Below are 72,089 nucleotides of genomic sequence, written 5' to 3'. Positions count from 1 at the left end.
AGGTAAGTGCTCCAGAAGACACATATGAACCCAGACACACACACACAAGTTGGGAGACATGAAGAAAAGGGAATAGAAAGAAACATGGGTGAAGGCTTCATCTTTCATAAATGATTGTTCTTATGTGCGGGATCTATTTCTCAACCTGCGTTAACTGTGATTTTTGTCCACAGCATTCTAGTGAAAAGCCTTTTCCACGATGTCATGGTCATATGGAACCCACTGCTGTTTTTCATTTGATTTTGGCACATCAGGACTATGTTCTACTCTTAAAGAACATATGCCAGGCTCTTTCCATTCCCAGCGCAGCCATGGCTCCTGGTCCCAAGAAACATCTGAAGCGTGTAGCAGCTCCAAAGCATTGGATGCTGGATAAACTAACCGGCGTGTTTGCGCCTCGTCCACCCACTGGCCCTCACAAGCTGAGGGAATGTCTGCCTCTGATCATTTTCCTGAGGAACAGGCTTAAGTATGCCCTGACTGGCGATGAAGTGAAGAAGATCTGCATGCAGCGCTTCATTAAGATTGACGGCAAAGTCAGGACCGATATAACCTACCCTGATAGGTTTATAGATGTCATCAACATTGACAAGACTGGAGAGAACTTCCGTCTGATCTATGACACCAAGGGTCGCTTTGCCCTTCATCATATTACACCTGAGGAGGCCAAGTACAAGTTGTGCAAAGTGAGAAAGATCTTTGTGGGCACAAAAGGAATCCCACATCTGGTGACCCATGATGCTCGCACTATTCGCTACCCTGATCCCCTCATCAAGGTGAATGACACCATTCAGATTGATTTGGATACGGGTAAAATAACCGACTTCATCAAGTTTGAAACTGGTAACCTGTGTATGGTGACTGGGGGTGCTAACTTGGGAAGAATTGGTGTGATCACCAACAGAGAGAGACATCCCGGCTCTTTTGATGTGGTCCATGTGAAAGATGCCAATGGCAACAGCTTTGCCACCCGGCTTTCCAACATTTTTGTTATTGGCAAGGGCAACAAACCATGGATTTCTCTTCCCCGAGGAAAAGGAATCCGCCTCACAGTTGCTGAAGAGAGAGACAAGAGGCTAGCGGCCACACAGAGCAGTGGGTGGACGGGTCTCTAAGAGACATGCTGGAGACGTATTTGTACTCTTGAGAGACACGCTGGAGACGTATTTGTACTCTTGAGAGACATGCTGGAGACGTATTTGTACTCTTGAGAGACATGCTGGAGACGTATTTGTACTCTTGAGAGACACGCTGGAGACGTATTTGTACTCTTGTTAACAAGCCTTTCTAGGCAACGTGCTAGATTAAACAGCATGTATTTGTACTCTTGAGAGACATGCTGGAGACGTATTTGTACTCTTGCGAGACACGCTGGAGACATATTTGTACTCTTGAGAGACACGCTGGAGACGTATTTGTACTCTTGAGAGACACGCTGGAGACGTATTTGTACTCTTGAGAGACACGCTGGAGACGTATTTGTACTCTTGAGAGACATGCTGGAGACGTATTTGTACTCTTGAGAGACACGCTGGAGACGTATTTGTACTCTTGAGAGACACACTGGAGACGTATTTGTACTCTTGTTAACAAGCCTTTCTAGGCAACGTGCTAGATTAAACAGCATGTATTTGTACTCTTGAGAGACACGCTGGAGACGTATTTGTACTCTTGAGAGACATGCTGGAGACGTATTTGTACTCTTGAGAGACATGCTGGAGACGTATTTGTACTATTGAGAGACACGCTGGAGACGTATTTGTACTCGAGAGACACGCTGGAGACGTATTTGTACTCTAGAGAGACACACTGGAGACGTATTTGTACTCTTGTTAACAAGCCTTTCTAGGCAACGTGCTAGATTAAACAGCATGTATTTGTACTCTTGAGAGACACGCTGGAGACGTATTTGTACTCTTGAGAGACACGCTGGAGACGTATTTGTACTCTTGAGAGACATGCTGGAGACGTATTTGTACTCTTGAGAGACACGCTGGAGACGTATTTGTACTCTTGAGAGACACGCTGGAGACGTATTTGTACTCTTGAGAGACACGCTAGAGACGTATTTGTTCTCTTGAGAGACACGCTGGAGACGTATTTGTACTCTTGAGAGACACGCTGGAGACGTATTTGTACTCTTGAGAGACATGCTGGAGACGTATTTGTACTCTTGAGAGACATGCTGGAGACGTATTTGTACTCTTGAGAGACATGCTGGAGACGTATTTGTACTCTTGAGAGACACACTGGAGACGTATTTGTACTCTTGAGAGACACGCTGGAGACGTATTTGTACTCTTGTTAACAAGCCTTTTTGGGCAACGTGCTAGATTAAACAGCATGATGAAAACTAAAAAAAAAAAAAAAGATATGCCAGGCCTGAAAGAGAAATTTCTGTTTATTATTTCATTATTCAATAAAGAAATTCCTGTTTTTTTACCTTATTAAATGTTGACTTGATTTTTATCCTGACCCGTGGGGCAATATTATACAAGCCCTACATTGTATGGCAGCCAAACTTACAGGCCAGCTCATACCTGGCCACACGGAAGGTGGTCACATGACTTCCTGACAGGATGTCGCCATCCTAAAAAGATTAGGATATGCTAATATTGTTCTGATTCTTTCTTTGCCATTATGGAGATCGCCTGGAAAGTGTTAATCCAGGCTACCTGACAGAGCAACCATACTTGTAGCAACTCGTGTGTCAAGATACCTATGTCTTATTGGTAGCTGTTTCTGACACCCACAGACATGTCAAGTCTACAGCATGGCCACAGGGACACCCGATGCCGGTTTTTTTGTTTTGTTTTTATTGTGGTTGTTGTTGTAGTGGTGGTGGTTGTTGTTGTTTTGGGAGAGACAATATTTCTCTGTACCTTTAGAAACTTGCTCTGTAGAGCAGGCTGGCCTGCCTCTGCCTCACGAGTACTGCATTAAAGGCATGTGGCGCCACCACCACTCAGCAAACTGATGTTCTGATTGCATTGACATGAGCAGTCCAGGAAAAAGCTAGGAAGGCCTTCTGGGCTCAGGGTCACATGGTCACAGGGCTCTCATTTGTGGGAACAAAACAAACACTTTCTGTGATGGGCAAACAAAAAGAAGACATCAAGGGATGTAGAGCTGCCAACTACAGAGGAAAACATTTATAGGTCAATTAAACTAAAAGAGGCAGAGAACGTGCCTCAATTCAGATGCCCCTGCTCAGCTGTCCAGCCATCAGCATAGGTCTTGCCTTAGGAAATTCAGAGACACAAATGACATCAGAACAACTGGGGAAAACATGAAAACCAAAGCTAAGGAAGCACACTCAGGAGGCAGAGGCAGGAGGATCTCTGTGATTTCAAGATCAGCCATGTTCACAAAGGGAGTTCCAGGACATCAAAGCTGTTACATAGAGAAATCTTTTCTTGAAGAATCAGAACTCCCCCCTGCCCCCCGAAAAAGCAAAGGAAGCTTGAGTCTGTACACAGCTTGGTAGGCAAGCATGAGGCCTGACTTCCATGTCCCTCCGTGACAAACAGGAATGATGACATGTGCTTGGAATCCCACCACCGGCAAGGCAGCCATCTGCTGATTACTGGGTCTCACTGTCAAGTGACCCTGTATCAAAAAAACAAAACAAAACAAAAAAACCAGTGACTGTGTCTGAGGAACAAACACTGAGATTCCCCTGTGGCTTCCACATGCACATACCCCAAATGAATGTATGTGTACACACAGACACAAGTGCATGCGTATATGTGTAAGAAGAAACACAGATACACACACATGGGGGGGGGGGAGAGGAGAGAGAGGAGAGAGAATAATAGATCAATTAAACTTTTGTGGACTGATTGGTGTGTCTCAAAGTATTTTGATTTTTGATTCTTTGAGACAGGGCTAGCGGCTCATTCTGCAGTTCAGTGAAGGCCCTATGTATCTCTAATGGTGACCTCAAACATCTGCTTGTTCTGCTCTACTGCCAAGTGTAGACATTACAGGTATTGGCCTCCCTCTTCATCTGTCCAGTGCTACAAATCTGTACCAGATACTGAAGCGTGCTGGAGCAACCCCTGTGACTAAGGTGATCCTGAAACCATTTTACAAATTTTATGGAGGGTTTGTAAACAGAGGTCTCTCTGGACTGAACCATCCAGCAGCGGCTTTGAAATAAATCCTCATTATATTGTTATATTGAGTACAGAATTTTGGCCTATAGTTCAGGCTTATTACTAAATATCTCTTACTTTTTTTTTTTGTTTTTTTGAGACAGGGTTTCTCTGTGGTTTTGGAGCCTGTCCTGGAACTAGCTCTTGTAGACCAGGCTGGTCTCGAACTCACAGAGATCCGCCTGCCTCTGCCTCCCGAGTGCTGGGATTAAAGGCGTGCGCCACCACCACCTGGCTCTCTCTTACATTTAAATTAATCTGTTTCTATTAATCTATGTATTGCCATGTGGCTGTGGCTTTACCAGTTCCCTGTTGTCTTGTTTCTCAGGCAGCTGGCTCCTGTCTTTGGACTCTGCCCTTTTTTCTCCCTGTACCTCTGTTTGGCTTTCCCAAATCTGTACCCTTATTCCGCCTTGCTGTAGGCCAAATCAGCTTTATTACCAACCAATGAAAAGAATACATATTCACAGTGTACAGAAGGGTTATTCCATGGAAAGACCTGGCGTCAGGAAGTGGAAGAAGAAGGATCTCTGGACTCAGAATTAGTGTGGATTCTCTGAACTCATGTTGTATAGCTTGGGTCCCTCTTAGCAGATATTCACACCGAGAAAGGTGTCAGAAACTAAAGAACTGGTATCACAGGATGAGAAGTGTCAGTGGATACCATAGTCACTTCCCAAAGCTCAGAGAGACTAGGGACAGAGCCCCTGAAAGCCTCAGAAGAGACAGTCCCTGGTAGAAATGAGAAGGCTAGGAGATGGGCTGACTCTACACAGCCAAACCTCTAGGACCTGATGACAGTTCTGACCAACAGGCAGAAAACTTCTTAGTGTTCTTCATCTTGGGTCACCATCTTTTGTCAGGGCACAGGCAAAAGTCACATCAACACAGATGAACAGACACCACATAACCTTTGTCCTGGGGAATGGGATATTGGCTTTCACATTCTGAGGAACATCTGGCTCGTGAGAGCCACACAGAGTGACACTCATGGTGAACATGGGGACTAAGAAACCAGAACTAGGGATTGTGTTGGGGGGATTCCTTGGTTGGCAGAGTACTTGTCAGACAACAGTGGGGACCTACATTTGTGTCCCAGCACCCACATATAATGTCAGTGGCACTAGCACACAGTGGTAATCCTTACTCTTGAGAGTACCCAAACCACACAAAGACACAACTAAGAAAGATAATTACAGACCAATCTTCCTCGTGAACATTAATTCAAAAATAATCAAGTACTGGTAAACCAAATCCAAGAACACATCAGAAAAATCATCCACCATGACCAAGTAGGCTTCATCCCATAGATGCAGGCAGGGATGGTTCAACATACAAAAATGTGTCAATGTAATCCACCATGAAAACAAACTGAAAGAAAAAAACCACATGATTATCTCATTAGATGCTGAAAAAGCCTCCAACAAAATGCAACATCCCTTCATGATAAAGGTCTTGGAGAGAGCAGAGATACAAGGAACATACCTAAACATAATAAAGGCAATATACAGCAAGCCAACACTCAACCTCAAACTAAATGGAGAGAAACTCCCAGTGATTCCACTGAAATCAGGAACAAGACAAGGTTGTCTACTCTCTCCATATCTATTCAATATAGTTCTTGAGGTCCTAGCTATAGCAATAAGACAACAAAAGGAGATCAAGGGGATACAAATCAAAAAAGAAGAAGTCAAACTCTCACTATATGTTGATGATATGATAGTTTACATAAGCAGCCCCAAAAATTCTACCAAGGAACTTCTAAAACTCATAAACACTTCACTAATGTAACAGGATTACAACTCAAAAAATCCGTAGCCCCCCTGTACATAGATGTTAAATGGGCTGAGAAAGAAATCAGAGAAACATCACCCTTCACAATAGCCACAAATAACAAAATACCTTGGAGTAATTCTAAGCAAACAAGTGGAAGACCTGTAGGACAGGAACTTTAAATCTTTGAAGAAAGCAATTGAAGACACCAGAAAGTGGAAAGATCTCCCATGCTCTTGGGTAGGTAGAATTAACATAGTAAAAAAGGCAATCTTTCCAAAATCAAATGCAATGCCCACCAAAATCCCAGCAAAATTCTTCACAGACCTTGAAAGAACAATACTCAATTTCATATGGAAAAGCAGAAAACCCAGGATAGTAAAAACAATCCTGTACAATAACGAAGCTTCTAGACGCATCACAATCCCTGACTTCAAACTCTACTACATATCTATAGTACTGAAAACAGCCTGCTACTAGCATAAAAACAGACAAGAGGACCAATGGAACCGAATTGAAGACCTAGATATCAATCCACACACCTATGAACACCTGATTTTCGAAAAAGAAGCAAAAAATATCAAATGGAAAAAGGAAAGTATATTCAACAAATGGTGTCGGCATAATTGAATATCAACATGTAGAAGAATGCAAATAGATCCATAGCTATCACTATGCACAAAACTCAATTCCAAATGCATCAAAGACCTCAACATAAAACAAAGCACACTGACCCTCATAGAAAAGAAAGTGGGAAGTACACTTGAACGCAATGGCTCAAGAGATCACTTTCTAAATACAACCCCAGTAGCACAGACATTCAGCGACACAATAAGTGGAACCTCCGGAAACTGAGAAACTTCTGTAAAGCAAAGGACACAGTCAACAAGACAAAGTAGCAGCCTACTGAATAGGAAAAGATCTTCACTAACCCCACATCAGACAGAGGGTTGATCTCCAAAATATACAAAGAACTCAAGAAATTGGTCATCAAAAGAACAAATAATCCAATAAAAAAATGGAGTACAGACCTAGACAAAGAACTCTCAACAGAGAAATAAAATGACTGAAAGACACTTAAGGAAATGGCCAACATCCTTAGCCATCAGAGAAATGCAAATCAAAACAACTCTGAGATTACAATTTACATCCGTAAGAATGGCCAGGATCAAAACCACTGAGAACTTATGCTGGAGAGGATGTGGGGTAAAGGGAACACTCCTTCATTGCTGGTGGGAGTGCAAACTGGTAAAGTCTCTTTGAATATCAGTATGGCGATTTCTCAGAAAATCAGGAAATAATCTACATCAAGACCCAGCAATACCACTTTTGGGTATATACCCAAAGGATGCTCAATCATACCACAAGGTCATGTGCTCAACATGTTCAGAGCAGCACTGTTTGTCATAGCCAGAAACTGAAAACAACCTAAATAGCTCTTGACTGAAGAATGGATAAGGAAAATGTGGTACATTTATGTAATGGAGCACTACACAGCAGAAAAAATCATGACATCTCTAAATTTGCAGGCAAATTGATGGAGCTAGAAAACATCATACTGAGTGAGGTAACCCAGACCCAGAAAGAGAAATATCATATGTACTCACTCATAAATGGCTTTTAGACATAAAGCAAAGAAAATCAGCCTACAATTCACAATCTTGGAGAACCTAGACAACCTTGAAGACCCTAAGAGAGACATACATGGATCTAATCTACATGGGAAGTAAAAAAGACAAGATCTCCTAAGTAAATTGGGAGCATGGGGACCATGGGAGAGGGTAGAAGGGAAGGGGAAAGGAAGGGGAGCAGAGAAAAATATATCGCTCAATAAAAACAATTTAAAAAAAGAAAAAAGAAAAGGCAGACAGGTTTGCCTTGCTAACAGGCTTCACAGTAAAGCCTAAACAGGTTGCAGGTGCAGCTTTCCATTAAAGAAACATACTCTGCACTGACTGTTCCCATAATAACTATTCGTGTCTCTGCTAAATGATTAGAGGGAAAGAGTGTGTTCTAAGATATGGGAAGGTCTGAAGACATGAAAACTTAACTTAAAACTTGTAACTTCAAATTGGAGCTGTTCTGGGAAACAGCACATAGTTCACCATCATCTTAATGAAGTGCAGCCAGGTGGGAAGTCACTGTTTTGACTAGGGATGGAAGAGAGGAATGTCATGTAACTTTACCAGCATTTTGACCACCTAGGAGGAGTGAGCCTACCTAGGAGGTAACAATAGATTTCCAGGAGTTTTTGGATTAGGATGGATTTTTGTATAATTTCTGTCTGTCCTGGAAACATGGTTTATGAAGAGAAAGGGTAATCCACTTGGTGTAGGTTTTAGAGACAATGAACTGTTTACACTGTTGAAAATTGGTTTTGCCTTCTACAAATTGTGGTTGTGCCTTGTTATCATTCTTGTAATAAAAAGGTACTTTAGTTGCATATTAGCAGAACACACAGTTGAGAGATCTTAAACTTCTTAACAAGAAATTTTTAAGTTTTACAGAAAGTTTAAATGACTGGATATTTTTAAGAAACAGTTTCTCAATTGTTTTTATTGAGCTATATATTTTTCTCCACTCCTCTCCTGCCTCTCTCCTCCCCTTCTACCCTCTCCCATGGTCCCCCCCAAAAAACAGTTTTTTAAAAGCTTAAATTTTTAAAGCTATAGGACATTTTAAAATTTTTAAGATCTTTTATTATGATACCTTTGCTAATATATGATCTTAATAAATAGATAAATAAAAACTAAAACTTAGGACCACAGCTAAACCCAGAGACTGTGTTCCTAGCTTATGATGCAGTAAGATGTTGACCTATGCAGTCTGGCAAACGGTCTCTCCTTAACTAAGGTCTATTCAGCTAACAGAGATTGATTTAGGAATATAGTCTAAAATCCTTGCTTTTACTAACATTGTTAAGCTGTAGCTAATTTGATAAACTAAGTCATAGAGAAAACTATTGTGTTCTATAACGGTGTACTATAAAAGGATCAGGAAATTTCCCAGTCTCTTTGTAGACAGTGTTTATGAGTTAAAAGACTTATCTTGAGCCGGTGGTGGCACACGCTCTTAATCCCAGCACTCGGGAGGCAGAGGCAGGTGGGTCTCTGTGAGTTCAAGGCCAGCCTGGTCCACAAGAGCTAGTTCCAGGACAGGCTCCAAAGCTACAGAGAAACCTGTCTCGAAAAACAAAACAACAACAACAAAAAAGACTTATCTTGATATTAAAGGACCTTCACTTTAGAAACTGCTATTTATTTTGGGCTGAAGAGATTGCTCAGCAGTTAAGAGTACTGACTGCTCTTCCCGAGGACCCAGGTTCAATTCCCAGCACCCACATGGCAGCTCACAACTGTCTGGAAATCCAGTTCCAGGAGATCTGACACCTTCACACTCACATAAAGTTAAAATAAAACCATAAAAAAAAGAAACTGCTATTTTTTTAAAGCTAAACCTAGCTGGGATAAGGCCTTAAAATCTCAGTCTTATAAGACATACAAGTTAATAGCCATATACTTCCGAAAGGATCAAATTTTTTTGATATGTTCAGCTTTGTATGTTTTCAAAGTTAAGCCTAAAACAAATAACTAGAAACCAAGTTTCTCTAGTTTAGATAAACCTAACAGATAATGGTCCTCAAACACTTCAGAGATCTGAGAGTATGGCATTTAAAATGTTTGACAAAAGCTTTTTATGGTAGAGAGACACGCTAGCTCTCGACAGCTCCCCTATCTCCTCCAAAGAAGATGTTGGGTGCAGAAGACCCTCCATGTCCATGTCCATGTGGCCATGGGGCAGAAACAGCTGCCAAGACACTGTCCAGACTGTGGACAAACAGGACACTGGGGAGTCGATTCCCCTGCTTTGCCTAGACAAGGTAAGCCAGTCCTTCCCAAGTTCCTACTGCACAGGAAAGTCTGTCAGACCTTCTGGGCCTGGCAGCCATAGACTGATGCTGCCCTGGGACCTCTGTCCCCAATGACCATGGGGAAATTGGGGTAGCTGTCTAGGTAGCCAGACAGTTTCTGTCATTTTTTGTTTGTTTGTTTGTTTTGGTTTTTGAGACAGGGTTTCTCTGTAGCTTTGGAGCTTGTCCTGGAACTAGCCCTATAGACCAGGCTGGCCTTGAACTCACAAAGAACCACTTGCCTCGGAGTGCTGGGATTAAAGGTGTGCACCACCATTGCCCAGCCCCTGTCATTTTTAATAGATTTGGAAACTGCTTGGTCCGGGCTTCTGCTTACTCAGGTAACATGTATCCTTCTCTGGCTAGAGGGATGGCTCAGAGGTTAAGAGCACTGCCTGTTCTTGCAGAGGTTCTGAGTTCAGTTTCCAGCAACCACAGTGAGCCTCACAAGCATCCGTAATGGGATCTGGCGCCTCTTCTGCCCTACAGGCATGCATGCAGACAGAACACTGTATACATAATAAATAAATAAATAAATCTTTTTAAAAAAATGTATCCTTCTCAGATTTGATGGTGTTTGACAACTAGGCTAGCCTTTTGCTCTGAAACCAAGGTGTAACTCTGTTCAGCCGTTTCACAGACACCTGCACGTTCCTAGGGAGAGATTGCTGCCCTATATCAATGAATCTGGCCTACGGGAAACTGATATTGAGTCATTCCACAAATTATCTGAAGAACTTTGCCACTATAGTCAGGACACATCTCCATTCCATTCTTTCTGGCAGTCTTCACTCTGCCCATGGCCACTTTCATTCAAAGGGCTGGTGGTAATAACTACAGCCCTGTGCCTACTCCATAGAGAAGTCTCCAGGATGGCAGACCTCCTGCTGAGCACAAGACCACTGGCTGTCCTCCTCGCCATCCCATGCCAACAGGTGTAGCACGAATAATAAAAAACCAGAGACAGAAATTGGGGTTCAGCCTGAAAACCAGAAAAGCAAAGCAACCAAGCCACTAGACAAGTTTTACCTCTACCGAGGCTGGGCGACCACAGACTAAGCCGACTGAGCAGACTAAGCATGCAGCCTCTGTCTTCCCATTGTATATTCCCTCTAGTGCTGGGGTTAAAGGTGTGTGACTCCCTAGTACTGGGATTAAAAGTATGAGGTATGGATCATACCACCTGGATTTGTTTCTGCATTAATCTTGTGTAGCTCAGGGTAGCCTTGAACTCACAGAAGTTCACCTGCCTCTGTCTCCCAGCTCCTGGGATTAAAGCTGTGTGCCACCACTTCCTGACCTCTAGTGGCTTGGTTTTGCCCTTATGATCTTTAGGCAAGCTTTATTTACTAAAACATAAATAAAATATCATTATAAACAGGAAGTAGCCAGATTAGAACTGGTGCCAACATATCCCAAAAGCTCTGGGTGTTCCGTTGGAACCTTCAACTTACTCCTGCATGATCTGAGAAGCCCATTCCTGTCTCTCCAAACAAAGGGAAGGCACCAAAAAGCCCAGTTCTGAATTCTGGGCAGCTGCAACAGCTTCCTCCCCTGAACCTGCTAGCCTCCCAAGTCTCCACCTAAAGCACTCAGCTTTTGACCATACTTGGGCACAAACTCAGCTTGTGGCAGACATGTCATCACCCCTGGCCTGCAACCTCTGTAATCTACCTGCTTCAGTTTGGGCGTGCTTCTCTAGCCTTGATCTCTGGGACTGGAGAATCTGCCCAGGAGCTGCTTTGCTCAAACAAACCTGTTGACATACTTTTTTTAGTTCGATTTGATCTGGCTTAGTGCATCGGTGGAGAAACCTATTACTGGGGGAATAGAAATCCTATTAAAGTATACTTGCATAGTGTACACCATACCTTGGCTTTGACTCCCAGCACCTCAAAAACTACATTGTAGTGGTACAAACCTATACACCCACCATTCAGGGGGTAGATGCAAAAGGATCTATTCAAGATCATAGTAAATTTTTATGTCACCCTGGGATACATGAGACCCTTTTTCAAAATAAATAAACATACTGACACAATGATTTTTGTTTCCTTTCCCCTTCATTCTTTTCTTCCTCTTCTTCCTTCCTTCCTTCCTTCTTTTCTTTCTCTCTCTTTCTTTCTTTCTTTCTTTCTTTCTTTCTTTCTTTCTTTCTTTCTTTCTTTCTTTCTTCCTTTCTCAAGAATGTGGTGGAGCACGCCTTTAATCCCAGAACTTGGGAGGCAGATGGATCTCTGTGAGTTTGAGGTCAGCCTGGTCTACAGAGAGTTACAACCAAGAGTACACAGAGAAAATCTGTCTCAAAAACAAAAAAAAAACAAAAGAAGAGGAGTAGGAGAAGGAGTGAAGAACAGGGACACACGCATGCTGACTGTTTTATGTCAACTTCACTGACATAGGCAACAATCACCTGAAGGGAGGGAACCTCAATTGAGAAAATGGCTTTATGAGATGAGGAAAGGGTCACTTCCTAGACTGGACCTCCAGGAAGGACCACCGTGGTCTGTGCTGCCACCAGAAGCCAGGTTGGTGTTTGTGGGTCTTGCTGCTGCCGCAGGCTGTGATGAAGTTTGAGATCCATGTGGCTGTAAGTGGTCTGTGCCACTGACTGGTGACTTGGTGATGTCCTTGAGATTTCCTCCCCGAGGTGAGAGTGGAGCGTATGACTGTAAGCAGACCATAAGGAGGCCTGAGGCCTGTGTGGGCCTCTGCAGCCACTGAGGGCCACAAGTGGGTCAGTAGACCTGATACAGACAGAGGCTATGTTGGTATCTATGGCCTGTGTCACCATTAAAGATCATTAGGGGATGTCTGTGGTCTGTGGTGCTGCCCAAAGCCATGTTGATGCCATGTTGATGTTGGAGGGTGTAACATGAGGGTCAGCTTGTTGGGGTTTCTGTCCTGCCTGATACCCCACAGCCAGAAAGCCCCCAAAGAAAATCACACAGAGATCTCCATAAGTTATAAAACTGATTGGCCCATTAGCTCAGGCTAATTATTAGCTCTTATAGGATGAGCAGCAGGCTATATCCCGCCACCCAGCTAGCTTAGCCCTGAAATAATTACACAGAAATGGTATTCATTTAAACACTGCCTGGCCCATTAGTTCTAACCTTTTATTGGCTAACTCTTACATATTCGTTTAACCCATCTCCATTAATGTGTATTGCCACTTGACTGTGGCTTACCCATGTGAGTCTAACCAGCGTCCATCTCGGGCAGGAGAAGCATGGCATCTGCCACACTTCCCTTCTTCCCAGAATTCTGTTCTGTCTGCTCCGCCCACCTAAGGGCTACCCTATCAAAAGGCCAAGGCAGTTTTTTTTTCAACTAATGAAAGCAACACATAGAAAGAAGAACCTCCTATACCAGGAGGGCTCTGTTGAGCTGACCCCATGTATCATGGGTGCTGGAGAACTGTCCCTGTCCCTTGATGGCTGCCACACTAGCAGTATGGCCTGGCTACTACCCAGGCCCACCCCATATCTCCCGCATCTGTGACCTTCTGGAGCACCTGAAGGGAGTCATCCTGTGGAAGCACAGCTGCAGGATCTGCAGGACTCGGGGTGGCAGTGGGATGTCCAGGAGGAATCTCGGCAAGGGGGCAGTTTTGATGGTGTAGCAGAAGCCAGAGACTTGAACCAGACCAACAGCTCATTGCAATGAACCTTTGCAAGTAAAGCTGTTTGTACAAAAGGGTACCGTGTGTGACTCGCTGCAGCTTCCAGTGCCACTGCCACAAGTGAGTATGTGACAGAGACGTGGGAAAGACAGAGGAGCAAAATGATTCATGAAAGGCAGAACTGGAGAGAAGCCGCAGCTGAGAGAGAAGCAGGCTGTTGCCCAGAGGGATTGGCAAGATTTTTATTATTGTTGTTAATTTCTATTTATACTTTTTTTCTGGGGATGTTACAAGGGTGGAAGCAGATATGGAAGGACTGGGAAATGAGTGGGATTTGGGTACGTGATGTGAAATTCCCAAAAGAACCAACAAAAAAATATTATGTTATAAAAAAGGAAAAGAAAGAAAACGCCTCCATAAGATCCGACTGTATGCAAGCCTGTAGGGCATTTTTTAAATTAATGATTTATGTGGGTGGTCCCAGCCTATTTTGGGTGGGGCCATCCCTGAACTGGTGGTCCTGGGTTCTATAAGAAAGTAGGCTGAGCAAGCCATGAAGAGCAAATCAGTAAGCAACACTCTTCCATGGCCTTTGCATCAGCTCCTGCCTCCAGATTCCTGCCCTGCTTGAGTTCCTGCCCTGACTTCCTTCAGTGATGAACATCAAGCTGAAGAGTAAGCCAAATAAATTCTTTCCTCCCCGACTTGCTTTGGCCATGCTGTTTCATCCCAGGACATCAACCCTAACTAAGAGAGCATGCTTTGGCTCAGTTCTTTGTCCTCTTCTAAATCCAAAACCACAGCCAGGGAATGGTGACATCCACAGAGGGGATCTTTCCATCTCAAGGAAACCATGATGACCCCTATAGGTATGCCAGAGGCCCTTCTCCCAGGTGATTCTAGAGTCTGTCAGCTGACAAGTGAGACACCACCAAACCACTTCATCTCACAGTTTACTCTCTTGGCTTTAACAGAAAACCGCAAGTAATGGATTTGTATTTTTTTTCTATAGGATTTCATGTCTTCCCCCCAGAAATTGTAATTCCTATCAATAACATCATTTTCTTCTTTATAAAACTGAAAAATTGGAGACCAATAGAAAAAAAACATAAATTTTAAAATTTAGTGTTAGCATATACTTCAGTTAAAAAAGAAAACAATTCAGTGGAAATAGGAGGGGGACAGGAAGATGTAACAAGGATTAAAATACATTATCTGCATTTATGAAATTGTCAAGAGTTAATTAAAAGAAATTCCAGATGACTCTTTGTAGCTAATGGAAACATAAAGAGAAATGCCATCAGCAGAGGTAGAAACATGCATGCATACAGTATATAAATAAACCTTTGTGATACTCCATTCTGGGCTATTGTGGAACTCTTTCATACGTCAACAGCCATTTGAGAGCAAAGCTTTGTCCTTTGGTGTTATGTGATAGATATTATACGACATCAGAAATTTTTCCTGTGTATTCAGATATATTGTCAATTTATCTTCAGTAAATATATGGGCATTCAGACAGTAACTGAGTAAAATAATAAAATAATATAAACATACGATTAGAATTGTAAACTCGGCGGTGGTGATACATGCCTTTAATCCCAGCACTTGGCAGGCAGATTCTGAGTTTAATGCCAGCCTGATCTATTAGGAGAGTTCTAAGACAGCCAGTTCTAAGAAGAAAGACAAACTGATGGTTTGGTAATGCATCCTATCCCATTCTCCTCTAAAGTAAAATATTATGAAGTATGAGAAGTCATTTATTTGGTAACTTTTGTTCAAGATCAGCCTCAGACTCTGCCTGTAGCAGAGTATTTTATGTGTAGCTTGAGTTTTGCCACCTAGGGTATCAGAACAACGTGCACTAAAGACGCAGACAATAGAGGCAGCAACTTCTGTGCTTCTTTAGTGGCATCTGGAATGCTGTCCAGCCTTTATTCCCTGGCAGGTGTGTGCGGGTGACGAGCACAGCACACAGCCGCCTGGATTCACACTAGCGCACCAGTCCAGATGTGAATCAGTGAAGACGTCAAATACTGCCCAATCTTGTAATTAAGATGGTGTTGACCTCAGCCTCTGAGATGCTTTCTAGGTCCTTCAGAGGTTGAAGGACCACACGTGAGAACTGATGCCTGGGACGTGAGCTCTCGGAGAACGGTGCTGCTTTCGCTTCGTCCATCTATGAACGCCACTGTTGCTCCTCTCACAAACGATCTGCGCTAGGTAGATCCAGGGCCATGGCGACTCAATCTCATCCCGTGGGCTTTTAGAAGAGAGCAAATAAGGCCTGGGACAGCACTGTACAGTAGCAAGGATGGGACCAGAGACTAGGAACGCCCCAGGAGAGAAGAATGCTGCTGGGACTCTTGCCAGGATCCAGCCCAAGCCACTGGCATTTTTTATGGAAGTGTTCTGCATACAGGAGGCTGTTTACCACCCCTGTGCTCCAAAAGGAAGGTCCTGCCATTTGACAACTGAAAATGTCTTGCATATCTTTCAGTGTCCACCAGAGGGCGCGTATTACCGCATCTCACACACGTTTGCTAACAAGCACCTTCAGAGAAGTAGTGGAATTCAATACAGAGATCAGGATTGTGGAGTTTATGGTTAGACTCCCCTATCGAATATAGGCTAATAGAACCGGCTGGCTCTGGATAAGGGTGATGAGCCGAGAACAGATAACTGCATTTCTCAGTGAAATGTTACACTTGGAGTTTCTAATCACATGAATACTCTGTGACTCATTTGTACCCCACAAAAGAGGTGACTGCTTAAGCCGTCACTGTAGAACACTGCAGCAAGTGCACATTAGAATTTGCAACTGTGCTCTGAACACGTTACTAGCAAGTAGCCTGGCTCTTCTATGAGGGATCAGCCTTAAGGTATGTTACTTATGTGTGATTCCTACCTGGCAGCTGCTGTTTGTATTTCTAAGGGTTTCCTCTATCTATATAGATTTGACATTTGCAAAGTCAATCTTGTAGTGCCCTTGCTATTTCTTCTTTTTTTCATTAATAGAGGCAGGTGGATCTCTATTAGTTCAAGGCCATCCTGGTCTACAGAGTTCCAGGACAACCAAGGCTACACAAAGAAGCTCTGTCTCAAAAAACCAAAGCCAAAACAAAACCAGTATGTAATTATTTTAAAAAAAACATATTTAACTTTGTAAACTTATACACAGTCTAGCTATAACATAATTTCTTAGTTTTTTTCTTACACATTGAGACTGTTTCCAATGTTTTGTTTTGATTCTTAAAGGATTTATTTCATCATCTTCATAATGGCCACCACCACCACCACCACCAGAATTGAGCAGGAGCTGACTCTATAACTGACCGCCCTAGAACTGCTAGGTCAACCAAGCTTGCCTCATGAGCACATAGTTCTGTCTGCTCCTGACCCCTGAGTTCCGAGATTAAAGGTATGTGCCACCATGCCTGGCTCAGTTTATTTTATTTTCAATTATGTGTATGTGTCTGTGTGTAGGTATGTGTTTATGAGTGCAGGAGCCCAAGGAGGCCAGAAGAGGGCATTAGATCCCCTGGAGCTGGAGTGACAGGTTGTTGTGAGCCACCTTTTGTGCATGCTAAGATCTTGGATCCTCTGCAAGAACAGAATGCACTCGAATTCTCTTACCTGCAGAGTCACTTATTCAGTCCCTTATTTTTGTTTTAAAAAAAAAACATTTAATTGCCTTTTGGGGACAGGGTTTTACTAGGTAGTTCTTCCATAATTTCTTGGGTCAAAAGTCAATCTTTTTAATCATGACTTGTAATAGTATCACTCTCAGGTAAGAGGAAACAATTAGGGGCTTGTTTTCACACCTTAAAATTTTTAGTATGTACATCTACAAATACATATCTATATAACTATTTAGAAAGTGTTTGCATGTTCTACATTGTGGCATATGCCTGTAACTCCAGAATTCAATAGGCGGAATCTGAACTCGGTATGTTCACGGCCAGCTTGGCCTGTGTCTATATAGTGATTTACAGGCCATCCACGTCTACGAATGAGATTGTCTCAAAACAAAACAAAAAACTATGGTACAAATGGGAGGCATACCAAAAAATTTTAAGCAAAGGAATGATAAGGTTTCCTACAGAAGGCTCACGCTGGCTTCTTTATTCTAAGATATAAAGAGGGAATCAAGAATCTATTTCAGCTGGGCAGTGGTGGCACACGCCTTTAATCCCTGAACTCAGGAGGCAGAGGCAGGCGGATCTCTGTGAGTTCAAGGCAAGCCTGGTCTAGAAAAGCTAGTTCCAGGACAGGAAACAAAAGCTACGGAGAAACCCTGTCTCGAAAATCCAAAAAAAAAAAAAAAGAATCTATTTCAGTATCTAAGCTAGAGATAAATAGTGGCTCGAGGCAGGGGATTGCAGTGGAAGAAGTGGAAGCAGGGGCAGGAGGGGAATGAAGGTCAGATTCCTGCTCTATTTTCACAGGAAGACAATTGACTATGGAGTATGAGAGAAGAAGACTGAAGATTAATTCCAAGTTGTGGAGACCTTCACAGTTGGAAAGTTAATGTTGACATTAGTAACAGGAAATGGGCTGGATGTGGGACAGGCTTGGAACCAGGAGTGGGGATTGGCTCTGTAGAAGGCAACACTGTTAAGTATCCACTGAATGTGAGTCCAGAGGTCTAGAGTACAGCAAAAATTTATTTGGGGTTATTAGCATATAAGTGGTCTTTACATCCAGGAGACTGTCTTACATTCCAACATGTTGAACACTATGCACCAGGCATGTTCTGTGTGTTCTGTGTTACTTGTAGATTGACTCATTTAACCCTCAAAATATTTTGTCAAAGCAGGGCAATTTTGTTTTTGTTTCGTTTTTCAAGTCAGGACTTCTCTGTGTAGTCCTGGCTGTCTTAGAACTCATTTTATAGACCAGACTGGCCTTGAACTCAGAGAGCCGCCTGCCTCTGACTCCTGAGTGCCAGGATTAAAGGCGTGCATCACTGCTGCCCGGCCCTGGTAGTGTATAACTTTAATCCCAGCACTTGAGAGGCAGAGGTAGATAGATGTCTATGAATTCAAGGTCAGCCAAGTCTACTTAAAGAGTTCCAGGTAGGCAGAACTCAAATAACCCTATCTCAAGAAAGAAAGAAAGAAAGAAAGAAAGAAAGAAAGAAAGAAAGAAAGAAAGAAAGAATCAAAACTGTTTCAAAGGTACACCTCTTTTTCAACTAACAACATATTCTAGGAATATCAGGGAGATTGAAAAACATTTTCGTTCAAACCAAGAGAGCAGGGGAGTTCATTTCTAGTTACATATCCTCTTCTTCCTTTTCTTCTCTTTTTGGTGGCACTGACTGCTCAGTCCTAGGCCCTACACGTGCTGGGCCAACACTCTGCCACTGAGATCCTTCCAGCATTGTTATTTGCTTTTGTGTGAGCCCTCCTGAAGAACAGGAACTGGGCAGCACTAGGCTCAGCGGTAAAGCATGTGTGCAAGCCCAGCAACCTGAACTTGATCCTGTAGAAGGAGCTGCAGGCTGCGTTCCTGCTGCCTGGTTCCCGGCCGCCTAGCTAGCTTATGCCCCAAAATAACAACACACAAATTGTATTCATTTAAACACTGCTTGGCCCATTAGCTCTAGTCTCTTGCTGGCTAACTCTCATATCTTGCTTTAGCCCATATCTAATAATCTGTGTAGCACCACGAGGTGTTGTCTTACCAGGAAGATTCTAGTGTACATCCATCTTGGGCTGGAGCTTCATCGTGTCTGGCCTGGAGAGGAGAGGCATGGTGTCTGGCTCACTTCCCTTCTTCCCAGCATTCTGTTCTGTCTACTCCATCCACCTATGTTCTGACCTATCAGGCCAAACAGTTTCTTTATTAATTAACCAATGAAAGCAACAGATAGACATATGACCTTCCCACATCATGATCCCAGTGACCTACATGCTTGAAGTACATACCTGACCTCCACAGGTACCCTGGGACACATGTGTGTGCACGTACGCATAATAATAAAAATTAAAAATGTTATTTAGGACAAGGAAGTTGTTACCACACTAAATGCAGAACTCAGTGGGATTGGTCCTAGGCCTGTGTACTACCCTTTACAGACATGCACGTGAGACAGTGAAGGACGGAAGGACCACGTGGACTATTCCTGAACTTGTCCAGAAAGAGAATTCAAACTGTCCTACTGGCACCAAGGGGTCTCAACAATAAGCTTGGGACAAAGATTCATATAAGCAGATACAGAGCGCCTTTCAGCCTCCTCTCTACTGTGGGGCAAAGATTATCCGAAAGAAAAGGGAGGAAGGAAGAATTGTCAAAACGCTTTTCCACGCTGATCAAGCTTTGAAGGAAGGAGCTGGAAACAGCATCACCCTTATCAACGGCGCTCCTTCCAGAGTTTCACAAGAGTTCTGGTAACTCCAGTCAATCATGGTTTCTTAAATAATCCCACCAGGGAAGGAAAAACAGGTGGGCATCTACATAAGCGAGGTGTGACTATGTAGGCTCTCCTCTACTGCACACAGGAGCCAATCGCAGCTGCTTGCGCCACTTCAGGACCAGAGAGCAGCAAGGCCCTCAAGTGCTCAAGTGACAGCACCAGGAAAGAGAATCCAGAAAATATCCTGTTAAGGTCACTTTCATAGCATGAAAAAAAAATTTTCTTTTGAGGGAAGATGATGTAATGCTAAAACAAAACACCATGTTTTTTACATGTTCTTTTAACACCATGTTTATTCTTCTTACCTGCCAGGAACTCTGAGGTCTATATGCACAATGCAGTTTTCAATCTATGCCTAAAGCACTGCCTCTTAGTTGAGAGATTTTAGCTATGAAAGCCAAGCCAATGTCAGACCCCACTGCTAGGGGGACGCTAAATTAGAGGAGCAGTTCTGTTTTTGGTTTTTCAAGACAGGGTTTCTCTGTAGCTTTGGAGCTTGTCCTGGAAACTAGTTCTTGTAGACTAGGCTGGCCTCAAACTCACAGAGATCTGCCTGCCTCTGCCTCTCGAGTGCTGGGATTAAAGGCGTGTGCCACCACTGCCTGACAAGGACCAGTTCTTTAGAAGAGATTTTTATCTATTTGGGCAGTTTCAGTCCAGGTGAGGAATGTTTCTACCCACTCAGAGAAGGCATCCTTTTCTTTTATTATTATTATTATTTATTTATTTATTTACTAAAGATTTCTGTCTCCTCACCGCCTCCCATTTCCCTTCCCCTCCCCTCATCAACTCCCCCTCTCTCGTCAGCCCTAAGAGCAGTCAGGGTTCCCTTCCCTGTGGGGAGTCCAAGGACCTCTCACTTCAAGAAGGCATCTTTTAAAACTAACAAGTACTTTTATCCTCCTGGAGCAAGCAGGGTCTCAGCTAGGTCAGTCCTCCCAGAGTTTGCTGGGGTGTTGACGTCTCTTTGGACACTGCCTACATAAGGGCTCTCTGTTTTGGATTTAATTGAGCACAAACCTGGCATCTGGCGGAGACATCCCATGCTAGTCCAATTAAAACACACAGAGCAGCTCGGAACTTTCTGTGGGCCCACCTGCGCAGTCTGGTGAAGGTCGGTTACCAGCCTTCCTGCCAGCTTTTCCTGGGACAATGACCTTTCCCTCTGGTGTCCGTCATCAGCCAGTGGCCTGAGCTGTCCACTTCTTCATTACTTTAGAGTACCAAGCAGCACCGGGTTGGGGTCCCTAGTCAGAATGCCGATAGGCCCCACTAGTTTACAACTGTGTATTAGTAGCCAGCTCAGTGGCTCAGCAGTGGAGGGCACTTCCTGCATTCTGCTTAGATGGAAGGAGGCCCTGGATGAGAGACCCAGCCCCTGGATTAAATAAAGTCATTCATAGGTCAAGAGGTGGAGGAAGCAACCAGTTGGCAGGAAAAAAACCACAGAGAGACAGAGTCAGGAGGATGGATAGAGAGACACACAGGAAGTAGGAAGTAGAAGGGCGGTTCTTTCTGTTTGAGGAGTTTTGTTTGAGACGGTGTAGGAGAAAGTCTATTTCTGGGACATCAGCAGAGGAGGAAGGTCAGTCAGGTGTTTCTCTACCACTCTGAGCTAGCAGGTTTTCAAACCGGAATCTGGCTCTTGAGTCTTTATTGGTAAAATTGAATGATTGAAATTTTGTTTAAAACCACGCCTAATATGAGTTCTGGAATCCAAAGTCCAGTCCTTGCTAGAGCAGTGTGCACTCTTGATTGCTGAGCCACCTGTGTGTGTGCAGACATCCATCCACACAACCACCCACCTACCCATCCATCCCCCACCCATTCATCTAGCCATGCACACATCCATCCACACAACCTCCCACCTACCCATCCATCCCCCACCCATTCATCTAGCCATGTACTCATCCATCCACACAACCACCCACCTACCCATCCATCCCCCACCCATTCATCTAGCCATGCACACATCCATCCACACAACCTCCCACCTACCCATCCATCCCCCACCCATTCATCTAGCCATGTACTCATCCATCCACACAACCACCCACCTACCCATCCATCCCCCACCCATTCATCTAGCCATGCACTCATCCATCCACACAACCACCCACCTACCCATCCATCCCCCACTCATTCATCTAGCCATGTACTCATCCATCCACACAACCTCCCACCTACCTACCCATCCATCCCCCACCCATTCATCTAGCCATGTACTCATCCATCCACACAACCACCCACCTACCTACCCATCCATCCCCCACCCATTCATCTAACCATGCACACATCCATCCACACAACCTCCCACCTACCTACCCATCCATCCTCCACCCATTCATCTAGCCATGTACTCATCCATCCACACAACCTCCCACCTACCTACCCATCCATCCCCCACCCATTCATCTAGCCATGCACACATCCATCCACACAACCTCCCACCTACCCATCCATCCCCCACCCATTCATCTAGCCATGCACACATCCATCCACACAACCACCCACCTACCCATCCATCCCCCACTCATTCATCTAGCCATGCACACATCCATCCACACAACCTCCCACCTACCCATCCATCCCCCACCCATTCATCTAGCCATGCACACATCCATCCACACAACCACCCACCTACCCATCCATCCCCCACTCATTCATCTAGCCATGCACACATCCATCCACACAACCTCCCACCTACCCATCCATCCCCCACCCATTCATCTAGCCATGCACACATCCATCCACACAACCACCCACCTACCCATCCATCCCCCACTCATTCATCTAGCCATGTACTCATCCATCCACACAACCTCCCACCTACCTACCCATCCATCCTCCACCCATTCATCTAGCCATGTACTCATCCATCCACACAACCACCCACCTACCCACCAATGAATCTACCCATCAGTTCATTCATTCCTCCATCCATCCACTGATTCACTTGTCCGTGGCTCTGCAGTCACCCATCTATCCACCTCCCAGCTGCAGATAAAACTGGAGGTCAGAGGTTAGCCACCTGGTGACAAGCAGCCACATGGCAGAGAGGGGCGCTTCAGAAAGAGTTAGTGGGAGATTTAAAACATACTTGGACTCTGGTCAACAAAAGGAAGAAAATGACAGTAAAGGAAAAATAAGTAGCTATGCTTTTCTGAGGCAAGGCAAGCACACTGAGCTGGACCTCATGGTAGCTGCTAGGGACCATGCCACAGGCTGAGGAATCTGGCGGGGAAGGCTGGTGAGCATCATCTTTAGGTGACTGCCTTCCTAGGGGTGCCCCCCCCAGTCAGGTCACTGACCTGCCCCGCTGCATTTACCCTTAGGGAGGAGGAGAGGAGGGCCTCTCTCCACTGGAGAAAGACCCCATTCTTTAGGTCACATCAGCAAGGGGAAGATGGAGGATGAGGATTGATGATTGAGACCCTAAGCAACAGAGTAGAGCCCTGTCAAGGGAAGAGTGGGACAAAGGAGGAGAAGTGGGTGTGTGGAGGGGACAGGTGAGGAAGGAGAGAGGAGAGTTCTAGACACTGACTGGAGGGTTTTGTGGGAAGTTACACGGAAGCTAGTTTGTGGGACTTCCATTGTGGGGATGAGGAGAGTCACACTGCATGCTGATGCTCTCCGGCAAAACCATTATTGCATTGCTGACTGATGCTGTATGCAATCCCTTGCAGGTCTAATCAGGGTGATTAACGAAACAGGCTGTAGAGGAGTTTTGCATAGTGAGAATAAGTAGGCATATGCGGGGACATCTGAGAAGTAGTTCAGTACGTCATTTCCCCTGTGCTGGTCTTGCTGAATTAATGCAAACAGAGCACAGAACACTACCAAGTATCCAAAGATGACCTCTATTATCCTAGAAAAGGCAACTGAGCATCCAGCTTCTGGAACTCACATCCTGTCGGGGTGGTAGGGTGGTGCGGAGGAACAGAACAAGGTCAAAGGGGATGGAAAGAACTGGAGGGGCATGCCTTAGTGATAGCCCCTCCCTCCTTTGTGGGTAAATCTCAGTTGGCATTCACTTCTTCTCTGTAGAGTGGACACTCTGCGTGACAGTGACTTAAGCAGAGTGAACGTTCCTCTCAGTGCTGGTGAAAACGTTCACCCAGTCAGGGTGATGCCATCAAGGTCAGTGCTTTCTAACTCTCTGGGAGTCTGTGGTCCTTTACTTTGTTTCTAACTCTCTGGGAGTCTCTAGACCTTTGTTTTGTTTCTAACTCTCTGGGAGTCTGTGGTCCTTTACTTTGTTTCTAACTCTCTGAGAGTCTGTGGTCCTTTACTTTGTTTCTAACTCTCTGGGAGTCTTTAGACCTTTGTTTTGTTTCTAACTCTCTGGGTGTCTGTGATCCTTTACTTTGTTTCTAACTCTCTGGGAGTCTCTAGTCTTTGTTTTGTTTCTAACTCTCTGGGAGTCTCTAGTTTTTTGTTTTGTTTTGCATTTCATTCTGCTGGTCAGTTTTATTTTCAGACAAAATGCCTACGTTGTTCATCATGCCTATATCTGCCTACTTATGCCAGCGATGCACAACTCTAGAGCCTGTGTATTTAACTTATATATAAATATATGATAGTGTCGAGTTTTCCAAATACCTTTGAAAGACCCTCAGAGAGGACCTTTTCCTCCAATGAAGTCCCCAGAACCAGGACACTCCGAGTCCAGACCACAGGATGCAATTAGCAAGAGGTTTATTGAGTAAACACAGGTACCTGTGGGCAGCAAAGTCTTTCGGAGGACTTGCACGCCTGCAGACTGGGGGGAGGTCTTTTTATAGGGAAGAGCAAAAAGCAAGTTTACAGAAGCAAAAGCGTGGTTATCAGTCGATCGGAATGAGGCAGGGGCATGAATGGTTTCCTCTCTCAGCATGGATGCCTGGCCTATCTTATAGATATCCTGTTTTGCAGTCAACCTGCTTTGTTGATGTCCTATCTTATTGATATCCTGCCTTGCAGTCTTCCTATCTCATAGACATCCTGCTCTCTCAAGCACATGGGATGTTCTTATGAGAGCAGGCTGGCTGCTGATCCGGAGAATTTTTTTTTTAAAGCAAACAGGACATTCCCCCGGGAGCATGCTAGCTGCGGGTTTTGAGGAGGGGGTCTGTAGGGTCTTTCTCCTTTAGCAGATTAAGGGAACGTTCACCTTGTGGGTTTGCACTGCTAAATTTCTTCCCCTTTCATTTGTTGTTTTTAACTTTCTTCCAGCTGCATTTGCCGTGCCCTCCGAATGCTTCCTTAGATTAAATCTCCCAAAGTCAGGAAGGAGTAACATAAAGTAGCCCACAATGGTTGCTTTGGCTTGAAAGCTTCAGAATTGACAAGTGAACTGAAAAATGATCCCAAAACATTGAAGATGAGAGCTAGCATGGACCAAGAAAGTTCTCCAAGAAGGACAGTGATGGCTCCCTGAAGTTCTTCTAGGTTGTAATGTTGCTGGCAATCCGGCTGACTTCTACCATTCATAAACTCCCAGGAAACGGAAGGAAAACTGTTGTGGAAGACCTGCTGGCTGGATCCATGAGTCTTGATTTCCACCTTCAAGTTTGCCACAAAGCCACAAAATAGCTGTTATAACCATCGTGTCCATGTTCCAGACAGTGGGAAGAGGAAAGGACTTAAAACACATCCCTCCGAATAGAATGTCACTGTTAAAGGACTTACTAGAAACTGTGGGGCCCAGGGCAGCCTGGACACACATGGCACCCAGGCCGCACAGCTGCCATAGCAGGCAGCACCAGGTTCCAGGAAAAGCCAGAAGGTGGCACCACCAGGAACAGACCATCCCAAGGAAATTCCTAACATCCCAACCTTTGCAGATAGGATCACCCACTAGCACACACCTATCACTTTTCACCAGGACACCTCTAGACAAATGTCAGCCAATCAGGGCTCCTGAACCTTAGAAGTCCCTCACCCCTACCTTTGCTACTCTAAAAACCAAACCCCAACTGAGCTCAGGGCTCTCAGATCACTCGGATACTTTGGACACATGGGGAGTCCGAGTCTGCAAACTTATGTAAGAATGAAGGCTCTTTGCTTTTACACACAGGACTCGGTCTCCTGGCTGGTTTTGGGGGGACTCTGTCGTCTGGGCATAACAGAAACTTCCTTCTGTTACCTCCCACATGTATTTCATTAGATCCCAGGCATCTAGTGTTTTCTTTTTCTGTCTCAGACTTAATTTTATTATGTGTGAGTGTGTGTGTGTGTGTGTGTGTGTGTGTGTGCGCGCGCACATGTGTGTTTGGTGCCCTCATGGGTCAGAAGATGATGTCGGATCCCCTAGGAATAGAGTTATTTACAACCACGTGGGTTCTGGAAGTCAAACTCATGCCCTCTAGGAAGAGCAGGGAGAGCTCTTGGCTGCTGAGTCATCTCTCCAGCCTCCCCAGCTTGTTTACTGAGAGTTTCTCATTGGCTGAGAACTTGCCAAGTTGGTTAAACTGCCTGTTCAGAAAGCCCCAGGAACCCACCTGCCACAGCCCCCCCTCCACCCCACCCCAGCGCTTTAGGGCTGGCTTTTCATGTAAGTTCTGGGGGACTGAACTCAGGCCTTGCGTTTGCACAACTAGTGCTCTAAAGTCTGACCCCTCTCCTCTGCCCATCAGCACCATCTTTGACAGCCCATTGGCCAGAAGAGTCACATGGACCTTGAAAACGTAGAGGAGGATAAAGGTTTATTCTCACTCCGAACATGCCAGATGTCTTCTAATTTTGTAAATGTGGAGAACTCTGGAAAATGTGAACTGAACACCAAGGCACTCATTGTCTGAACTGGAGAACAGGAAGAGAGAGACACTGAAATCTCAAAGTGCTGCCCCAGTGACACACTTCTCCCAACAAGGCCACACCCCTAAATTCTAAGTAGTGTCCCTCACTGATGACAAAACACTCAAATAAATGAGCCTATGGGAGCCATTCCTGTTCAAACTACCACATCTTGCAAATAAAATATTACAATCATTGCCTTATTTACAATGTACAGGAGGATTTTATCATACAAACAGGAGATCCTACAGAGACTGGCTATAGAGGACAGTCTATATTTGGAGGGCTGCATGGTGATCGAGCAACCTGTTGTGAGGCCAACATAAAAAAAAATCTAGGATTAAACAAAAGAAGGGTACCGTTTCACATCTACATGGATCTCAATTGCTTATTACAAAAGACGGATATGTAGATTACCCTGATGGTGTTCATGCTGTGTTTGCAAGGTGACAGAGGCTTGGACATAGTTTAAAAAAACAGAGTTTCGATGACAGGGATTTTGTACCATATCAGAATAATTCATACAATGACTTTAGAGGATCAGTTTCATGGCCCTCCTGATTTATTAATTCATGATCAGCTGTCATAGACCTCACGTTACAGAAAATCAAAGAGTAGCCCACATAAAAAGGCCGGCTGAACTACAGCAAATACTCAAGTCCCAGCCTCAGAGAGTGTCTGCAGTTAGGCAAGGGCATGAATTGGTAAAGTACGGGATCCTGGGACTAGAGATGCGGATGTGTGGGAGTACTCTATTAGGGCTGAGAACTGTGAGCTCTCAGGTTCTCAAGGGTTAATCTCACCTGGGGGGTAAATCACTCCACCCTCACCCCCTCCCCCTTGAAATGTTATCATTGTCACCTTGACTGAGGAAGTTCATTCTTCATTGTCTTCTAAACCAGCTGTGGAGGAAATGCCAGGCAACACAATACTGATGCCCCTCAGGGCCACCAATAGCTGCTCTAGACCTATAACCAGACTTAAGGCACAGTAGGCTGGTAAGGGGAGGTAGAAAGTGTAGTTCATGACAGTGGGCCCATGATCACGGAATCCACTGGTCTCACCCTGTTCTCTGCTATCCCGAAGGAGCTGACCTGATGAAAGATGGGATGGTCTTCTGAAGACATAGTTCCAGTGTCTATTAGATGGCAGCAGCGTGGAGGGCAGGGGCAGGGTTCTCCAGAAGGTGCTATATGCTTTGAATCAGCATCCAGTATATGGTACAGTTTCTCCCATAGCCAGGATCCGTGGGTCCAGGAGTCAAGGCAGGATGGAAAAGATGTACTCATTACACCCTAGTGACTCCCTAGAAAAAAATTTCCTTCCTGTTCCCACAACCTTAAGTTTTGCTGGCCTGGAAGTGTTGGCATCATATTGGGGAGCACTCCTGCCAGGAGCCACAGCAAACCTTCAATTGAGCTGGAAGATCAGGATTCCCCCGGCCACTATGGACTTCTACTGACCTTAAAACAACAGGCTATAACTGTTTTTTTGCCCAGAAAGGTGAGAACAGATGTGTTTAACAGCCTGGTGACCTTTGGGCTACCTATGTGGCCGAGACTACACCCAGACCCTCATCTCGAACTTGTTTTCTCAATTAATCTATAGAATCCATCTTTATAGAAGATGGCATTTGTACTTAACATGTTGGGGACCAAGAAGCCCCCCGACCTAAAGTATTGGCCAATCTTCCTCATCCTCTCTGCAAAAACAGCTTGCTGCCAAAACAGCTTGCTGCACAAACAGCTGTGATACAGTTCTCAGAACGACCTGACCACAAGGTGCCAAGATGACCTGACCACAAGGTGCCAAGACACGGCCTAACCACTAGATGTTTCTAGAGATATACTGCTTCCTCCCTGGCCTAGGGCGCGATAGTTTCCGCTCCCCTCTAACCCTACCCCTCCCTACCAAAAACACTCTATAAGAATAAACCCCTGCCTGCAATAAACGGAACCTAGACGCATCTCAGACTGACTCTGTCATTCTTTATACGCTCTTGGTTCTCTTTCTCTTTCCCCCATTCCTACCCAGCTGATCCCGAACTCGAGGCCCACGAATTACGTGGCCTGCTGGACAGGTCATTAACACGGAGTTTTGATGTGGTCATGTCTTTAGCTTTGCTGTGCACATGAGATTGAGTGAATTATCAGGAAACTTCACCAAATTGTGCTGTGCTTAAAAATGTCTCAAATAAACTACTTGGCATCAGACTTGAAGTTTGAACCACCATTGGACTGTTACCCTGCTGCCCGTGGTGTTTGCAGAGACCCACACAGCATGGCTGCATTTAAATCATATCAGGTAGATCAGGCCCAAATACATACCAGACACTCCAGGTTGTGGAAAGGGCACAACTCCCTCACATGGGCTTCATAAAATGCTGTCCCCTCACACTGCAGTGGCAGGAGGGGGCACAGCTTAGTAGTGGAGCCCTCGCCTGGCATGTGTGAGAACTTGGGTTCGATTCCTCATGATCCAAAACAGTAAAACCCTTTGACAGCAAACAAAAATGCTGCCATGGCATGACTGCACACCACCCTACCATCTGATGCTGTGTGTGCAAGGACTGAGGACCCCTGTTCTGCTCTTTCCCTCACTACTGAGAGAGCTTACTTGATGGACCTGGGCCTGACCCACTACTGTTCCATGCTCCTGACCCATTTCTTGCTGTGGACTTGGTTCAGACTTTTCATCTCACAGATGAATTCTGCATCTTCATTCTGAAACCTGATTCCAGGAGCAGTAACACCGTATTCCTTCCTGACATGGGCCTCATTCCTTATCTCTGTGGATCACGTTCCCAGCACACTGTTGAAACCCGTGCACTCTGCAGTCAGTGGCTTTCTTTCCTTAACCTGCCTGTATGTGGAGAGATATGCAGCCACATTTACAGTGTGATGTCTGATGTGAATTAATATTAGCATTTCAAATGGGAAATAAAGCCAGGTAGTGGGGTGCACAACTTTAATCCCAGCACTTGGGTGCCAGTGGCAGGCAGAACTCTGTGAGTTTGAGTCCAGCCTGGTCCACATAGCTAGTTCCACAATAGCCAGGGCTGCATAGAGAGACTCTGTCTCAAAGTAAATAAATAAAAAGAAACAAAAAGGTTTGGAATCAAGAACCAAAATTTGCCTTGGCCAAACTGCTAAGGTAGGCAGACTTATACTAACAGCCATCATAAAAACTGCTCAGCCTTACAGCTTTAGTGTCAATACATTCTGACATGGAGGAAAGATGTGAGCATATTCTTCTGTGAGAGGTTACAGGTCAGTGGCTGATGTATCTCAGTGGATTCTCCTCTTGGCCAGTGCAAAGCCAAAATGAAAACACCTAGAGGGAAGCGAGGGAAGAAGGACCTATCAGCTGCAGCAGGAAGGAGAAGCGGGGCATCGTCTCTACAGCCGGGCTCTCCCAAACCAAAGAACAAGTGTGAATTTATAGGAAGGCAACACTTGTTCCTGTGGGGAGGGCGCATTCCTGCACATGCCCAGTGTGTGCTGCAAAGCTTTATCTGGAAATAAAAGATCACCTGTCATTGACACAGTGACTACCCTTGAAGGTGCAGCTCTGCGTGGCTACTAACAGTGTGAAGCCAGTGAAGCTACATGAGACCTTGTTTCCAAACCAAAATATAGGAGCTGGGGCTAAAGCTCCATCTGGAGAGGACCTCTGCTTCCTGACTGTGGATGCCATGTGAGAGGCCGCCTTCAGCTCCCATGGCCACAGCAGACTCTACCCTCCAACCTCCTCAAGTCACTGTTGTCTCAGCAACAGGAAAAAAACCAACGCACCACATTACTGTGTTGAACACGGGGTTTCCGATGTTTCTGAAGATTTGGTGGCTGAGGACAATGCCTTGTGTTATCGATCTCCCAGGTATAAAGAAATGCCAACATTAGCACCTCAGCTCTCATCCTAAAGGGAATAAGAGATGGTTTATTCTGGAGTCATTTAGAGTGAGCACGGCCCAGGAACACAAATTTAGGTTACCCCAAAATTCCATATTCCAATGTGGAAGCCTTTCACAGGATTTGCACAGTTTTACACAACAAAGACAATTGTAAGTCAAGGCAGCATTACCATACATTTGTGGGCACACCAGAGCAGCAGGTACATCGAGAAGCAGGGAGTGCTATTCTACAGGCGAACAGGCCATCTGAAGACATTCTTAGAGCTCTCGGTTTGCAGAAGCTAACGTTCTGCTAAGTTAATAGCTTCAGGAGGTTTTTATTTATTATCATGAGGTGCTAGTTTCGATAGAGTGACAGCTGGGTGGTGGCACACACCTTTAATCCGAGCATCCAGGAAGCAGAGGAAGGTGGATCTACAGAGTTCCAGTCCAGCCTGGTCTACAGAGTGAATTCCATGACAGCCCAAACTAGACAACCAAACCCTGTGTGTGTTGAAATGTCAAAAAAAAAAAAAAAGAGGGAAGGAAGACAGGAAGAAACTCAGATACTGAGTGCGGCAAGGAGCTAGAACTAGCACAAGGTAAAGTAATTAGCCGCTGGACCTATCAAATTCAAACCTCTGCACAGTATTGAAATTCTGCCTAGCCTGTCTGTCTCTCTAGACACAACACAGACTCCTTCCAGGAGCTTTGTTATTGTTGTTGTTCACAGCCAGACAGCTTCTTTTCAGACAGTTTTGTTCACACAAACTAAGTAAACTATTTTTTTCATAATGCAAAGTAAATTAAACCAGGTATGGGGGAGTACCCCTGGAATACCAACAGCACACAGGAGGTAGATGCAGGAGGATTCCTATGAGTTTAGTGCCTGCTTTGGATATGATATATAGCAAGTACTTCTGATAGGCACATGCTGCGAATACATACACACATAGGAATTCACACACACATGCACATAGGAACACACACATACACATAGGAACAAACACCCATGCACATAGGAACACACATACACATAGGAACATACATACACTAGGAACACACGCAAAAAGAACTAAAAATAATAATTAAGAGAATTTTGAAGGCAGTGCCAGGCATGGAATCGTGCCTACAGTTCAAGGAGTTGGGAGACGAAGTCAGGAGGATCAAAGGTTCCAGGCTATTTTTGTCTACATAGTAAATCTGACACCAGCCTCGGCTACATAAAACCCAGAACCCTCCCATTTTGTGGGGAGCAGAGTCGATGTTGACCTTTTTCCATGACTCAGATTGCAACAAGGGGTCTATCTTCCACCTTCTGAGTTTTTGGACATAAGCTGCTCTTCTTCCCCTGGGAGCGCCCAGGTCTGTCTGTTCCGGGTTCTCCCTTAACAGCCTTCTCTCACCTGGTGTGTGCTTATGCTGCTGGGATAAGAAACCATAGCTGAATCCAAAGCTGTGAAAATGCATTAAAATGTTTTCATTTCCTTTTTTAGAAAGGGTCTCATGTAGCTCGTGTTGTTCTTAATAGTCTAGAGATGACCTTGAACTTCTGATCCTCCTGCCTTCACCCCCATATCGTAAGATTACCATGTGTGCCAACATGCCTGGCGTCCCATCCAAGGGCTAACTGGGCCCAGCCCTGCTGAGCTGATGGGATGAGGCTGTATGGTCAGAATCCGGGAATCCTGGAGTATGATAAAAGTTAGAGAGCAGAGCTCCCAGCTTATAGAAAAGATAAGTACCAAGCAGTCACATGATCTGCTTATTATATATTTCTCATTCTATATAGGAATGATGCAGAAGGTAAACCTAGGCCACCAGGCAACACAGTCAGCTCTCTGCCCTGCTGATTTGGCATAAACCCCCAGAAATGTCAGTCATTGATGTGACAGAAAACAAACTTTGAACTGTCACCCTCAGCAGTTTGAGCTTTTAGGGATCTTGACTCAGGAGAAACCGGGATTTGTGGTTTTGACACTGAAAAGAATTTTAGGAGTGGCCTAGATGGCAAGGATATTTCACTAGGCTTGAGGGTGAGGAGATGTCTATGCAGTGAAAGCCCTTGCCCGAGGCCCTGCTGCCAGTGCCACCAGCTGAGCCCACCACCGTGTTGGTCTGATCCTCTGCAAGCCTGAGCCAAATAACCTCTGTCTCCCTTACACTGAGTCTTGGTAGCGATGTGGGAGGAGCCATGAGCAAAGAACTCTAAAGCTATGCTGGCTTCTGGTCAACTGTGATTGGTGCATGGCTCCATGACCTCACAAGGAACCATTGTGATGAATGAGAGAGGCCCGCCTATATTAGGCACCAGCTGGGCCTAGACCTTGTTCTTAGGCTGCGGTGAAACCATTCGTTAACTGCGAAGAACTTGCTGTAGACTGTGATTTTTATAGATTTTGATTTTTAGTGTGCGTCTTAACATCTGTGATCGCAACTGACCTGAATATCGTGAGTGTGCTTCCCAGTGGGGTCGGGTTTGTGTCTGAATTTTGACTGATTGGGCTTAGATTAGGTTAGTTTGTGCCTTGCTTCAGTTAATTTTATCATCAACCATTTTCTATTATTCTCTACCCATTCATCTTTGACATTTCATACATTGGTTTATTTCTTTACCTTAATTTTTGTTAAGTTACCTGTAAAAGATAAGGGATTTGATTTGGTTGTGCACTTGGAGCATACCCTTGTTACTTCCCCTGGCATTTCCCTGTGGTTATAAATCCCCTGACCACGTAGAGACTCTTCTCCTGGCCACCATGCCACTCACTAAACAGAACACGCTCTGGAAAGTCTTGAGGGACGACAGTTTCCTCGTGGCCTCGCAGTGTCACAGACAGGCCATCATCCTTTTGGTGACCATAACTACGAGTTTAAGGGAAAGGAGCTGAGTGTCCTGAGGGTGGAGAGGAAGAGGGCTGCAGTAGTTGGAGTCATCACAGAGTTTGAGGGTCTGAGTGAAAAGGACTTTGAAGAAACCTGTGTGTTCACTGTCTAGTCCATAGCCCTGTCTCTAACCCAGGCTAGCCCAAAGCTGGCTGAGTCCATTCTTGTTGTTACTGCTGCTGTTATTAAAGTCCAAATGTCCTCAAGGTTGTGAGAGAGAGGTTTCACAGCATCTTAATTCTCTGGATTTCCGGTCTCTAACTGGGGGTGCTGTTCAGGACATTGTAATGCCCCGTGGTGGTGGAACCCAGCAGGGGGAATTGAGTCATTAGAGGCAACAGGACATGACAAAGCCATGTAAGCAGCTGCTTCAGACCCATCTTCTCAAGTCCCCAGACATGGATTCCCTGTCCTCTGAGAGTCTGAGACATAGCACAACCCATGGAACAAATGTTGCTGTTTCTCAGGGAATTGGTCATGACAGTAAGAAAACCAATGCAGTTTTAGGAGACAGAAGGTGAAGGGTTTTTATTTCTTGGTTGTGAATAGCTGTGATTGGTTCATTTCCTCCTATGACCTCACTGGAGCCATTGTGAGGAGTTGCAGACTCCGCCCACATGAGGCCCTGGCTGGGGCTTCTCTGCAGAGAAGCTGTAGCTTGGTTGTTTGCAGAGTTGTTGAGCTCAGACTTTGATTAACATAAACCTTGATATTACTGATGTACGAAAACAGACGCTGTTCATTTGCTTTGACATTTGCTTCCCAGGTTGTTGGTTTTGATTTATGTCTCTGAGGTGGTTCTTGACTTAATTTGTGCTTTTCATTCAGTTTCTTCTGACTAGTCCCATATTTCTATTCTTAAACATGGTTCCTTGATAGTTTTAAATTTAATTTTTCTGGTTTTCAAAGTTTATTAGTATGGACAAGCTGTAAAAGCCATCTATTTCATCACCATGTGAATGTTTATCACATCTACCTGTGCCCTCTATTATCTCATAAATCCTTTGAAGCACTTAAATGTTCATCCACCCTGGTAACTATCTTCCACACTTGCTATGTTGCACCCCAATGCCCTGCAAAAAAGACCAAAAACTGTCATGTGTACCATGAGGTACAGTCCATTTCATTACAGCATCCCAGTGTCGGGGAAGGCTAGCATCCTTTAGATGACCATCTATATGAGTTTTAGATAAAGGAATGGAATATGCGAAATGTGGAGACAATGTCTGTAATCGTCAGAATACTTAGAGAACTTTAGCATCCTAGTGCAAAGGGCGTTGGGACAAAGGGCGTTAGTTCATTCTCTAACTAGTCCATACCCGTGTCCCTAACAAAGGTCAGCACAGAGTTGCTGAGTCTGTCCACCTTGTTACTATGGCACTTGTTACCTTGTTACCATGTTACCTGCTTACTATGTTCTTAAAGTCAAAGTGTCCTGCTAATGTTCAATAGGAATGGTCTCACACCTTCTCATATGTCTGAATGCCTTGTCTAGCAGGAGGTGCATTTTGGGGAAATCATAAAAGCTCAGGGGCTCAGGAGAAATTGAGTGACTGGATGCACCATGGACCTGCCAAAGGCATGCACCCAACTGCTTCAGACTTATCTTCCCAAGTCCCCAGCTCCTCGTCTGCCATCCCTCCCTGTCCCCTGAGAGCCTGAGAGGAGGGTTACCCTTTGCTGTTTAAGCTATATCTTGTTGGGGATTTGCTCACAGCCTTGACAAAAGTTATGCAGTCCCTGGAGCAGGGTAGAGAATCATCTTTTGGGCTCTTTGCTGTTACTGGTCCATTCCTTACTATGACATCACAAAAAGCCTTTGTGAGAAGTTATTGAAATCTCTTCCTATAAGGACCCACAACTGACTGCAGTTTGTCTTGATGCTGCAGAGAAACTCTTGTTGGATAGAGAGCACCGGACTTCTACACTTGACCTGATAAACTGGAATCTCCTAATCTCTTGGACCTTGACATCGGGAGATTTCCTCTTTGTTGGCTGGATTTTGTGTTCAGTTGTTCTTTTTGATACATACACTCAATGCTTTTTGTTGAGGCACAGATTTCTGCTTATGTGTTCATTTTATTTAATTGTTCCATTTAAATTTTTTTGCCATGTTTTACTTTGGTTTCATTTTTCTTATTTTAAACCATATCTGTATGAAATAAAAAATCCTTTGTAACACTTCTATAGATGTAAACAGTGACCTGGGATCATTTTCATCTGCTCTGTGACATTACAGCTGCCCCTTGTGTGTGCCCCAAAGTCCCCCATTTCAATTAAAGCCTGAGCTACTGATCCATAGCTCTAGTCACCATTTCTCTGGAACTGGGAGGGGGGAGGACATTGCAGTACGAAGCTCATGTCTATTTCTTCTTCAGAGAAAGACAAAAGTTGATGTTTTTGTGGCCAAGTGTGGACCTCTTCACTTGATCTCCTTACATGCTTGTTAGTTTCCCCATAGAATTGTCCTAGGATTCCCTGTTGAACTCTCTGTGAACAGGAAACATCCTAGCTGTCATGTATTGTTTGAACTTGTGTGAAGAAGCAAGGAATCTGATAACAGATGTACAAGTGGATATTCCTCAAGAACATAGGAGTATACTCAAGCCTGTGTGTGTGTGTGTCTTGTGGTTGTTGTTGTTGTGATGGGTTAAGCCTCAGGGTTATACTGCTTTTCAAGACTGTGTTTGCAATGATCGTTCCTAGTATCTTTTTGAAGCTTCCTGAGGAACACTGGTCTCCGCTATACAGAAAGACCCATCATGCACTCTGTTGGTCCTGGGATGTCCTTGCTAGCAGAAGTTGTGTTTCTCTTTCCATATCATCCCTAAATTGATCACACTGTATGTTTTGTAACATCCAGAATTGATCCTCATGCCCAGCGTGGAGTATCTAGAAGGCAGCAAGTGCTATGTAGGTTTAATAACATCTTATCAATGTGAGTGTCTCTTTTATGACTCAAGAAATCTCTTGCTTACAGGGTTACCAACTCTGTAGAGTCAGTTCACACCACACACACGCAGGGCTCCCTAGGTCCTACTTGTCCTTTCATACTTCATGTCTTGTCTCACATTTCAAGAATTTGAATCTTCTCTCTGGGTGACGCAGGTCAAGGGTTTGTCAGACTTCATCCTTTCAAATCACCAGATCTTGGTTTCTTTGGTCTTTGATTCAAACACTAAGGAACCACTTATTTCATCTCTAATATTTCTTATGCTTTCTCATAACTGCTTTGGGGTTTGGGTTGGTATTTATTTTCTTTTTAACCTCTGACCCCAATATGTATCATAAGGAGGTTAGAGATAGCTAATTTTTTTTGATGGTTTACATGATGTAGACATTGAGAGCCACAAACTTCTTTTCTAGACCTGGTTTTGTCTTTTACGTTCTAGATTCGTGTGGTGGTCCCATCCCCCACCTGTCAGGGTGGGGGCCATGGAGGAGAAAACGGAAAACCTGTGGCATGAGAGCTGGCCAGGTTTTTCGGCCCCACAGATTCATTCTGAGGAGATGGAGAGTACTTCATCCTATGAAACTGTCCTTGACAGTGATTCTGAGGACTATTTCTCCTGCATAGAGGATTTAGATATGGAGGATGACAGCGGAGAGACTGAGATCGAGGAGAAGGGCAACATCACCATCCACTCAGGCCTCCATCTACTGTGTGCCCTGAGCACAATCCAAAGCACAGGCTTTGAATACACCATTGGTGCTCCCCTCAGCCAGACTACAGTCGCTGAGATCAGCACGGGCACTGGACCCAGCAGGGAGACTGAGTCCACCATAGGCCATGGCCCAGGCCATGACATAGAAATTGATAAAACCTATTGTGCTCCCGAGAGCCAGAATAAAGTTGCTGAGTTCAGCACGGGCACTGGCCCCAGCAGCGATACTGAGTATACCATAGGCCATGGCCCAGGCCACGACATAGAAATTGATAAAACCTATCGTGCTCCCGAGAGCCAGAATACAGTCGCTCATGTCAGCACGGGCACTGGCCCCAGCAGGGAGAGTGAGTCCACCATAGGCCATGGCCCAGGCCACGACATAGAAATTGATAAAACCTATTGTGCTCCTGAGAGCCAGAATAAAATCGCTGATGTCAGCACGGGCACTGGCCCCAGCAGGGAGAGTGAGTCCACCATAGGCCATGGCCCAGGCCACGACATAGAAATTGATAAAACCTATTGTGCTCCCGAGAGCCAGAATACAATCGCTGATGTCTTCACGGGCACTGGCCCCAGCAGGGAGAGTGAGTCCACCATAGGCCATGGCCCAGGCCATGACATAGAAATTGATAAAACCTATTGTGCTCCCGAGAGCAAGAACACAGTCCCTCATGTCAGCACGGGCACTGGCCCCAGCAGGGAGAGTGAGTCCACCATAGGCCATGGCCCAGGCGACGACATAGAAATTGATAAAACCTATTGTGCTCCCGAGAGCCAGAATACAGTCGCTCATGTCAGCACGGGCACTGGCCCCAGCAGGGAGAGTGAGTCCACCATAGGCCATGGCCCAGGCCACGACATAGAAATTGATGAACCCTCTTGTGCTCCCGAGATCCAGAATACAGTCGCTCATGTCAGCACGGGCACTGGCCCCAGCAGGGAGAGTGAGTCCACCATAGGCCATGGCCCAGGCCATGACATAGAAATTGATAAAACCTATCATGCTCCCGAGAGCCAGAATACAATCGCTGATGTCAGCACGGGCACTGGCCCCAGCAGGGAGAGTGAGTCCACCATAGGCCATGGCCCAGGCCACGACATAGAAATTGATAAAACCTATTGTGCTCCCGAGAGCCAGAACACAGTCCCTCATGTCAGCACGGGCACTGGCCCCAGCAGGGAGAGTGAGTCCACCATAGGCCATGGCCCAGGCCACGACATAGAAATTGATAAAACCTCTCATGCTCCCGAGAGCCAGAATAAAGTCGCTGATGTCTGCACGGACACTGGCCCCAGCAGGGATACTGAGTATACCATAGGCCATGGCCCAGGCCACGACATAGAAATTGATAAAACCTATTGTGCTCCCGAGAGCCAGAATAAAATCGCTGATGTCAGCACGGGCACTGGCCCCAGCAGGGAGAGTGAGTCCACCATAGGCCATGGCCCAGGCCACGACATAGAAATTGATAAAACCTATTGTGCTCCCGAGAGCCAGAATAAAATCGCTGATGTCAGCACGGGCACTGGCCCCAGCAGGGAGAGTGAGTCCACCATAGGCCATGGCCCAGGCCACGACATAGAAATTGATAAAACCTATTGTGCTCCCGAGAGCCAGAATAAAATCGCTGATGTCAGCACGGGCACTGGCCCCAGCAGGGAGAGTGAGTCCACCATAGGCCATGGCCCAGGCCATGACATAGAAATTGATAAAACCTATTGTGCTCCCGAGAGCCAGAATACAATCGCTGATGTCAGCACGGAAACTGGCCCCAGCAGGGAGAGTGAGTCCACCATAGGCCATGGCCCAGGCCACAACATAGAAACTGATAAAACCTATTGTGCTCCCGAGAGCCAGAATATAGTCGCTGATGTCTGCACGGACACTGGCCCCAGCAGGGAGAGTGAGTCCACCATAGGCCATGGCCCAGGCCACGACATAGAAATTGATAAAACCTATTGTGCTCCCGAGAGCCAGAATAAAGTCGCTGATGTCTGCACGGACACTGGCCCCAGCAGGGAGAGTGAGTCCACCATAGGCCATGGCCCAGGCCACGACATAGAAATTGATAAAACCTATTGTGCTCCCGAGAGCCAGAATATAGTCGCTGATGTCAGCACGGGCACTGGCCCCAGCAGGGAGAGTGACTCCACCATAGGCCATGGCCCAGGCCACGACATAGAAATTGATAAAACCTATTGTGCTCCCGAGAGCCAGAATACAGTCGCTAATGTCAGCACGGGCACTGGCCCCAGCAGGGAGAGTGAGTCCACCATAGGCCATGGCCCAGGCCACGACATAGAAATTGATAAAACCTATTGTGCTCCCGAGAGCCAGAATACAGTCCTTGATGTCAGTACGGGCACTGGCCACAACAAGAATACTGAATATACCATAGGCCATGGCCCAGGCCACGACATAGAAATTGATAAAACCTATTGTGCTCCCGAGAGCCAGAATAAAGTCGCTGATGTCTGCACGGACACTGGCCCCAGCAGGGAGAGTGAGTCCACCATAGGCCATGGCCCAGGCCACGACATAGAAATTGATAAAACCTATTGTGCTCCCGAGAGCCAGAATATAGTCGCTGATGTCAGCACGGGCACTGGCCCCAGCAGGGAGAGTGACTCCACCATAGGCCATGGCCCAGGCCACGACATAGAAATTGATAAAACCTATTGTGCTCCCGAGAGCCAGAATACAGTCGCTCATGTCAGCACGGGCACTGGCCCCAGCAGGGAGAGTGAGTCCACCATAGGCCATGGCCCAGGCCACGACATAGAAATTGATAAAACCTATTGTGCTCCCGAGAGCCAGAATACAGTCCTTGATGTCAGTACGGGCACTGGCCACAACAAGAATACTGAATATACCATAGGCCATGGCCCAGGCCACGACATAGAAATTGATAAAACCTATTGTGCTCCCGAGAGCCAGAATACAATCGCTGATGTCAGCACGTGCACTGGCCCCAGCAGGGAGAGTGACTCTACCATAGGCCATGGCCCAGGCCACGACATAGAAATTGATAAAACCTATTGTGCTCCCGAGAGCCAGAATAAAATCGCTGATGTCAGCACGGGCACTGGCCACAACAAGAATTCTGAGTATACCATAGGCCATGGCCCAGGCCACGACATAGAAATTGATAAAACCTATTGTGCTCCCGAGAGCCAGAATACAATCGCTGATGTCAGCACGGGCACTGGCGCCAGAAGGGAGAGTGAGTCCACCATAGGCCATGGCCCAGGCCACGAGATAGAAATTGATAAAACCTATCATGCTCCCGAGAGCCAGAACACAGTCCCTCATGTCAGCACGGGCACTGGCCCCAGCAGGGAGAGTGAGTCCACCATAGGCCATGGCCCAGGCCACGACATAGAAATTGATAAAACCTATCATGCTCCCGAGAGCCAGAATAAAGTCGCTGATGTCTGCACGGGCACTGGACCCAGCAGGGATACTGAGTATACCATAGGCCATGGCCCAGGCCACGACATAGAAATTGATAAAACCTATTGTGCTCCCGAGAGTCAGAATAAAGTCGCTGATATCTGCACGGACACTGGCCACAACAGGGATACTGAGTCTACCATATGCCATGGCCCAGGCCACGACATAGAAATTGATAAAACCTATCATGCTCCCGAGAGCCAGAATACAATCGCTGATGTCAGCACGGACACTGGCCCCAGCAGGGAGATTGAGTCCACCATAGGCCATGGCCCAGGCCACGACATAGAAACTGATGAACCCTCTTGTGCTCCCGAGAGCCAGAATACAGTCGCTCATGTCAGCACGGGCACTGGCCCCAGCAGGGAGAGTGAGTCCACCATAGGCCATGGCCCAGGCCACGACATAGAAATTGATAAAACCTATTGTGCTCCCGAGAGCCAGAATAAAGTCGCTGATGTCTGCACGGACACTGGCCCCAGCAGGGATACTGAGTATACCATAGGCCATGGCCCAGGCCACGACATAGAAATTGATAAAACCTATTGTGCTCCCGAGAGCCAGAATAGAGTCCTTGATGTCAGCAGGGGCACTGGCCCCAGCAGGGAGAGTGAGTCCACCATAGGCCATGGCCCAGGCCACGACATAGAAATTGATAAAACCTATTGTGCTCCCGAGAGCCAGAATACAATCGCTGATGTCAGCAGGGGCACTGGCCCCAGCAGGGAGAGTGAGTCCACCATAGGCCATGGCCCAGGCCACGACATAGAAATTGATAAAACCTATTGTGCTCCCGAGAGCCAGAACACAGTCCCTCATGTCAGCACGGGCACTGGCCCCAGCAGGGAGAGTGAGTCCACCATAGGCCATGGCCCCGGCCCCGACATAGAAATTGATAAAACCTATTGTGCTCCTGAGAGCCAGAATACAGTCCTTGATGTCAGCACGGGCACTGGCCCCAGCAGGGAGAGTGAGTGCACCATAGGCCATGGCCCAGGCCACGACATAGAAACTGATGAACCCTCTTGTGCTCCCGAGAGCCAGAATACAGTCGCTCATGTCAGCACGGGCACTGGCCCCAGCAGGGAGAGTGAGTCCACCATAGGCCATGGCCCAGGCCACGACATAGAAATTGATAAAACCTATTGTGCTCCCGAGAGCCAGAACACAGTCCCTCATGTCAGCACGGGCACTGGCCCCAGCAGGGAGAGTGAGTCCACCATAGGCCATGGCCCAGGCCACGACATAGAAATTGATAAAACCTATCATGCTCCCGAGAGCCAGAATACAATCGCTGATGTCAGCACGGGCACTGGCCCCAGCAGGGAGAGTGAGTCCACCATAGGCCATGGCCCAGGCCACGACATAGAAACTGATGAACCCCCCTCTTGTGCTCCCGAGAGCCAGAATACAGTTGCTCATGTCAGCACGGGCACTGGCCCCTGCAGGGAGAGTGAGTCCACAATAGGCCATGGCCCAGGCCACGACATAGAACTTGATAAAACCTATCATGCTCCCGAGAGCCAGAATAAAGTCGCTGATGTCTGCACGGACACTGGCCCCAGCAGGCATACTGAGTATACCATAGGCCATGGCCCAGGCCACGACATAGAAATTGATGAACCCTCTTGTGCTCCCGAGATCCAGAATACAGTCGCTCATGTCAGCACGGGCACTGGCCCCAGCAGGGAGAGTGAGTCCACCATAGGCCATGGCCCAGGCCATGACATAGAAATTGATAAAACCTATTGTGCTCCCGAGAGCCAGAATACAATCGCTGATGTCAGCACGGGCACTGGCCCCAGCAGGGAGAGTGAGTCCACCATAGGCCATGGCCCAGGCCACGACATAAAAATTGATAAAACCTATTGTGCTCCCGAGAGCCAGAACACAGTCCCTCATGTCAGCACGGGCACTGGCCCCAGCAGGGAGAGTGAGTCCACCATAGGCCATGGCCCAGGCCACGACATAGAAACTGATGAACCCTCTTGTGCTCCCGAGAGCCAGAATACAGTCGCTCATGTCAGCACGGGCACTGGCCCCAGCAGGGATACTGAGTCTACCATATGCCATGGCCCAGACCACGACATAGAAATTGATAAAACCTATCATGCTCCCGAGAGCCAGAATACAATCGCTGATGTCAGCACGGACACTGGCCCCAGCAGGGAGAGTGAGTCCACCATAGGCCATGGCCCAGGCCCCGAAATAGAAACTGATGAACCCTCTTGTGCTCCCGAGAGCCAGAATACAGTCGCTCATGTCAGCACGGGCACTGGCCCCAGCAGGGAGAATGAGTCCACCATAGGCCATGGCCCAGGCCACGACATAGAAATTGATAAAACCTATTGTGCTCCCGAGAGCCAGAATACAGTCGCTCATGTCAGAACGGGCACTGACCCCAGCAGGGATACTGAGTATACCATAGGCCATGGCCCAGGCCACGACATAGAAATTGATAAAACCTATTGTGCTCCCGAGAGCCAGAACACAGTCCCTCATGTCAGCACCGGCACTGGCCCCAGCAGGGAGAGTGAGTCCACCATAGGCCATGGCCCAGGCCCCGACATAGAAATTGATAAAACCTATTGTGCTCCTGAGAGCCTGAATACAATCGCTGATGTCAGCACGGGCACTGGCCCCAGCAGGGAGAGTGAGTCCACCATAGGCCATGGCCCAGGCCACGGCATAGAAATTGATAAAACCTATTGTGCTCCCGAGAGCCAGAATACAGTAGCTGATGTCAGCACGGGCACTGGCCCCAGAAGGGAGAGTGAGTCCACCATAGGCCATGGCCCAGGCCACGACATAGAAATTGATAAAACCTATTGTGCTCCCGAGAGCCAGAAAACAGTCGCTGATGTCTTCACGGGCACTGGCCCCAGCAGGGAGAGTGAGTCCACCATAGGCCATGGCCCAGGCCACGACATAGAAATTGATAAAACCTATCGTGCTCCCGAGAGCCAGAATAAAATCGCTGATGTCAGCACGGGCACTGGCCCCAGCAGGGAGAGTGAGTCCACCATAGGCCATGGCCCAGGCCACGACATAGAAATTGATAAAACCAATTGTGCTCCTGAGAGCCAGAATAAAGTCGCTGATGTCAGCACGGGTACTGGCCCCAGCAGCGATACTGAGTCTATCATAGGCCATGGCCCAGGCCACGGCATAGAAATTGATAAAACCTATTGTGCTCCCGAGAGCCAGAATACAGTCGCTCATGTCAGCACGGACACTGGCCCCAACAGGGAGAGTGAGTCCACCATAGGCCATGGCCCAGGCCACGACATAGAAATTGATGAACCCTCTTGTGCTCCCGAGAGCCAGAATATAGTCGCTGATGTCTGCATGGGCACTGGCCCCAGCAGCGAGAGTGAGGGCACCATCGGTGATGGCCCAAGCCAGGGCACAGAATGTGATGTAATCTTTGGTGGTCCTGTGCCTCCTTGTCTGTACCCTGAAGTCATCATTATCCCTGGCCCCCCCTGGGAGAGTGAGGAGTCCCTGAACGATCTCCCGAGCTGGAGGGAAGAACGCGAAGAATCCGAGGGCGTTCTGCCCTGCCCAAATGAAGACAACTTGCATACTGAGAATAACCAGAACCCTGACAGGAGGAAGAAGAGATGGCGCCTTAAAGGGCTGCGGAGGCAAATCCATCGTCTCTGCTCTTGTTTCTTCTGTTGCCTCCTCCCCCCAATGGAAGAAGCCCCAACCCCCAGGTGAGGGACAGGGAGAGGTGGGAAATGGAGTCCCAGTGAGACCAGGTAGACAAGCCCAGTGACTTTTTATGTATTTCATATTTGATTTTGCCATGGATACGCGGCACCATTTAGAGGACACGAACCCTAATGTCTGTAACCCTAGAAGGGGCTTTCCCATTCTGCCCCTTTATATGGATTCTGGGAAAGTTGAGCCTGAAGCAGACAAGCAGAGGATGCAACCAGGGGCATTGGAGGAAAGGAGAGGGGTTTGGGCTTGGGGAAGGGAGATCAGGTTAGGCAAGAGGAATCACGTAGAGCGCTGTGGGACAACAGGCTAGCCCAGTGGTGAGTCCTGCCTATGTCAGAGTCACTAACAGAGTCCTTTGCTTGTGTCTCCTTTCAAGGTCTGAAGAACAGGCCTGGGGCCATGGTTATTAAACCATGGGTCTCGTTCGGCCTGGTGTGGCCTACCAGCCACAAGAGGGGGCCAGGCCAGAACATTTTAGAGCTATGTACCTGAAGTCATCACGCCCTGTGACACGCTGTGACACATGAGGACAAGCTCTGTACCCCTCCTCTCCCTGCAGTGGGAGCTATTAGCTCCCGCAAGGTAAGCTGATACTTGTCCCAGCACTATGGCTGGACAGAAAAGTCGGACACACGGCCACCCCATTTTAAAGAAGCCTTCCGACTTCTGCAATCCACGTTATGCAACTTCATGTTCCACACAACATGGGGTCTTCACCAAGTCGTCCCCTAATTTTTGAAGATCCTTATCGATGACCAGCTGTAAAGAAGTCCACGTACAGGGCAGAGGGGAGGAGAGGGGTGTGTGGAACAAGGCAAGAGAGAAGAAAATCAGTAAGACACTAGGGAAGGAGAGGAGTCTGCCCATAGGAAATTCCAGTTCCAGCCAGGCAGCTGAGAAGAAAGAGATGAGCATGTAGGGCAGGGACAGGGGCCTTGGGCGGGCTGATCGGGAGAAACTCCCTGGAGAAGAGATATATAGGGTTCAGGGCATGGGTTCCTGGGAACAGAAGACCATGCCTCCCTAGGGGGTTCAAACCAACCCCTCCCCAGGATCCTCCTCCTCTTTCTGCTCTAACCAACCTCAGGCTGATCTGGAAGAATCTGCGTCCTTTTCTTCACAGCCTCCTGCCACCAGGGTCCACGCTGCCCTTCCCATGTTCCAGCAGTTCAGAAACTGTGGTAGTATTTTTATCCCAGTGAATGATTCTTTCACTTTGACTAAAATTACAGGACTTTTCTGGCTACTGTGAAAAGGTAACTAGGACTTGAGGGGGCTGTGGAACATCACCGCTGGACAAGGTGCTGGCATCCTTGGACGGCTTTGTGTCCAGTGGTGACATCCGGGGTCTAGATTGGGGGAACAGTCACTGTCATGGAGCTACAAGGTGTCAGCCAGTGTTATTGTGTACATTCTTGCTGAGTGAGGTGTCTGCAGAATCCTCATGGTCACCATGCAGGTTGTGAACAGCTCTCTGTGTCAGCGAGAGCTTCCCAGCTGTCAGGGAATCCAGGGTTCTTGTCTGAGGGGATTATTTGGATCAGTGGTTCTCAATATTCCTAATGCTGCAACCTTTTAATATGGTTCCTCATGTTGTGGAACCCCCCCAAAAAAAGAAACAGTTACCTTTGCTCCTGTTTCTGATCTTAGGTAAGCCTGTGAAAGGCTCATTCGATCCCCAAAGAGGTTGAGACCCACAGGTTGAGAAGCACTGAAGTGATGAATTAGTTTGAGTCCTCTGAGTGTCTCTGTATGAAAGATGAGTTTCTGAAGCCTGGTCTTGATGGAATCCACCAATGAATTGGGCTTTCTTATGACTGCTGAGAATGCTGGCATTGGTCTTTCTGAATATGGGTGTTGTGTCAGCTTAGCAAATAGCAGTCTACTCCCTCGGCCACCGCTGAGCACAGCTTGCACACACAAGTCTCTGTGGCAGCCTACAGTGCCGAACTCTACTGGTATTGATGGCGCAATGGGTCAGCAGGTCATCCTGAGGAGGGCTTGACACGTGTCTCCCTGTGTCATGAATCTTTTGCCAGATACCCTAGGGCCTTTGAGATAGGAACTTGGTGCAGACAGATACCTATTCTAGCATTCACTTACTGAATTTGCCCATTCTGCTGACAAAACACTGTGGCCAAGGCCACTTAAGTGAGAAAGCATGTTACTTAGGGGTCCACAGTTGCAGAGGAGGACAGCACATAAACATCCTGATGGGAATCTAGCAATAGGTAGACAGTCATGGCATTGGAGCTGGCGGTGATAGCTGACACTGATTCTCAAGCAACAGGGAGAGAGAGAGAGACAGAGAGAGAGAGAGAGAGAGAGAGAGAGATTAGAGATAATATATATGGAGTAGAGGGAGAGAGAGATTAGAGAGAGGGATATATATATGTATATACACATAAACAGACATATATATATATACATATATATATGTATATATATATATATATATAGAAAGAAAGGGAGGGAGAAAGAGAGAGAGTTATTTGGAATGGGATTGGCTCTAGAATCCTTAAAGCTCTGTGACCCCCTACTGACACTTCCTCCTTCCAGGCCACACCTCCTGTTTCATATCCAAACATGTTCATCCATGGGGGCCATTCTCATTCAAACTAAGCCACATACTAACCAGGATGGGGAGAGGAAACTCTTGAGTAACATCGCCCTGAGCTCTGACTGCAGCTGTCCCCACCCTTCCGTTCTCCTTGCACTCTCAGAGAGCAGATGACACCACTGTCTCTCTTGAAACTTGCAAACCTGCACTTCCATTAAGATGTCTGGAAGACAGAAGAGACCCTTACACTCAGTTGTATCCACAACAAAGTTTCTTTTGTGGAACTCCTCACCTAGAGGAGCCCTTTTTGCCTCTCTGCACCCAATTGGATGTTTGTGACCACCTCACACGGTCAGAATGGGCTAGATAGCCTCAGAAAAAGAACAAATAACAGGCACACCCCTCAATCCTCATTGGAAGACACAACATACAAAACCATCAGTGGTCTGCCTTATGTGACAATGGAAGCCTGACCACAGTGGCAGCCCGTCAACTAACCCATGCCACAGCCTCTCTGCCAACTTGCTGAAAGAGGTGGGGCATTCAGTGTTAGTGTCTTCCTGCCCCTGACTATCAGACACAGTAGTCAACGTGAACATAAGTCCTGGACCAGCGCAGGGCACCATGGAGTTTAGGGAGTGCCCTGCCAATCAGCTCCTTGTGTTGGGAAAGCCATCTAAGCAAGCAAAGGGCGATTTTCTCGGTTTTCTCATGAGACTTTGGAAAGCAGGGGGATTAGTAAACTGTGTGACTCTGACATCATGATCTGTCTCCTGTCATGGAGAAGCTGAATGGGAGGCAGGTGGGCAGGTGGCCAGAGAATTCAGGCTGAGCACCATGGACGGTTAGAATGAGATACACATGTCTGGTCAGCTCTCCCCAAGCAAAGGCTGTCTAGCCAGGGCCAAGGTGAAAGAAATCTGTCCCTGACAGACAAGGTTACAGAATCCATTAGGGACACTATCCAGTAAAGCCAGGCCACTTCCTTTCAAAGACTTGAAGGCACCAGCCTCATGTGCCCTTCGGTCTTACCTCAGGAAAGCGTGTGGTCGCCTCTCTGCCCCTTTCAGACAGCAAATCCACACTGCTCATCTTCACACAAGTCGAGAAACCATGTGATTTGTTTTGTTTGTTTTTTTTGGCCAAACTTCCTGATCCCCAGGCTGCTCACCATGGCAGGAAATGGACAACTTTTGTTGTCCTTAGCTTGCAGGTACTCATGAACACATTCAGCCACAAGCTTTTCTTGCTTCCCATCCAGAGCTCCAACAGGGGATTGACCACCACACAGGGTCAATTATTCATTTGTTCTGTTGACAACACTTGGCTTCTGAGAGATATCATAAGATGAGAATGTACCCATGAAATTGCTCTCTTAGTGACAGGAGTAACTCACTCCAAGTGCTCGGTCTTCAAACGTGAGGGCGTGAGCTCAGAACCAGCTGCCACATAAAAGCCTTGAAGGCCAGTGTGAGCATATCATCCTACCTCTATGGAGGTGGAAGAGAGAAGTCCCCTTTTCATCCTTGTACAGGTGGTCTAGAGTTACTGACAAGTCACAGGTTTAAGGAGAGTGTCTCAGGAAGCAAGGTAAGTGCTCCAGAAGACACATATGAACCCAGACACACACACACAAGTTGGGAGACATGAAGAAAAGGGAATAGAAAGAAACATGGGTGAAGGCTTCATCTTTCATAAATGATTGTTCTTATGTGCGGGATCTATTTCTCAACCTGCGTTAACTGTGATTTTGTCCACAGCATTCTAGTGAAAAGCCTTTTCCACGATGTCATGGTCATATGGAACCCACTGCTGTTTTTCATTTGATTTTGGACTCATTTCATTTGATCAGGACTATGTTCTACTCTTAAAGAACATATGCCAGGCTCTTTCCATTCCCAGCGCGGCCATGGCTCCTGGTCCCAAGAAACATCTGAAGCGTGTAGCAGCTCCAAAGCATTGGATGCTGGATAAACTAACCGGCGTGTTTGCGCCTCGTCCACCCACTGGCCCTCACAAGCTGAGGGAATGTCTGCCTCTGATCATTTTCCTGAGGAACAGGCTTAAGTATGCCCTGACTGGCGATGAAGTGAAGAAGATCTGCATGCAGTGCTTCATTAAGATTGACGGCAAAGTCAGGACCGATATAACCTACCCTGATAGGTTTATAGATGTCATCAACATTGACAAGACTGGAGAGAACTTCCGTCTGATCTATGACACCAAGGGTCGCTTTGCCCTTCATCATATTACACCTGAGGAGGCCAAGTACAAGTTGTGCAAAGTGAGAAAGATCTTTGTGGGCACAAAAGGAATCCCACATCTGGTGACCCATGATGCTCGCACTATTCGCTACCCTGATCCCCTCATCAAGGTGAATGACACCATTCAGATTGATTTGGATACGGGTAAAATAACCGACTTCATCAAGTTTGACACTGGTAACCTGTGTATGGTGACTGGGGGTGCTAACTTGGGAAGAATTGGTGTGATCACCAACAGAGAGAGACATCCCGGCTCTTTTGATGTGGTCCATGTGAAAGATGCCAATGGCAACAGCTTTGCCACCCGGCTTTCCAACATTTTTGTTATTGGCAAGGGCAACAAACCATGGATTTCTCTTCCCCGAGGAAAAGGAATCCGCCTCACAGTTGCTGAAGAGAGAGACAAGAGGCTAGCGGCCACACAGAGCAGTGGGTGGACGGGTCTCTAAGAGACATGCTGGAGACGTATTTGTACTCTTGAGAGACACGCTGGAGACGTATTTGTACTCTTGAGAGACATGCTGGAGACGTATTTGTACTCTTGAGAGACATGCTGGAGACGTATTTGTACTCTTGAGAGACACGCTGGAGACGTATTTGTACTCTTGAGAGACATGCTGGAGACGTATTTGTACTCTTGAGAGACATGCTGGAGACGTATTTGTACTCTTGTTAACAAGCCTTTCTAGGCAACATGCTAGATTAAACAGCATGTATTTGTACTCTTGAGAGACACGCTGGAGACGTATTTGTACTCTTGAGAGATATGCTGGAGACGTATTTGTACTCTTGAGAGACAGGCTGGAGACGTATTTGTACTCTTGAGAGACATGCTGGAGACGTATTTGTACTCTTGAGAGACATGCTGGAGACGTATTTGTACTCTTGTTAACAAGCCTTTCTAGGCAACGTGCTAGATTTAACAGCATGTATTTGTACTCTTGAGAGACACGCTGGAGACGTATTTGTACTCTTGAGAGACATGCTGGAGACGTATTTGTACTCTTGAGAGACATGCTGGAGACGTATTTGTACTCTTGAGAGACACGCTGGAGACGTATTTGTACTCTTGAGAGACATGCTGGAGACGTATTTGTACTCTTGTTAACAAGCCTTTCTAGGCAACGTGCTTGATTAAACAGCATGTATTTGTACTCTTGAGAGACACGCTGGAGACGTATTTGTACTCTTGAGAGACATGCTGGAGACGTATTTGTACTCTTGAGAGACATGCTGGAGACGTATTTGTACTCTTGAGAGACATGCTGGAGACGTATTTGTACTCTTGAGAGACATGCTGGAGACGTATTTGTACTCTTGAGAGACACGCTGGAGACATATTTGTACTCTTGAGAGACACGCTGGAGACATATTTGTACTCTTGAGAGACACGCTGGAGACGTATTTGTACTCTTGAGAGACTCGCTGGAGACGTATTTGTACTCTTGAGAGACATGCTGGAGACGTATTTGTACTCTTGAGAGACATGCTGGAGACGTATTTGTACTCTTGAGAGACATGCTGGAGACGTATTTGTACTCTTGTTAACAAGCCTTTCTAGGCAACGTGCTAGATTAAACAGCATGATGAAAACTAAAAAAAAAAAAAAAAAAAGATATGCCAAGCCTGAAAGAGAAATTTCTGTTTATTATTTCATTATTCAATAAAGAAATTCTTGTTTTTTACCTTATTAAATGTTGACTTGATTTTTATCCTGACCCGTGGGGCAATATTATACAAGCCCTACATTGTATGGCAGCCAAACTTACAGGCCAGCTCATACCTGGCCACACGGAAGGTGGTCACATGACTTCCTGACAGGATGTCGCCATCCTAAAAAGATTAGGATATGCTAATATTGTTCTGATTCTTTCTTTGCCATTATGGAGATCACCTGGAAAGTGTTAATCCAGGCTACCTGACAGAGCAACCATACTTGTAGCAACTCGTGTGTCAAGATACCTATGTCTTATTGGTAGCTGTTTCTGACACCCACAGACATGTCAAGTCTACAGCATGGCCACAGGGACACCCGATGCCGGTTTTTTTGTTTTGTTTTTATTGTGGCTGTTGTTGTAGTGGTGGTGGTTGTTGTTGTTTTGGGAGAGACAATATTTCTCTGTACCTTTAGAAACTTGCTCTGTAGAGCAGGCTGGCCTGCCTCTGCCTCACGAGTACTGCATTAAAGGCATGTGGCGCCACCACCACTCAGCAAACTGATGTTCTGATTGCATTGACATGAGCAGTCCAGGAAAAAGCTAGGAAGGCCTTCTGGGCTCAGGGTCACATGGTCACAGGGCTCTCATTTGTGGGAACAAAACAAACACTTTCTGTGATGGGCAAACAAAAAGAAGACATCAAGGGATGTAGAGCTGCCAACTACAGAGGAAAACATTTATAGGTCAATTAAACTAAAAGAGGCAGAGAACGTGCCTCAATTCAGATGCCCCTGCTCAGCTGTCCAGCCATCAGCATAGGTCTTGCCTTAGGAAATTCAGAGACACAAATGACATCAGAACAACTGGGGAAAACATGAAAACCAAAGCTAAGGAAGCACACTCAGGAGGCAGAGGCAGGAGGATCTCTGTGAGTTCAAGATCAGCCATGTTCACAAAGGGAGTTCCAGGACATCAAAGCTGTTACATAGAGAAATCTTTTCTTGAAGAATCAGAACTCCCCCCGCCCCCCGAAAAAGCAAAGGAAGCTTGAGTCTGTACACAGCTTGGTAGGCAAGCATGAGGCCTGACTTCCATGTCCCTCCGTGACAAACAGGAATGATGACATGTGCTTGGAATCCCACCACCGGCAAGGCAGCCATCTGCTGATTACTGGGTCTCACTGTCAAGTGACCCTGTATCAAAAAAACAAAACAAAACAAAAAAACCAGTGACTGTGTCTGAGGAACAAACACTGAGGTTCCCCTGTGGCTTCCACATGCACATACCCCAAATGAATGTATGTGTACACACAGACACAAGTGCATGCGTATATGTGTAAGAAGAAACACAGATACACACACATGGTGGGGGAGAGGAGAGAGAGGAGAGAATAATAGATCAATTAAACTTTTGTGGACTGATTGGTGTGTCTCAAAGTATTTTGATTTTTGATTCTTTGAGACAGGGCTAGCGGCTCATTCTGCAGTTCAGTGAAGGCCCTATGTATCTCTAATGGTGACCTCAAACATCTGCTTGTTCTGCTCTACTGCCAAGTGTAGACATTACAGGTATTGGCCTCCCTCTTCATCTGTCCAGTGCTACAAATCTGTACCAGATACTGAAGCGTGCTGGAGCAACCCCTGTGACTAAGGTGATCCTGAAACCATTTTACAAATTTTATGGAGGGTTTGTAAACAGAGGTCTCTCTGGACTGAACCATCCAGCAGCGGCTTTGAAATAAATCCTCATTATATTGTTATATTGAGTACAGAATTTTGGCCTATAGTTCAGGCTTATTACTAAATATCTCTTACCTTTTTTTTTTTTGTTTTTTTGAGACAGGGTTTCTCTGTGGTTTTGGAGCCTGTCCTGGAACTAGCTCTTGTAGACCAGGCTGGTCTCGAACTCACAGAGATCCGCCTGCCTCTGCCTCCCGAGTGCTGGGATTAAAGGCGTGCGCCACAACCACCTGGCTCTCTCTTACATTTAAATTAATCTGTTTCTATTAATCTATGTATTGCCATGTGGCTGTGGCTTTACCAGTTCCCTGTTGTCTTGTTTCTCAGGCAGCTGGCTCCTGTCTTTGGACTCTGCCCTTTTTTCTCCCTGTACCTCTGTTTGGCTTTTCCAAACCTGTACCCTTATTCTGCCTTGCTGTAGGCCAAATCAGCTTTATTACCAACCAATGAAAAGAATACATATTCACAGTGTACAGAAGGGTTATTCCATGGAAAGACCTGGCGTCAGGAAGTGGAAGAAGAAGGATCTCTGGACTCAGAATTAGTGTGGATTCTCTGAACTCATGTTGTATAGCTTGGGTCCCTCTTAGCAGATATTCACACCAAGAAAGGTGTCAGAAACTAAAGAACTGGTATCACAGGATGAGAAGTGTCAGTGGATACCATAGTCACTTCCCAAAGCTCAGAGAGACTAGGGACAGAGCCCCTGAAAGCCTCAGAAGAGACAGTCCCTGGTAGAAATGAGAAGGCTAGGAGATGGGCTGACTCTACACAGCCAAACCTCTAGGACCTGATGACAGTTCTGACCAACAGGCAGAAAACTTCTTAGTGTTCTTCATCTTGGGTCACCATCTTTTGTCAGGGCACAGGCAAAAGTCACATCAACACAGATGAACAGACACCACATAACCTTTGTCCTGGGGAATGGGATATTGGCTTTCACATTCTGAGGAACATCTGGCTTGTGAGAGCCACACAGAGTGACACTCATGGTGAACATGGGGACTAAGAAACCAGAACTAGGGATTGTGTTGGGGGGATTCCTTGGTTGGCAGAGTACTTGTCAGACAACAGTGGGGACCTACATTTGTGTCCCAGCACCCACATATAATGTCAGTGGCACTAGCACACAGTGGTAATCCTTACTCTTGAGAGTACCCAAACCACACAAAGACACAACTAAGAAAGATAATTACAGACCAATCTTCCTCGTGAACATTAATTCAAAAATAATCAAGTACTGGTAAACCAAATCCAAGAACACATCAGAAAAATCATCCACCATGACCAAGTAGGCTTCATCCCATAGATGCAGGCAGGGATGGTTCAACATACAAAAATGTGTCAATGTAATCCACCATGAAAACAAACTGAAAGAAAAAAACCACATGATTATCTCATTAGATGCTGAAAAAGCCTCCAACAAAATGCAACATCCCTTCATGATAAAGGTCTTGGAGAGAGCAGAGATACAAGGAACATACCTAAACATAATAAAGGCAATATACAGCAAGCCAACACTCAACCTCAAACTAAATGGAGAGAAACTCCCAGTGATTCCACTGAAATCAGGAACAAGACAAGGTTGTCTACTCTCTCCATATCTATTCAATATAGTTCTTGAGGTCCTAGCTATAGCAATAAGACAACAAAAGGAGATCAAGGGGATACAAATCAAAAAAGAAGAAGTCAAACTCTCACTATATGTTGATGATATGATAGTTTACATAAGCAGCCCCAAAAATTCTACCAAGGAACTTCTAAAACTCATAAACACTTCACTAATGTAACAGGATTACAACTCAAAAAATCCGTAGCCCTCCTGTACATAGATGTTAAATGGGCTGAGAAAGAAATCAGAGAAACATCACCCTTCACAATAGCCACAAATAACAAAATACCTTGGAGTAATTCTAAGCAAACAAGTGCAAGACCTGTAGGACAGGAACTTTAAATCTTTGAAGAAAGCAATTGAAGACACCAGAAAGTGGAAAGATCTCCCATGCTCTTGGGTAGGTAGAATTAACATAGTAAAAAAGGCAATCTTTCCAAAATCAAATGCAATGCCCACCAAAATCCCAGCAAAATTCTTCACAGACCTTGAAAGAACAATACTCAATTTCATATGGAAAAGCAGAAAACCCAGGATAGTAAAAACAATCCTGTACAATAACGAAGCTTCTAGACGCATCACAATCCCTGACTTCAAACTCTACTACATATCTATAGTACTGAAAACAGCCTGCTACTAGCATAAAAACAGACAAGAGGACCAATGGAACCGAATTGAAGACCTAGATATCAATCCACACACCTATGAACACCTGATTTTCGAAAAAGAAGCAAAAAATATCAAATGGAAAAAGGAAAGTATATTCAACAAATGGTGTTGGCATAATTGAATATCAACATGTAGAAGAATGCAAATAGATCCATAGCTATCACTATGCACAAAACTCAATTCCAAATGCATCAAAGACCTCAACATAAAACAAAGCACACTGACCCTCATAGAAAAGAAAGTGGGAAGTACACTTGAACGCAATGGCTCAAGAGATCACTTTCTAAATACAACCCCAGTAGCACAGACACTCAGCGAAACAATAAGTGGAACCTCCGGAAACTGAGAAACTTCTGTAAAGCAAAGGACACAGTCAACAAGACAAAATAGCAGCCTACTGAATAGGAAAAGATCTTCACTAACCCCACATCAGACAGAGGGTTGATCTCCAAAATATACAAAGAACTCAAGAAATTGGTCATCAAAAGAACAAATAATCCAATAAAAAAATGGAGTACAGACCTAGACAAAGAACTCTCAACAGAGAAATAAAATGACTGAAAGACACTTAAGGAAATGCAAATCAAAACAACTCTGAGATTACAATTTACATCCGTAAGAATGGCCAGGATCAAAACCACTGAGAACTTATGCTGGAGAGGATGTGGGGTAAAGGGAACACTCCTTCATTGCTGGTGGGAGTGCAAACTGGTAAAGTCTCTTTGAATATCAGTATGGCGATTTCTCAGAAAATCAGGAAATAATCTACATCAAGACCCAGCAATACCACTTTTGGGTATATACCCAAAGGATGCTCAATCATACCACAAGGACATATGCTCAACATGTTCAGAGCAGCACTGTTTGTCATAGCCAGAAACTGAAAACAACCTAAATAGCTCTTGACTGAAGAATGGATAAGGAAAATGTGGTACATTTATGTAATGGAGCACTACACAGCAGAAAAAATCATGACATCTCTAAATTTGCAGGCAAATTGATGGAGCTAGAAAACATCATACTGAGTGAGGTAACCCAGACCCAGAAAGAGAAATATCATATGTACTCACTCATAAATGGCTTTTAGACATAAAGCAAAGAAAATCAGCCTACAATTCACAATCTTGGAGAACCTAGACAACCTTGAAGACCCTAAGAGAGACATACATGGATCTAATCTACATGGGAAGTAAAAAAGACAAGATCTCCTAAGTAAATTGGGAGCATGGGGACCATGGGAGAGGGTAGAAGGGAAGGGGAAAGGAAGGGGAGCAGAGAAAAATATATCGCTCAATAAAAACAATTTAAAAAAAGAAAAAAGAAAAGGCAGACAGGTTTGCCTTGCTAACAGGCTTCACAGTAAAGCCTAAACAGGTTGCAGGTGCAGCTTTCCATTAAAGAAACATACTCTGCACTGACTGTTCCCATAATAACTATTCGTGTCTCTGCTAAATGATTAGAGGGAAAGAGTGTGTTCTAAGATATGGGAAGGTCTGAAACATAAAAACTTAACTTAAAACTTGTAACTTCAAATTGGAGCTGTTCTGGGAAACAGCACATAGTTCACCATCATCTTAATGGAGTGCAGCCAGGTGGGAAGTCACTGTTTTGACTAGGGATGGAAGAGAGGAATGTCATGGAACTTTACCAGCATTTTGACCACCTAGGAGGAGCGAGCCTACCTAGGAGGTAACAATAGATTTCCAGGATTTTTTGGATTAGAATGGATTTTTGTATAATTTCTGTCTGTCCTGGAAACATGGTTTATGTAGAGAAAGGGTAATCCACTTGGTATTGGTTTTAGAGACAATGAACTGTTTACACTGTTGAAAATTGGTTTTGCCTTCTACAAATTGTGGTTGTGCCTTGTTATCATTCTTGTAATAAAAAGGTACTTTAGTTGCATATTAGCAGAACACACAGTTGAGAGATCTTAAACTTCTTAACAAGAAATTTTTAAGTTTTACAGAAAGTTTAAATAACTGGATATTTTTAAGAAACAGTTTCTCAATTGTTTTTATTGAGCTATATATTTTTCTCCACTCCTCTCCTGCCTCTCTCCTCCCCTTCTACCCTCTCCCATGGTCCCCCCCAAAAAACAGTTTTTTAAAAGCTTAAATTTTTAAAGCTATAGGACATTTTAAAATTTTTAAGATCTTTTATTATGATACCTTTGCTAATATATGATCTTAATAAATAGATAAATAAAAACTAAAACTTAGGACCACAGCTAAACCCAGAAACTGTGTTCCTAGCTTATGATGCAGTAAGATGTTGACCTATGCAGTCTGGCAAACGGTCTCTCCTTAACTAAGGTCTATTCAGCTAACAGAGATTGATTTAGGAATATAGTCTAACATCCTTGCTTTTACTAACATTGTTAAGCTGTAGCTAATTTGATAAACTAAGTCATAGAGAAAACTATTGTGTTCTATAACGGTGTACTATAAAAGGATCAGGAAATTTCCCAGTCTCTTTGTAGACAGTGTTTATGAGTTAAAAGACTTATCTTGAGCCGGTGGTGGCACACGCTCTTAATCCCAGCACTCGGGAGGCAGAGGCAGGTGGGTCTCTGTGAGTTCAAGTCCAGCCTGGTCCCCACAAGAGCTAGTTCCAGGACAGGCTCCAAAGCTACAGAGAAACCTGTCTCGAAAAACAAAACAAAACAACAACAACAAAAAAGACTTATCTTGATATTAAAGGACCTTCACTTTCGAAACTGCTATTTATTTTGGGCTGAAGAGATTGCTCAGCAGTTAAGAGTACTGACTGCTCTTCCCGAGGACCCAGGTTCAATTCCCAGCACCCACATGGCAGCTCACAACTGTCTGGAAATCCAGTTCCAGGAGATCTGACACCTTCACACTCACATAAAGTTAAAATAAAACCATAAAAAAAAAGAAACTGCTATTTTTTTAAAGCTAAACCTAGCTGGGATAAGGCCTTAAAATCTCAGTCTTATAAGACATACAAGTTAATAGCCATATACTTCCGAAAGGATCAAATTTTTTTGATATGTTCAGCTTTGTATGTTTTCAAAGTTAAGCCTAAAACAAATAAATAGAAACCAAGTTTCTCTAGTTTAGATAAACCTAACAGATAATGGTCCTCAAACACTTCAGAGATCTGAGAGTATGGCATTTAAAATGTTTGACAAAAGCTTTTTATGGTAGAGAGACACGCTAGCTCTCGACAGCTCCCCTATCTCCTCCAAAGAAGATGTTGGGTGCAGAAGACCCTCCATGTCCATGTCCATGTGGCCATGGGGCAGAAACAGCTGCCAAGACACTGTCCAGACTGTGGACAAACAGGACACTGGGGAGTCGATTCCCCTGCTTTGCCTAGACAAGGTAAGCCAGTCCTTCCCAAGTTCCTACTGCACAGGAAAGTCTGTCAGATCTTCTGGGACTGGCAGCCATAGACTGATGCTGCCCTGGGACCTCTGTCCCCAATGACCATGGGGAAATTGGGGTAGCTGTCTAGGTAGCCAGACAGTTTCTGTCATTTTTTGTTTGTTTGTTTGTTTTGTTTTTTTGAGACAGGGTTTCTCTGTAGCTTTGGAGCTTGTCCTGGAACTAGGCCTATAGACCAGGCTGGCCTTGAACTCACAAAGAACCACTTGCCTCGGAGTGCTGGGATTAAAGGTGTGCACCACCATTGCCCAGCCCCTGTCATTTTTAATAGATTTGGAAACTGCTTGGTCCGGGCTTCTGCTTACTCAGGTAACATGTATCCTTCTCTGGCTAGAGGGATGGCTCAGAGGTTAAGAGCACTGCCTGTTCTTGCAGAGGTTCTGAGTTCAGTTTCCAGCAACCACAGTGAGCCTCACAAGCATCCGTAATGGGATCTGGCGCCTCTTCTGCCCTACAGGCATGCATGCAGACAGAACACTGTATACATAATAAATAAATAAATCTTTTAAAAAATGTATCCTTCTCAGATTTGATGGTGTTTGACAACTAGGCTAGCCTTTTGCTCTGAAACCAAGGTGTAACTCTGTTCAGCCGTTTCACAGACACCTGCACGTTCCTAGGGAGAGATTGCTGCCCTATATCAATGAATCTGGCCTACGGGAAACTGATATTGAGTCATTCCACAAATTATCTGAAGAACTTTGCCACTATAGTCAGGACACATCTCCATTCCATTCTTTCTGGCAGTCTTCACTCTGCCCATGGCCACTTTCATTCAAAGGGCTGGTGGTAATAACTACAGCCCTGTGCCTACTCCATAGAGAAGTCTCCAGGATGGCAGACCTCCTGCTGAGCACAAGACCACTGGCTGTCCTCCTCGCCATCCCATGCCAACAGGTGTAGCACGAATAATAAAAAACCAGAGACAGAAATTGGGGTTCAGCCTGAAAACCAGAAAAGCAAAGCAACCAAGCCACTAGACAAGTTTTACCTCTACCGAGGCTGGGCGACCACAGACTAAGCCGACTGAGCAGACTAAGCATGCAGCCTCTGTCTTCCCATTGTATATTCCCTCTAGTGCTGGGGTTAAAGGTGTGTGACTCCCTAGTACTGGGATTAAAAGTATGAGGTATGGATCATACCACCTGGATTTGTTTCTGCATTAATCTTGTGTAACCCAGGGTAGCCTTGAACTCACAGAAGTTCACCTGCCTCTGTCTCCCAGCTCCTGGGATTAAAGCTGTGTGCCACCACTTCCTGACCTCTAGTGGCTTAGTTTTGCCCTTATGATCTTTAGGCAAGCTTTATTTACTAAAACATAAATAAAATATCATTATAAACAGGAAGTAGCCAGATTAGAACTGGTGCCAACATATCCCAAAAGCTCTGGGTGTTCCGTTGGAACCTTCAACTTACTCCTGCATGATCTGAGAAGCCCATTCCTGTCTCTCCAAACAAAGGGAAGGCACCAAAAAGCCCAGTTCTGAATTCTGGGCAGCTGCAACAGCTTCCTCCCCTGAACCTGCTAGCCTCCCAAGTCTCCACCTAAAGCACTCAGCTTTTGACTTTACTTGGGCACAAACTCAGCTTGTGGCAGACATGTCATCACCCCTGGCCTGCAACCTCTGTAATCTACCTGCTTCAGTTTGGGCGTGCTTCTCTAGCCTTGATCTCTGGGACTGGAGAATCTGCCCAGGAGCTGCTTTGCTCAAACAAACCTGTTGACATACTTTTTTTAGTTCGATTTGATCTGGCTTAGTGCATCGGTGGAGAAACCTATTACTGGGGGAACAGAAATCCTATTAAAGTATATTTGCATAGTGTACACCATACCTTGGCTTTGACTCCCAGCACCTCAAAAACTACATTGTAGTGGTACAAACCTATACACCCACCATTCAGGGGGTAGATGCAAAAGGATCTATTCAAGATCATAGTAAATTTTTATGTCACCCTGGGATACATGAGACCCTTTTTCAAAATAAATAAACATACTGACACAATGATTTTTGTTTCCTTTCCCCTTCATTCTTTTCTTCCTCTTCTTCCTTCCTTCCTTCTTTTCTTTCTCTCTCTCTCTCTTTATTTCTTTCTCAAGAATGTGGTGGAGCACGCCTTTAATCCCAGAACTTGGGAGGCAGATGGATCTCTGTGAGTTTGAGGTCAGCCTGGTCTACAGCGAGTTACAACCAAGAGTACACAGAGAAAATCTGTCTCAAAAACAAAAAAAAAAAAGAAGGAGGAGTAGGAGAAGAAGGAGTGAAGAACAGGGACACAACGCATGCTGACTGTTTTATGTCAACTTCACTGACATAGGCAACAATCACCTGAAGGGAGGGAACCTCAATTGAGAAAATGGCTCCATGAGATGAGGAAAGGGTCACTTCCTAGACTGGACCTCCAGGAAGGACCACCGTGGTCTGTGCTGCCACCAGAAGCCAGGTTGGTGTTTGTGGGTCTTGCTGCTGCCGCAGGCTGTGATGAAGTTTGAGATCCATGTGGCTGTAAGTGGTCTGTGCCACTGACTGGTGACTTGGTGATGTCCTTGAGATTTCCTCCCCGAGGTGAGAGTGGAGCGTATGACTGTAAGCAGACCATAAGGAGGCCTGAGGCCTGTTGGGCCTCTGCAGCCACTGAGGGCCACAAGTGGGTCAGTAGACCTGATACAGACAGAGGTTATGTTGGTATCTATGGCCTGTGTCACCATTAAAGATCATTAGGGGATGTCTGTGGTCTGTGGTGCTGCCCAAAGCCATGTTGATGCCATGTTGATGTTGGAGGGTGTAACATGAGGGTCGGCTTGTTGGGGTTTCTGTCCTGCCTGATACCCCACAGCCAGAAAGCCCCCAAAGAAAATCACACAGAGATCTCCATAAGTTATAAAACTGATTGGCCCATTAGCTCAGGCTAATTATTAGCTCTTATAGGATGAGCAGCAGGCTATATCCCGCCACCCAGCTAGCTTAGCCCTGAAATAATTACACAGAAATGGTATTCATTTAAACACTGCCTGGCCCATTAGTTCTAACCTTTTATTGGCTAACTCTTACATATTCATTTAACCCATCTCCATTTATGTGTATTGCCACTTGACTGTGGCTTACCCATGTGAGTCTAACCAGCGTCCATCTCGGGCAGGAGAAGCATGGCATCTGCCACACTTCCCTTCTTCCCAGAATTCTGTTCTGTCTGCTCCGCCCACCTAAGGGCTACCCTATCAAAAGGCCAAGGCAGTTTTTTTTTTCAACTAATGAAAGCAACACATAGAAAGAAGAACCTCCTATACCAGGAGGGCTCTGTTGAGCTGACCCCATGTATCATGGGTGCTGGAGAACTGTCCCTGTCCCTTGATGGCTGCCACACTAGCAGTATGGCCTGGCTACTACCCAGGCCCACCCCATATCTCCCGCATCTGTGACCTTCTGGAGCACCTGAAGGGAGTCATCCTGTGGAAGCACAGCTGCAGGATCTGCAGGACTCGGGGTGGCAGTGGGATGTCCAGGAGGAATCTCGGCAAAGGGGCAGTTTTGATGGTGTAGCAGAAGCCAGAGACTTGAACCAGACCAACAGCTCATTGCAATGAACCTTTGCAAGTAAAGCTGTTTGTACAAAAGGGTACCGTGTGTGACTCGCTGCAGCTTCCAGTGCCACTGCCACAAGTGAGTATGTGACAGAGACGTGGGAAAGACAGAGGAGCAAAATGATTCATGAAAGGCAGAACTGGAGAGAAGCCGCAGCTGAGAGAGAAGCAGGCTGTTGCCCAGAGGGATTGGCAAGATTTTTATTATTGTTGTTAATTTCTATTTATACTTTTTTTCTGGGGATGTTACAAGGGTGGAAGCAGATATGGAAGGACTGGGAAATGAGTGGGATTTGGGTACGTGATGTGAAATTCCCAAAAGAACCAACAAAAAAATATTATGTTATAAAAAAGGAAAAGAGGGGGCTGGAGAGATGGCTCAGTGGTTAAGAGCATTGCCTGCTCTTATAAAGGTCCTGAGTTCAATTCCCAGCAACCACATGGTGGCTCACAACCATCTGTAATGAGGTCTGGTGCCCTCTTCTGGCCTTTAGGCATACACGCCAACAGAATATTGTATACATAATAAATAAATATTAAAAAAAAAAAATAAAATAAAAAAGGAAAAGAAAGAAAACGCCTCCATAAGATCCGACTGTATGCAAGCCTGTAGGGCATTTTTTAAATTAATGATTTATGTGGGTGGTCCCAGCCTATTTTGGGTGGGGCCATCCCTGAACTGGTGGTCCTGGGTTCTATAAGAAAGTAGGCTGAGCAAGCCATGAAGAGCAAATCAGTAAGCAACACTCTTCCATGGCCTTTGCATCAGCTCCTGCCTCCAGATTCCTGCCCTGCTTGAGTTCCTGCCCTGACTTCCTTCAGTGATGAACATCAAGCTGAAGAGTAAGCCAAATAAATTCTTTCCTCCCCGACTTGCTTTGGCCATGCTGTTTCATCCCAGGACATCAACCCTAACTAAGAGAGCATGCTTTGGCTCAGTTCTTTGTCCTCTTCTAAATCCAAAACCACAGCCAGGGAATGGTGACATCCACAGAGGGGATCTTTCCATCTCAAGGAAACCATGATGACCCCTATAGGTATGCCAGAGGCCCTTCTCCCAGGTGATTCTAGAGTCTGTCAGCTGACAAGTGAGACACCACCAAACCACTTCATCTCACAGTTTACTCTCTTGGCTTTAACAGAAAACCGCAAGTAATGGATTTTTATTTTTTTTCTATAGGATTTCATGTCTTCCCCCCAGAAATTGTAATTCCTATCAATAACATCATTTTCTTCTTTATAAAACTGAAAAATTGGAGACCAATAGAAAAAAAACATAAATTTTAAAATTTAGTGTTAGCATATACTTCAGTTAAAAAAGAAAACAATTCAGTGGAAATAGGAGGGGGACAGGAAGATGTAACAAGGATTAAAATACATTATCTGCATTTATGAAATTGTCAAGAGTTAATTAAAAGAAATTCCAGATGACTCTTTGTAGCTAATGGAAACATAAAGAGAAATGCCATCAGCAGAGGTAGAAACATGCATGCATACAGTATATAAATAAACCTTTGTGATACTCCATTCTGGGCTATTGTGGAACTCTTTCATACGTCAACAGCCATTTGAGAGCAAAGCTTTGTCCTTTGGTGTTATGTGATAGATATTATACGACATCAGAAATTTTTCCTGTGTATTCAGATATATTGTCAATTTATCTTCAGTAAATATATGGGCATTCAGACAGTAACTGAGTAAAATAATAAAATAATATAAACATACGATTAGAATTGTAAACTCGGCGGTGGTGATACATGCCTTTAATCCCAGCACTTGGCAGGCAGATTCTGAGTTTAATGCCAGCCTGATCTATTAGGAGAGTTCTAAGACAGCCAGTTCTAAGAAGAAAGACAAACTGATGGTTTGGTAATGCATCCTATCCCATTCTCCTCTAAAGTAAAATATTATGAAGTATGAGAAGTCATTTATTTGGTAACTTTTGTTCAAGATCAGCCTCAGACTCTGCCTGTAGCAGAGTATTTTATGTGTAGCTTGAGTTTTGCCACCTAGGGTATCAGAACAACGTGCACTAAAGACGCAGACAATAGAGGCAGCAACTTCTGTGCTTCTTTAGTGGCATCTGGAATGCTGTCCAGCCTTTATTCCCTGGCAGGTGTGTGCGGGTGACGAGCACAGCACACAGCCGCCTGGATTCACACTAGCGCACCAGTCCAGATGTGAATCAGTGAAGACGTCAAATACTGCCCAATCTTGTAATTAAGATGGTGTTGACCTCAGCCTCTGAGATGCTTTCTAGGTCCTTCAGAGGTTGAAGGACCACACGTGAGAACTGATGCCTGGGACGTGAGCTCTCGGAGAACGGTGCTGCTTTCGCTTCGTCCATCTATGAACGCCACTGTTGCTCCTCTCACAAACGATCTGCGCTAGGTAGATCCAGGGCCATGGCGACTCAATCTCATCCCGTGGGCTTTTAGAAGAGAGCAAATAAGGCCTGGGACAGCACTGTACAGTAGCAAGGATGGGACCAGAGACTAGGAACGCCCCAGGAGAGAAGAATGCTGCTGGGACTCTTGCCAGGATCCAGCCCAAGCCACTGGCATTTTTTATGGAAGTGTTCTGCATACAGGAGGCTGTTTACCACCCCTGTGCTCCAAAAGGAAGGTCCTGCCATTTGACAACTGAAAATGTCTTGCATATCTTTCAGTGTCCACCAGAGGGCGCGTATTACCGCATCTCACACACGTTTGCTAACAAGCACCTTCAGAGAAGTAGTGGAATTCAATACAGAGATCAGGATTGTGGAGTTTATGGTTAGACTCCCCTATCGAATATAGGCTAATAGAACCGGCTGGCTCTGGATAAGGGTGATGAGCCGAGAACAGATAACTGCATTTCTCAGTGAAATGTTACACTTGGAGTTTCTAATCACATGAATACTCTGTGACTCATTTGTACCCCACAAAAGAGGTGACTGCTTAAGCCGTCACTGTAGAACACTGCAGCAAGTGCACATTAGAATTTGCAACTGTGCTCTGAACACGTTACTAGCAAGTAGCCTGGCTCTTCTATGAGGGATCAGCCTTAAGGTATGTTACTTATGTGTGATTCCTACCTGGCAGCTGCTGTTTGTATTTCTAAGGGTTTCCTCTATCTATATAGATTTGACATTTGCAAAGTCAATCTTGTAGTGCCCTTGCTATTTCTTCTTTTTTTCATTAATAGAGGCAGGTGGATCTCTATTAGTTCAAGGCCATCCTGGTCTACAGAGTTCCAGGACAACCAAGGCTACACAAAGAAGCTCTGTCTCAAAAAACCAAAGCCAAAACAAAACCAGTATGTAATTATTTTAAAAAAAACATATTTAACTTTGTAAACTTATACACAGTCTAGCTATAACATAATTTCTTAGTTTTTTTCTTACACATTGAGACTGTTTCCAATGTTTTGTTTTGATTCTTAAAGGATTTATTTCATCATCTTCATAATGGCCACCACCACCACCACCACCAGAATTGAGCAGGAGCTGACTCTATAACTGACCGCCCTAGAACTGCTAGGTCAACCAAGCTTGCCTCATGAGCACATAGTTCTGTCTGCTCCTGACCCCTGAGTTCCGAGATTAAAGGTATGTGCCACCATGCCTGGCTCAGTTTATTTTATTTTCAATTATGTGTATGTGTCTGTGTGTAGGTATGTGTTTATGAGTGCAGGAGCCCAAGGAGGCCAGAAGAGGGCATTAGATCCCCTGGAGCTGGAGTGACAGGTTGTTGTGAGCCACCTTTTGTGCATGCTAAGATCTTGGATCCTCTGCAAGAACAGAATGCACTCGAATTCTCTTACCTGCAGAGTCACTTATTCAGTCCCTTATTTTTGTTTTAAAAAAAAAACATTTAATTGCCTTTTGGGGACAGGGTTTTACTAGGTAGTTCTTCCATAATTTCTTGGGTCAAAAGTCAATCTTTTTAATCATGACTTGTAATAGTATCACTCTCAGGTAAGAGGAAACAATTAGGGGCTTGTTTTCACACCTTAAAATTTTTAGTATGTACATCTACAAATACATATCTATATAACTATTTAGAAAGTGTTTGCATGTTCTACATTGTGGCATATGCCTGTAACTCCAGAATTCAATAGGCGGAATCTGAACTCGGTATGTTCACGGCCAGCTTGGCCTGTGTCTATATAGTGATTTACAGGCCATCCACGTCTACGAATGAGATTGTCTCAAAACAAAACAAAAAACTATGGTACAAATGGGAGGCATACCAAAAAATTTTAAGCAAAGGAATGATAAGGTTTCCTACAGAAGGCTCACGCTGGCTTCTTTATTCTAAGATATAAAGAGGGAATCAAGAATCTATTTCAGCTGGGCAGTGGTGGCACACGCCTTTAATCCCTGAACTCAGGAGGCAGAGGAAGGCGGATCTCTGTGAGTTCAAGGCAAGCCTGGTCTAGAAAAGCTAGTTCCAGGACAGGAAACAAAAGCTACGGAGAAACCCTGTCTCGAAAATCCAAAAAAAAAAAAAGAATCTATTTCAGTATCTAAGCTAGAGATAAATAGTGGCTCGAGGCAGGGGATTGCAGTGGAAGAAGTGGAAGCAGGGGCAGGAGGGGAATGAAGGTCAGATTCCTGCTCTATTTTCACAGGAAGACAATTGACTATGGAGTATGAGAGAAGAAGACTGAAGATTAATTCCAAGTTGTGGAGACCTTCACAGTTGGAAAGTTAATGTTGACATTAGTAACAGGAAATGGGCTGGATGTGGGACAGGCTTGGAACCAGGAGTGGGGATTGGCTCTGTAGAAGGCAACACTGTTAAGTATCCACTGAATGTGAGTCCAGAGGTCTAGAGTACAGCAAAAATTTATTTGGGGTTATTAGCATATAAGTGGTCTTTACATCCAGGAGACTGTCTTACATTCCAACATGTTGAACACTATGCACCAGGCATGTTCTGTGTGTTCTGTGTTACTTGTAGATTGACTCATTTAACCCTCAAAATATTTTGTCAAAGCAGGGCAATTTTGTTTTTGTTTCGTTTTTCAAGTCAGGACTTCTCTGTGTAGTCCTGGCTGTCTTAGAACTCATTTTATAGACCAGACTGGCCTTGAACTCAGAGAGCCGCCTGCCTCTGACTCCTGAGTGCCAGGATTAAAGGCGTGCATCACTGCTGCCCGGCCCTGGTAGTGTATAACTTTAATCCCAGCACTTGAGAGGCAGAGGTAGATAGATGTCTATGAATTCAAGGTCAGCCAAGTCTACTTAAAGAGTTCCAGGTAGGCAGAACTCAAATAACCCTATCTCAAGAAAGAAAGAAAGAAAGAAAGAAAGAAAGAAAGAAAGAAAGAAAGAAAGAAAGAAAGAATCAAAACTGTTTCAAAGGTACACCTCTTTTTCAACTAACAACATATTCTAGGAATATCAGGGAGATTGAAAAACATTTTCGTTCAAACCAAGAGAGCAGGGGAGTTCATTTCTAGTTACATATCCTCTTCTTCCTTTTCTTCTCTTTTTGGTGGCACTGACTGCTCAGTCCTAGGCCCTACACATGCTGGGCCAACACTCTGCCACTGAGATCCTTCCAGCATTGTTATTTGCTTTTGTGTGAGCCCTCCTGAAGAACAGGAACTGGGCAGCACTAGGCTCAGCGGTAAAGCATGTGTGCAAGCCCAGCAACCTGAACTTGATCCTGTAGAAGGAGCTGCAGGCTGCGTTCCTGCTGCCTGGTTCCCGGCCGCCTAGCTAGCTTATGCCCCAAAATAACAACACACAAATTGTATTCATTTAAACACTGCTTGGCCCATTAGCTCTAGTCTCTTGCTGGCTAACTCTCATATCTTGCTTTAGCCCATATCTAATAATCTGTGTAGCACCACGAGGTGTTGTCTTACCAGGAAGATTCTAGTGTACATCCATCTTGGGCTGGAGCTTCATCGTGTCTGGCCTGGAGAGGAGAGGCATGGTGTCTGGCTCACTTCCCTTCTTCCCAGCATTCTGTTCTGTCTACTCCATCCACCTATGTTCTGACCTATCAGGCCAAACAGTTTCTTTATTAATTAACCAATGAAAGCAACAGATAGACATATGACCTTCCCACATCATGATCCCAGTGACCTACATGCTTGAAGTACATACCTGACCTCCACAGGTACCCTGGGACACATGTGTGTGCACGTACGCATAATAATAAAAATTAAAAATGTTATTTAGGACAAGGAAGTTGTTACCACACTAAATGCAGAACTCAGTGGGATTGGTCCTAGGCCTGTGTACTACCCTTTACAGACATGCACGTGAGACAGTGAAGGACGGAAGGACCACGTGGACTATTCCTGAACTTGTCCAGAAAGAGAATTCAAACTGTCCTACTGGCACCAAGGGGTCTCAACAATAAGCTTGGGACAAAGATTCATATAAGCAGATACAGAGCGCCTTTCAGCCTCCTCTCTACTGTGGGGCAAAGATTATCCGAAAGAAAAGGGAGGAAGGAAGAATTGTCAAAACGCTTTTCCACGCTGATCAAGCTTTGAAGGAAGGAGCTGGAAACAGCATCACCCTTATCAACGGCGCTCCTTCCAGAGTTTCACAAGAGTTCTGGTAACTCCAGTCAATCATGGTTTCTTAAATAATCCCACCAGGGAAGGAAAAACAGGTGGGCATCTACATAAGCGAGGTGTGACTATGTAGGCTCTCCTCTACTGCACACAGGAGCCAATCGCAGCTGCTTGCGCCACTTCAGGACCAGAGAGCAGCAAGGCCCTCAAGTGCTCAAGTGACAGCACCAGGAAAGAGAATCCAGAAAATATCCTGTTAAGGTCACTTTCATAGCATGAAAAAAAAATTTTCTTTTGAGGGAAGATGATGTAATGCTAAAACAAAACACCATGTTTTTTACATGTTCTTTTAACACCATGTTTATTCTTCTTACCTGCCAGGAACTCTGAGGTCTATATGCACAATGCAGTTTTCAATCTATGCCTAAAGCACTGCCTCTTAGTTGAGAGATTTTAGCTATGAAAGCCAAGCCAATGTCAGACCCCACTGCTAGGGGGACGCTAAATTAGAGGAGCAGTTCTGTTTTTGGTTTTTCAAGACAGGGTTTCTCTGTAGCTTTGGAGCTTGTCCTGGAAACTAGTTCTTGTAGACTAGGCTGGCCTCAAACTCACAGAGATCTGCCTGCCTCTGCCTCTCGAGTGCTGGGATTAAAGGCGTGTGCCACCACTGCCTGACAAGGACCAGTTCTTTAGAAGAGATTTTTATCTATTTGGGCAGTTTCAGTCCAGGTGAGGAATGTTTCTACCCACTCAGAGAAGGCATCCTTTTCTTTTATTATTATTATTATTTATTTATTTATTTACTAAAGATTTCTGTCTCCTCACCGCCTCCCATTTCCCTTCCCCTCCCCTCATCAACTCCCCCTCTCTCGTCAGCCCTAAGAGCAGTCAGGGTTCCCTTCCCTGTGGGGAGTCCAAGGACCTCTCACTTCAAGAAGGCATCTTTTAAAACTAACAAGTACTTTTATCCTCCTGGAGCAAGCAGGGTCTCAGCTAGGTCAGTCCTCCCAGAGTTTGCTGGGGTGTTGACGTCTCTTTGGACACTGCCTACATAAGGGCTCTCTGTTTTGGATTTAATTGAGCACAAACCTGGCATCTGGCGGAGACATCCCATGCTAGTCCAATTAAAACACACAGAGCAGCTCGGAACTTTCTGTGGGCCCACCTGCGCAGTCTGGTGAAGGTCGGTTACCAGCCTTCCTGCCAGCTTTTCCTGGGACAATGACCTTTCCCTCTGGTGTCCGTCATCAGCCAGTGGCCTGAGCTGTCCACTTCTTCATTACTTTAGAGTACCAAGCAGCACCGGGTTGGGGTCCCTAGTCAGAATGCCGATAGGCCCCACTAGTTTACAACTGTGTATTAGTAGCCAGCTCAGTGGCTCAGCAGTGGAGGGCACTTCCTGCATTCTGCTTAGATGGAAGGAGGCCCTGGATGAGAGACCCAGCCCCTGGATTAAATAAAGTCATTCATAGGTCAAGAGGTGGAGGAAGCAACCAGTTGGCAGGAAAAAAACCACAGAGAGACAGAGTCAGGAGGATGGATAGAGAGACACACAGGAAGTAGGAAGTAGAAGGGCGGTTCTTTCTGTTTGAGGAGTTTTGTTTGAGACGGTGTAGGAGAAAGTCTATTTCTGGGACATCAGCAGAGGAGGAAGGTCAGTCAGGTGTTTCTCTACCACTCTGAGCTAGCAGGTTTTCAAACCGGAATCTGGCTCTTGAGTCTTTATTGGTAAAATTGAATGATTGAAATTTTGTTTAAAACCACGCCTAATATGAGTTCTGGAATCCAAAGTCCAGTCCTTGCTAGAGCAGTGTGCACTCTTGATTGCTGAGCCACCTGTGTGTGTGCAGACATCCATCCACACAACCACCCACCTACCCATCCATCCCCCACCCATTCATCTAGCCATGCACACATCCATCCACACAACCTCCCACCTACCCATCCATCCCCCACCCATTCATCTAGCCATGTACTCATCCATCCACACAACCACCCACCTACCCATCCATCCCCCACCCATTCATCTAGCCATGCACACATCCATCCACACAACCTCCCACCTACCCATCCATCCCCCACCCATTCATCTAGCCATGTACTCATCCATCCACACAACCACCCACCTACCCATCCATCCCCCACCCATTCATCTAGCCATGCACTCATCCATCCACACAACCACCCACCTACCCATCCATCCCCCACTCATTCATCTAGCCATGTACTCATCCATCCACACAACCTCCCACCTACCTACCCATCCATCCCCCACCCATTCATCTAGCCATGTACTCATCCATCCACACAACCACCCACCTACCTACCCATCCATCCCCCACCCATTCATCTAACCATGCACACATCCATCCACACAACCTCCCACCTACCTACCCATCCATCCTCCACCCATTCATCTAGCCATGTACTCATCCATCCACACAACCTCCCACCTACCTACCCATCCATCCCCCACCCATTCATCTAGCCATGCACACATCCATCCACACAACCTCCCACCTACCCATCCATCCCCCACCCATTCATCTAGCCATGCACACATCCATCCACACAACCACCCACCTACCCATCCATCCCCCACTCATTCATCTAGCCATGCACACATCCATCCACACAACCTCCCACCTACCCATCCATCCCCCACCCATTCATCTAGCCATGCACACATCCATCCACACAACCACCCACCTACCCATCCATCCCCCACTCATTCATCTAGCCATGCACACATCCATCCACACAACCTCCCACCTACCCATCCATCCCCCACCCATTCATCTAGCCATGCACACATCCATCCACACAACCACCCACCTACCCATCCATCCCCCACTCATTCATCTAGCCATGTACTCATCCATCCACACAACCTCCCACCTACCTACCCATCCATCCTCCACCCATTCATCTAGCCATGTACTCATCCATCCACACAACCACCCACCTACCCACCAATGAATCTACCCATCAGTTCATTCATTCCTCCATCCATCCACTGATTCACTTGTCCGTGGCTCTGCAGTCACCCATCTATCCACCTCCCAGCTGCAGATAAAACTGGAGGTCAGAGGTTAGCCACCTGGTGACAAGCAGCCACATGGCAGAGAGGGGCGCTTCAGAAAGAGTTAGTGGGAGATTTAAAACATACTTGGACTCTGGTCAACAAAAGGAAGAAAATGACAGTAAAGGAAAAATAAGTAGCTATGCTTTTCTGAGGCAAGGCAAGCACACTGAGCTGGACCTCATGGTAGCTGCTAGGGACCATGCCACAGGCTGAGGAATCTGGCGGGGAAGGCTGGTGAGCATCATCTTTAGGTGACTGCCTTCCTAGGGGTGCCCCCCCCAGTCAGGTCACTGACCTGCCCCGCTGCATTTACCCTTAGGGAGGAGGAGAGGAGGGCCTCTCTCCACTGGAGAAAGACCCCATTCTTTAGGTCACATCAGCAAGGGGAAGATGGAGGATGAGGATTGATGATTGAGACCCTAAGCAACAGAGTAGAGCCCTGTCAAGGGAAGAGTGGGACAAAGGAGGAGAAGTGGGTGTGTGGAGGGGACAGGTGAGGAAGGAGAGAGGAGAGTTCTAGACACTGACTGGAGGGTTTTGTGGGAAGTTACACGGAAGCTAGTTTGTGGGACTTCCATTGTGGGGATGAGGAGAGTCACACTGCATGCTGATGCTCTCCGGCAAAACCATTATTGCATTGCTGACTGATGCTGTATGCAATCCCTTGCAGGTCTAATCAGGGTGATTAACGAAACAGG

The 72,089-nt window shown here is 45.6% G+C and overlaps 2 protein-coding genes across 2 annotated transcripts; both read left to right on the top strand.

The window, feature by feature from the left end:
* The first annotated feature begins 292 nt into the window (after positions 1-292).
* Positions 293-1,140, top strand: LOC142852173 (small ribosomal subunit protein eS4, X isoform-like). The gene has a single exon (XM_075976679.1). It carries the CDS (start codon positions 312-314, stop codon positions 1,113-1,115), a length of 804 nt encoding a protein of 267 aa, XP_075832794.1. The 5' UTR covers positions 293-311; the 3' UTR covers positions 1,116-1,140.
* Positions 1,141-48,758: 47,618 nt separating this feature from the next.
* LOC142852172 (small ribosomal subunit protein eS4, X isoform-like) lies at positions 48,759-49,587 on the top strand. Its single transcript, XM_075976678.1, has one exon. It carries the CDS (start codon positions 48,759-48,761, stop codon positions 49,560-49,562), a length of 804 nt encoding a protein of 267 aa, XP_075832793.1. The 3' UTR covers positions 49,563-49,587.
* Positions 49,588-72,089: the final 22,502 nt, after the last annotated feature.

The sequence above is a fragment of the Microtus pennsylvanicus genome, chromosome 6 (assembly GCF_037038515.1).
Source record: "Microtus pennsylvanicus isolate mMicPen1 chromosome 6, mMicPen1.hap1, whole genome shotgun sequence".
Classification (NCBI taxonomy): Eukaryota; Metazoa; Chordata; class Mammalia; order Rodentia; family Cricetidae; genus Microtus; species Microtus pennsylvanicus.
The sequence above is the reverse complement of the archived record's forward strand: the minus strand, read 5'-3'. Positions and strand labels throughout refer to the sequence as shown.

What these genes read in the sequence shown, in the direction of transcription:
- LOC142852173 (XM_075976679.1), top strand. Translation starts at nt 312, where the DNA reads ATGGCTCCTGGTCCCAAGAAACATCTGAAGCGTGTAGCAGCTCCAAAG.
- LOC142852172 (XM_075976678.1), top strand. Translation starts at nt 48,759, where the DNA reads ATGGCTCCTGGTCCCAAGAAACATCTGAAGCGTGTAGCAGCTCCAAAG.